Source organism: Nansenia antarctica (genome assembly GCF_963989245.1).
Source record: "Nansenia antarctica genome assembly, chromosome: 19".
NCBI classification, from domain to species: domain Eukaryota; kingdom Metazoa; phylum Chordata; class Actinopteri; order Argentiniformes; family Microstomatidae; genus Nansenia; species Nansenia antarctica.
The window spans coordinates 7330041-7402129 of NC_137692.1; the positions used below are offsets into that span (position 1 = coordinate 7330041).

Consider the following 72089-nt stretch of genomic DNA (forward strand, 5'->3'; position numbering starts at 1 on the left):
CCGTGCTCTCCGTAGGCACCGCTTCTCATAGACTGTTGTGATGGAAGGGAGAGGGGTCTTGGTGATGCGTTGAGCTGTTTTCACCACCCTCTGCAGTGATTTCCCGTCCTTGGCAGTGCAGTTACCATACCAGACTGAGATGCAGGTGGTAAGAATCCTCTCAATCGTGCAGCGGTAGAAGTTTGCCAGCACCGGAGGGGAAAGGTGTAGTTTGACCAGTTTCCTCAGGAAGAAGGGGCATTTGTGGGCTTTATTGACGAGGGTCGAGGTGTTGGTGGTCCAGGACAGGTCCTCAGAGATGTGGACACCCAGGAACTTAAAGCTGCTGACCCACTCAACCTCCTCCCCATTGATGTGGATGGGGCTGTGCGTGCCCTTCTTGTTCTTCCTGGGGTCCACCACTATCTCCTTGGTCTTTTTGGTGTTGAGTGCCAGATTGTTATTGGCACACCATTCAGCTAGGTGCTGGACCTCTTCTCTGTAGGTCAACTCGTCGTTGTTGCTGACGAGCCCCACCACAGTCGTGTCGTCTTGACAATGGTGTTTGAGCCATGCACCGGTTTGCAGTCGTGGGTGAAGAGGGAGTAGAGAAGAGGGCTCAGCACGCAGCCCTGTGGTAGACCAGTGTTCAGGATGGTAGTGGAGGACTTGTGCCTGCCCAGTCTGACATGCTGGGGTCTATTGGTCAGAAAGTCCAATATCCAGTTGTAGAGGGAGTTATGTTATGTCGATGTTAAGGTCATGGAGCTGGGGGATCAGCTGGGAGGGTTTGATGGTATTAAACGTCGAGCTGAAGTCAACGAACAGGAGTCGCACGTACGTGTTCCTCTGGTCCAGGTGGAAGAGGGCAGGGTGTAGTGCTGCGGAGATGGCGTCGTCCGCAATAGCAGTTTGATGCTGTATGCTGGAGAATGTTGCTGATTTGTAAATTTGCTGTAGTACTGTGGATTGAAATGATTTCATTAGCCTACTTTTTTCTGTGCAGTACGTAGGATGACTTCAACAAGTACAGCACACTATGTTCATGAGAGTCTATGGAAAGCATTCAAGCCTACACTATAGAAGTGTCCACACCTCTGACCTGAAATTTGTCTTAAGCCTCCTTCACACTGTGAGATTTTTTGCGATTTTATAAGTTTATTGCAAGCCACACAGTGCGACATGGAACTAATAATATTATTGGGTACGACCATCAATTTGATGCATGCACACTGTGTGACGAGCCACAAACTTGAACCGTAGGCTAGGAGGGAGCGTCATCAGCGTCATCACTAAACGCATCAGCGTGCGTCCGGCTCCCATGGCAGCAGGCAGCAGAGATAAACATAAACAATGGCGCCTAGCAAGAAGCGAGCACTTGCAATAGTGGCATTCATGTGCATTCAATGTGTTGCCTTACTGTCGCCTGTGTTGTCGCTCTGATCATTGCGTCATTCCATTATGCATTTCTATTCGTTGGTTAGTTGACGTAGATCGTAGCAGCATTCACATTGCGAGACGCTCACGGACGATCATCAAAAATTTCACTGTCAGATATTTGGCGCAGGCTGTCTTTGGTCGCATCAGTCATCTTTCAACCATACACACAGTACAACTTAGGACCACCATTTTGGACTTTTGTCTGGGACAGCCCAAAATCGCAGTCTGTAGGAGGCTCTACAGAATGACGAGGTGAGAGGTTCTGAGAGATGAGACCTTGATGAGAGTCACCAGCACTTCAGGTATTTGTCAATGTCATTGTATTAGCATTTAGTTTTTATGAATACATAGTATTTGGTCAAATTGGTGTGTTGATAACAGTGGGCAATCATTTTAAATGTACTGTCTTCTATTTTTATGACAGCTTTGAGGCTGTGGGGAGCATGGCACTGGTTCTGGTTCAGAGCACGTTCTGACCTGCAGGTGGAGCCAGACTGTGGTGGAGTGTGGATGACGGGGCTGATTACGGACAGGTGTCAGTAATCAGCCTCAGCATCCAGCCGGTCTTTTTAACCTGTGTGTGTTTGTTCCCCCTGGGCAGTGAACGAGGCAGAGAGAACCTGTCACACAGATAGGGCTTTCACACCGGCAGTTCCGAACGCCGGTTCGCGTTCGCGTTCGGAAACCTCCGAACGTTGGCGCTGTCTGCCGAACGAGCCCGCGTTCATACCAGTGTATCGTTCGCCAGACAGCGCCAACGTTCGGAGGTTTCCGACCGCGAACGCGAACCGGTGTTCGGAACTGCCGGTGTGAAAGCCCTAAGAAGAGAGAGAGAGAGTTGTGCCGAGGAGCGAACAGATCCCAAAAGGGGGTGTGGTGTGGAGAGTTGGACAGTGAAACGAATCCTGAAAGGGGAAGCAGCGGGCATGAAGTGCACAGACGGCCGCACGCTATTGTTATTGTTTGCCTACATTTATTATTTTAAGAGACTCTCTCAAGCACACTGGTGGCGTTGCTAAAGCTGTGACCTGTAATAAACGTGTTGCTTACACCGTTCCTCTGTGTCGACCTCCCTCTGTGCCTAGAGACCTTTAAAGAGGCCCAGATGGGATGGGAAGGAACTACACAAGTCCCACTAGGTGCATTAGGGACTATAATGATGAATGCATACACAACATTATTATTGTTTCCTTTTGCCATTTTTAGTGTTCCTACTACCAAAAATGCAATGAATGTGCATGCCACAACTAGAGAGCATCAGTAACTATGGCAGAAAGAATGACCATGATTAGACCATAGGTGGCGCTATAATAACCAAAAGTAAATAATTAACTTCAGAATGCTGGCATTTCCATCCTGTTGGATGAAAAGTTATGAAACTTGGTACATATGTGTCTTTCCTCATGGGGAACATATTTGCCTCAATAACCCATAAGATCCGCCATGATGGATTTTTCTACAAGTGCAAAACTTAAAATCAACTGTAAGTCTGATTGGTCCAAAATTGCATATGAACATGTGTGATGCATGTCTCTCTATAGGGTGTTCAAGGATAAGAGAACCATTCCAAGATGGCAGAGAAAATGATATGAAAACAAAAAGTAATTGGGCCAGAATTTTCAAATTCTCTGAGAATTTGCCCTGCTATGTCAATATTTATGGCAGTTGACAAGCTAATAAAGGGCACTACAATGTGTTACTATGTCGAAGCATTTGAAGATATCTAAAAAAACAAGGACATTACAGAAATGTTCAATGTTTGAAATGTTAGAAATATTCAACACGTCTGTGACGTAATGACGCTTCATTTGGCGTGGGCACAACACCCACCCTCCTCCCCTCCTACATATTTTATGAATGCGAGAGGACAGAGGTCATAGGTCACAATTAGCTAGCTATGTTTTCTGTCCAGCCTTTTCAATTTGAACCCGAGCGCAGCAGAGAAGACATTACACAAAATGTCAATCAAAATGAAGACGATCCGAGAGCATACCTGTCAACATTGGGATTTGAAAATAAGGGATATTTTCCAGAAAATAAGGGATATTTTCCAGAAAATAAGGAATATCCCTCCCCACCGTCCACAAACCATACCCCTTACATTTAGACAAGGGTAGACACAGTCAATCCTAACATCACCACTAGACAACCATAGGATACCCCTTACATTTAGACAAGGGGACACAGTCAATCAACCACCTGCTTCAGTGCAACAAGAATTGGGTTAACTAGTTCCTATGATTAAGTAAGTGACTACAGGTGATCAGAATCAGATACCTGGTTGAAAGTCAAATACTTTGAACATCCCTGCCTATATATGAAAACACAAAAGGGCATATCAATTCAGCACATTTATTTATACATTACTTGACACCATGATGTCAATGGGAAAAGAGCAGCGCAATGCTACCAGCGATCATTTCAAAACGGAGATAACCTAGGCTGCGTTCGTAAATACGCTCTAAAAATCTGATCACCACTCATGGAATGCCTCTTGTCCAATCAAATTACTTGGTCCCTTTATGACGTTGCACCTAGTGTGCGTTCCGGCGCTCTCAGAGCAAGATTACGAACGCAGCCCAAGAAACGAGAGGAAACAAGTAAACTCTGACATGGATATAACGATTGTGCGCATGCGCCAACGTCTAACAATGAAGTGTTAAATTATATTATATTATAGGTTAAAAATACGGGAGATTTACGGGAAAATATTTAAACGGGAGCACAGCGGGAAAGAAAGGTAAAATACGGGAGAATCCCGGGAAAAACGGGAGGGTTGACAGGTATGTCCGAGAGGTGAGGAGGCGCGAGTGGGACATAATCGCTGGTGTCTGTGCAGCAGCTGTCAACCAATGCCAACCGAGATGGAGAGTGTAAACAAACTTGTTGTAAAGAGCACAGATTTCTGTCCGCAGCTGTTCAAAGCATGTTGACGTTAGCAAACTGTCCTTTTGTGATGAAGGTCTTCTTACCTGTGAGCTCTTTCATTAGCGGTGGTCGATTAAATGCCTCCAATCAGGGCTGGACTGGGACAAAAATTAGGCCCTGGCATTTTTGGCCCAGACAGGCCCACCCCAATCGGTCGGACCACACCCACCAGCACAAAAATACTTGCCTTATATACTCGTCTTATATACTGTGCTGTACAGTCATATGACAAACTGTAGTATTCCCCCAAACCACTACAAAGACGACTACATACAGTAAGCAATGGTACCAGTGCAAGTAGACCAGTGTACTCACTCACTCTTGACTGGCGGTGGTGGCCATGGGGTACACAATCTCCATACTTGACTCAAGTATAGTACAGTAGAAGTAAAATGTTATCAAAGAAAAAGCACCAGAAGTCAAAGAATAATTTCAAATGTTTTATTATATTAAATAATATATAATAAATTCAAATATTTAAGTACTAGTAATAAATACAGCATAGACTGTGAACTCACTGCAAATGGAAAAGAAAGACTGTGAAGTCCAGTGAAATGTTTCAAACAAACGGCAACGCCGACCTTTGAGAGAGAGAGAGAAACAGAGACAGAGACAAGGGTGAGACTAAGACATGATCATTTAGTAGTAGTAGTAATAATTGCATCATTATTAGTACCTTTTTACTTACTGTAGAACAATGTAGAGATAGCAGCATATCTGGAAAACAGCCACTTCAACAAACTATAACAATAATGCCATCTCATGATGGAGAGAGAGGGAGAGAGAGACAGATAATTAATTCAAAATTGTAAATTGTACATTATCATGTGACAGATTCAGATGATCAGAGCATCTTCCAGAAAATGGAGAAAAAAACCCTGACAGCTACTGTACTGTATACTCACTTAGTGGAAAAGGCTGCATGGCCCTCTGGATACTAGTCTCAACAACAATGGACAATGAACCATACAGGGCATCCTTAGAGAGGTGGGGAACTGGGGATAACAATGAGTGAGTCACATGATCAAATTATCTTCAGACTAAAAAGCTGCTAAATTATTAGAATAATTGTATTTGAATATTCTCTAACCTTAGTACAACAGCAGTTTCCTCATGAGCTCACTCTTCTCTGCCACTTTGTCAATGACAGTGTCGGTGTCCAAAGCCACAAGGACATCTTTCTCAGTGGCCATCAACATGAAGGCTTTCAGTTTGCTGGAAGACAGGCTGCTCCTCAGTCTGCTTTTTATGTACTTAAGTGTTGAGAATGATCGCTCTTCCACTGTCCTGGTCACATATTCTTCTAGTGGTGATGTTTTCAGCTTGTCCCACTGGCTTGCTAAGTTTTTCAGCTCCGACTGCAGGTTGTCCACCGTTGCCATGCTCTCAAATGTATTACTTATAAATTACCGCTGTTTCTTCATCGCATAGGCTAGTCAGGCTAACTACATTTATTTTGCCGGCCGACTCGGCCCAAAACTACCGCGAAACTGAGACGGAGGTCTGGTGCTGCGTGCGTGCGTGCGTGACCCCTGACCCCCCTTCCTTCTCTCTGTTGATTGGGCCAGCCCAGTGTCTGTATAGAAAATTGACCAATGGGCCGCTGTCCCCGATTTATGGTATGTCCCCGGTATGCCAGATGGCCAGTCCAGCCCTGCCTCCAATACATCTTCGGAAAAGTGGCGCGAACAAAGATGCGCATCTTTATGCAGTTGGGCTCGTCCACATGCATCTTCCCACTGCTTTCTCCTCTTCTGCTCATTCACTAACCTTGTCATTGCCTCTATGCTGCATATTGATTCCATTCAGCTTAACATTATATATCGTTCACAAATAGCCTACACAGACAACTTTACTCTGGTTCATATCACTTAACAGGGGCGGCGCTAGGGGGTGGCTACTGGGGCTCAAGCCCCGGATGTTTTCTGAAAAGCCCCGAATGTTTTACTTAAAAAAAAAAAAAAAAACTCGTGAGTAACGTGCAGTACCGGAGTCCAACAGAGAGGCAGCAGCTGCGCGACATTAGCCTGCGTACTGGGTAGCCTACCCTGCCCTGAAGAAGAAGTGATCTCAATCAGTGCCTGACTTGCAAAATTGTAAGGATGGATATCCCAAAGTTGTTTCAACAAAACAAGCGCCTTGTTGCAGCAGCAGTATCAGCAGCTGACAACAATGACATCACCAGCAGTAATGACATAGATGATGTTTCAGGTTTGTGAATCTTATTAGAAAGGTGACTGACTCACTGACACTACTTTTCCGGTTTGCTAATGCTAGCTGGCTATCATAACATAACGTTATGTTATAATGAAAATGAAACATAGCAAGGTACTGTTACGGTACATGGTAAGAAATCAAACAAAGGATAATACTTATACAAATAAAGTGAATAACAGGCTGATAGTCTTTGATATCTGTACTCTGGTTGACTGAGTAACAAGTGAAAAAGAATGATGTAACGTTAATGTTACAGCTAGTAAACATGGAGTAACCACATTAAGTATGCCCTTATGGTAGTATGTATGTATACAGAACATGACTCAAATCTATCCTAAGATGTAACGCTAACTAACTAAGTTTGTTTAATGTCCCAGGGGGGATTTGATTTCACAGTACTATACACAGGCCAACAATACATGTAATATATCGTCATATAACACAGGACAAGACTCTAAATACAATATAAGTGGTGAGCACAGAGACTGCCCTGATATAATAACTATAGCCATCTCTTTTATCCACTTTTTTATCGTGATCTCGCTGTTTTTTTATATACCGTATATGGCTGGCTCAGTGTTGTTGTCTGTCCTTTATGTTGTGTTGTTATGTGTTGTTTTTAGTGGAGTGGCGTGGCAGAATGAATTTCCCCACGGGGATAAATAAAGTATCATTGAATTGAATTGAATTGATACATACTGTAACATAACTAGCCTCAGCCCATCAATTATGTAATTCTATACAAATATAAATGATGGTGACTGACAGGGGGAGCTACCAGTGGTGTAGTCTAGTTTTTTCTAGTGGGTATACTGTGATTTTGCCCTCCCAGTCAGAGCGACACCTGTCCCGTAGCGACACCCCATACGCACCACCACACTCACTTATGCATACAGTATGCATCTACACCAGTGTTTGCTGCCTTGGGGGGGGGGGGGGTGGCATGGACTGTACTTGTACATCAAGCTGCCTCACGCTACAGAAACAGGAGATAGGCTCCTGCCCCCTAAGGGCCGTTAGGCTCGAGAACCATCGGTTCTCAAGGCTACTTACGTGGTCTTGACTACATGTCCACTTTCTCACCTGGTTCTTGCTCTCTCTCTCTCTGGTGTGCCGACACCATCCTGCTCTCTCTCCTTCTCTCCCTCTCTATCCTCCTCTCTCCCTCTTTTGCTGTCACCCAAAAGGCAAATATAACAACCAGAGTATTTATAATTTAATAAGAGGTATACATTGAATTCATATAAAATCATAACATCATTCTAATTCAATATTGGGTTGCTGTGGGCAATAGAGTCAGATACTGTCTTTAATTACTCTCTCACCTGTAAGAAAATCGTATGTCCAACTACAAAAAACAGACATTTCCAATGAGTGAGGGTTTGTTCCAATGCTTCAATCCACTGTCCATGTACTGTAAATATGCCATTATGGTATTACCATAAAGCCCAATTCTAGCAGAATAAGAAAGATTGTATATCTACTTTAAGTAAAATAATAAAGTGCCTCCAGTTAGCTCTTTAGCTGGCATGTGTGCAGCAGACTAGCTCATCTAATCACCTCTGAGCTAGCTAGCTAGCTTGCTAGTTCTTTGACACTATTATTCACACCATGAAACTATAATCAGACACTTGAATGAATGAATGAATGAATGAATGAATGAATGAATGAATGAATCGTCTTTATTGTCATTGCTACAGTACAGGTACCAAACAACGAAATTTAGGAGGGGTGGCTCCCCTGGTGTTAGGAAAGGGGAAAAAACACTTTTAAAAAAATCACAAGAAGGGAAGGAGCTGGTTTACATAAATAAAGGCTATGTACACTATCCACTATACTATACTGTACAGATAGACGACTAGGGTTGTCATATTGCACAATAGTGTTATTGCACATTTATTTAAAGTGTCGCAGTTTGCAGGCTTGAAATGTACATATTTGTGCCTCAGCACTACACCTGATTTTTTCAGTCCAGCTGGCTGGCGAAATGAGGGAGTGCTTCGCCAACCAATCAGGTAGCGGTATTGCCCTGCCTCCCCCTACCATCCTAGGTTTCGCAAATTCGCGGCCCGCCCACCCCAAGGCTCTGTAGGGGAAATACTGAGACTAGCATTCTGAACGACTGGTTATGTGATAACAAACATGTCAGAAAGTTCGAAGTAAGTGCTTCGTAACACAGGTCTACGGGGTGAATTTTATGAATGAAAGTGAAAGTTCTGTCACAAAACGCCGTTACGTATCCTCGCGCATTTTCTAGTGGGTATACGCAAATCCTTGGCCTTTCCTAGTGGGTATACGGCGTAGTCCTGCGTATCACGTAGACTACACCACTGGGAGCTACGTGTGCTGACCTCCCTCTGTGCCCAGAACCACCACAATTAGTTTGCTTCATTAAAGGGTGTGAATGTATATGTGTTCTCCAGTGCCTTTTGTCTGCTTTAAGGTGGTGGTAAGTTGAAGGTTGAAGGCAAAATTTTCTGGCGCGCTCCGCGCGCACATTATATTCTCCCTCTGGGCTAAGCCCCGGATCTCCTACGATCCTAAATCCGCCCCTGTCACTTAACATATTCTATAAATATATTGAAAACATAATACTTCCCATTAGGGCTGGGCAAACGATAAAACATTTTAAAAAAAATATTATTAATGATTATCAAGCAAAATATTTTGTGATCGAAGATCCTTATCGATCAATTATCGATCGTCGATCATTGATGCCCACCCCTACTTCCCATGTCTGATTAACAATGCATCTTGGCACTACAATGTGTTACCATGTTGTAGCATTTCCAGATATCTCAAAAAACAGGCCTTTGAAATTTGACAATTTTGGCTAAAAGCTAAGGCTAATGCTAATATAGCACTTTAAAACTCATCTTCTCATGAACGCTTTACCTGATTCAGTCAGATGGGGGTGGCATACTATGCTAGGCTTGCAGAATATAGTGTAAGCACATTATAAGTAGTGATATTCTTGACATACATTTTACAACATGGTCATTAACTGGGGAAGCTTAATCCACAATGCATTTTCGTATTTACGCTTGGTGTATATTATCATCATAGCATAGTAGCCTGTATATCAGGCCATAATTAGATGACTGGTACCTTACAGGCCCGTGGTCCTAGGGTACTTCATAATATCATAGCTTAGTATATCATGAGTTCAACTTGGCCCATATTAGGTGAGTGGTCTACCCCCCTGTCTGTAGGTCTACCCCCTATCTGTCAATCTACAACCTGTCTGTAGGTCTATCCTGTGTCTGTCAATCTCACCCCATTTATGGTTATGGGGGCATATCTGTAGGAACACGCCCCATTGCAGCTTGCGGTTATATTTTCCATTGTCATTTTGTTTTCACTTGCTGCTGCAATGTCGCCTGAAACTGAAGCCATAAGAAGTTTACTCTCTTGTACTTGTATAATGGGATGTAATAAACTTTTGGCACACATGGCAATAAAAAAGAATTAATCTTGAATTATTATTATTTAGCAATTTAAACATGTCAGCCCTGCAAGTTTGTTTCCTGAGGGTTAGCTGACAACCCCACTGACACATCAATGTTAAAAACATGTAAAATGTATACCCTTTTTTTCAGAAGGCACCGGTTAACAAGATTGACTTGCTTTTCAAGGCAGCAGTCAACAACAGCAGGCATTAGCAAGAGAGATGTTGTGAGTACACAGTGGTAAGCCTATGTGGTAAGCCTATGCTAAATGTCATTATTTTAAAGAGCACAACATTATTTATTGCAGTTCTGAAGAGTGAGACCTTATAGCATTTTATAGGTCAGCCAATATGATAACAAAATTATAGGAAAACTAAAAGATGCAGGGCAATGCAAGCAGAAACGAATTTATATGAAAGGGTTCGTCAATTTGACAATAGGCCAATATGGGAATGGCTGAAGTAGGCTATGACACAAGAAGTGTAAATCCACCTTTTATCAATCCCTTATAAATGTCCTAAACTTTCACTTGTGTATGCATACTTTCAATGTGCGCGAATGTCTACAATAATGTGCGCCTCCAAAGTAATTGACCAAAGGGGCAGATCTAAACCCTAATCCTAGATCATACCCCCATTCTATTCTCCCTGTCCATAATAAACATGTCCCTATAATAAACATGTCCCTATAATAAACATGTCCCTATAATAAACATGTCATGACATGTCATGACATGAAAAGAGGATATTACATACCTGGGCTCCATCTTAGAGGCAAATCTTTCCGGAGATAAAATGGCAGCAAAAGTAATCAAAAAAGTGAACCATAAAACTAGATTCTTGTACAGGATATCCTCACTTGTCAGTAAAAACACACTGAGGACCCTATCAGGAGCTCTCATTCAATGTCACTTCGACTATGCCGTAACATCATGGTACTATAGAACCACAAAGGCCCATAAAACAAGACTCCAGACAGCCCAAAATAAACTGGTTAGGCTTCTGCTAGGCCTCAACCCTAGGACACATCTAACCGCTGCTCATTTTTTGAGCCTTGATTGGCTACGAGTAGTTGACAGAGTGCAGCAGCTTGCACTGGGCCTAGTCTTCAAGATACGCTACACCACAAAGACACCCAAGTACCTGTCAACATACTTCCAAAAAGTGAACAACGTCCACACATACAACACCAGAGGAAGCTCCACGAACCACGTTCAACCACGTTGCACCACAAACAAGGGTTTAAACTCGTTTGCAAACTATGCAGTAAAGATGTGGAACGCCCTTCCTATAATCTTAAAGGAGTGCAAAACTCTGCCCACCTTCAAAACCACTCTCAAAAAACATTTACAGGAGGCTGCAATCCGTAACTGGACCCTCTAAAACAAAAATCAGATTAAAAGACCCGAACTACCCACTGTACATACTTTGTGTTTTGTCCCCCGCCCCCACCTGTGGTGTATGTCCCCACCTGTCCTACCCGCTGTACATACCTTATGTTTTGTTGTATTGTTCTTCCCATGATGGATGTACGTTTATCTTGTAGATAGTAATAGTTATTTGTCTGTATTATCATGTAGATAGTAGTAGTTCTTTTCTTATGTCTGTCTTACATGTAACGATGAATTGAAAATCAAGGACCCCAATTGAAATAAGCCAGTGGCTTTCTTGGGTTTTTATCCTTTTAGTTTGACCTTGTATGTAATATGTACTTTCATGTACCTACTTCTGCAAACATTCTAATAAAGTTTTCAATCAATCAAAAAGTCCCTATAATAAACATGTCCCTACCCCCACAGACTTCTATGAGGTCTAAGAAACCGACCTGGGATCAGGGCTGATGGGGACCGCACTGCTCATCATGTCCCACAATGCACCAGAGACATCCATGTTTACGGTCTGGTTCTCTGTGTTGATGGTGGTCAACTAGCCTGATCTGAAGCCATACAAGTCAACATTTACATGTCTTCTTCAATGATATAAGCCTCTGGTACCCTGAGGAAACCGTCTTGCGCCATGGCGGCCAGCGCCCGAGGTAGGATATCCTAGCACATTACATCCTGTTTATTGTCAGTTAGCCAGCTAGCACCTATGCTATGCTAGGTACATTGATCTGTCAGCTATCTAGCAGAAAGGCCTCAATGTGTTCTTAACGCTAATTCACCTGGCTGTGCGTCGCATATACGATGTCATGATGTGTTATTGGGTCCAGACCTTCACAATGTGCATCTTTACGGTCGGCACTGTCCACTGGACTGGATAACTACAGGCTAGCTGGCTACCGTAGCTAACCGCCATGTCTCTGAACTAGCATGTCTCTGAACTAGCATGTCTCTGAACTAGCATGTCTCTGAACTAGCATGTCTCTGAACTAGCAGGCTAACGCGTCCACGGTGTTTAGTTCTGTGTGTGGCGGTCAGTTAAACCAGATGTCTGGACTCTGCTTCAGATAAACAGCGCACAGGACAGGCACATAGATGGCTAAGTTAATGATAAATTAACCTTTCAACAAGTTGGCGTCACGCAATGTTGAGATCTATTGCCAGCTAGCTAACAAGCTAATACTGAGAGGCATTCGCGGGTAGGTCTAATTGCTGGACTAGAATGCAACGTCCCAGTAGGACATACCGATAGATAAACACTAATGTTGCACGATTATAAATAACTTCTCATTTGTAATTGGTGCTGAAATGTTATTTCCGTTATTTGCGGAAGTTGCATGTCTACAGTTGATACGACGTTATTAAAGCAATGGAACATTTCTTTCTAGGGATTAGCCAGACCCGGCGGGTACTTGGGCGGTATTAACTATCTAGTGGTGCTTTTCCACTACAGGGCCAGCCCGGGTCAGCCCGGTTTATTATCCTTTTTCCACTGCCAAAAGTACCAGTGCCATTTCTGGTATCCGGGCCAAACAAGAACTAAAATAGTTCTTGTTCGCGATGGGTACCAGAAATGGCACGGGTACTTTTTTGCCAGGCTGCATGTGACGTGTGACACTGCACACTGTTGATTGGTCAATGGAAATCGTCATCCCATGTTCATAGATTTCTTCGCTAACCGCCATCTTTAAATACCACATTCGCTCTAAGAAAATGTCACTACTGTTTCTGTAATAGCTTATTAATAAAGATTCGAAAAATTATGCTGACCATCGTATTATCTTAATTTAATGTCATTTCAATGCATCATAGAACTTTTATTTACAACAAGCATAACACAAAAATCGCTATTATGGCGATGTGCTGTGCCTATGGTGTTCCTCAGTCCAGCGGCAGTCAAATGCTGGTAGATTCGTGTCTTGCTCTCTCAGCAGCACCACTTCCTGGTTGACGACTCCCGTTGACAGCGGGGGGAGAGAAAAGTTTTACCAGGGAATTCGCGCCGCGCTGTGTCGACCGTGATAAGAGTGTCGTATCGACACCATTCAAATGGTTTTGGATTCCCTGTCCTCTCCCCTATCCGGACACGTTTGAATTGTTGAAGTGTTGATTAACCCACGGTAAATCACAGTTATTAACCCGCAAAGGGTGCCTCCGGGCACCGTCTTTGCCCGTGAATAACACCGGCTATGAAGGTGGTAAAAAGACAAGACTATGCTGGCTAACTCCACCATCGGTATACGGTAATTTTGAGCCCTGAACCACCGTGGTGCCACCCCGAGAAGTGAACCGGGAGTAAACTCAATGAACCAGGAGTTCAACATGCGTCAAGTGCTTATATTCACTACGAGCAGTGTCGAGTCGACATCGATCAGGCAGTAGCCATCTCATATGCTCATACAGTTCATAAAGCAGACAAGTGAAGGCAGTGGTTTTAAGGGTTCAAAAAACATGACTTTATTATGTGTACCGTATTTTCCGGACTATAAGTCGCACCCGAGTATAAGTCGCAGCAGGCCAAAAATGGGTCACAAAGAGGGAAAAACCACATATAAGTCGCACTGGACTATAAGTCGCATGGTTCAAGGCAGTGTTTCCTCCAGGAATTTTTACCATGGTGGCGGGTAGTGCTGATCACGCGATTTTTTCGCGTGCACGCGCATGAAACGCGCACGCGCGCTCAAAACAACGACGTCATTTCAGCCAAAACTCGAAAATAAAATGTTTTCCTGTAAATTAAAAACAAGGGTAGTCCGTCCGTCCCTCTCTGGAATGGAATGGAATGGACTTTATTTGTCATTGCTACAGTACAGGTACCAGACAACGAAATGGTCCATTAAATAAAATGACACGGTTCAAATGTTCACGCCGGCAGTCCGGCTCTCACACATACTGGCAGCGTCCCGGTCTGACTTAGCTCTCGTTTGTGCACGGCTTTCTTTCTTTCCTTCCTTCCTTCCTTCCTTTATGTGAAGTGGCCGGTCCCGGGCACAGCTGCCTCGCATCCGCTCAACGAGCCCGGCGGTTCGGTGCTGCGCTGATTAGCGGATGCGGGACAGCTGTGTGAGCGGATCGCTCCATCTCTCATCTTGATGAAGATGAATGATCTTTATTGTCATTGTAACAGGTACAACGTAATTTAAATGAGGAATCACAAAACAGTTTTGCAAGCGCGTCGCTTCGCGCTTGTGGGTGTGTCTAGCGCTGTGAAGGTCTGAAAAGCGGCCTAAATCTTTTTTTTTTTTTTTTGGTTGAGAAATCTGCATGGTGGCGGAGGAAATTCCATCGTGGCGGACCGCCACGATGAAATGCATGTAGAGGAAACACTGGTTCAAGGGAACGGGCTTGGCGGAATCAGCGGGGAAAGAAGACCCTGTTGAGCTTGACTCTAGTCTGGCACTGTGAAGAGACATGAGAGGATTTGTAAGCCCAGGAAGGACATAATTCACATTAAAACTTCTTCTGAAAGGTTAGAAATACTTAAATTATCGAGTGTAAAGCCAGGGCTAGCTAGCGCGTTGCTACAAAATGGCGTCGCGGGAGCAAGCAAACAGGATGGAACAGCCTCTGAAAGGTAATAAATGACTTTAATATCGTGTATAACGTTCATAATAGCGTGTATAACGTTCATAATATAGTGCTTAATGTCCACATTGTCGAGTGTAACGACTATTTATCGTGTATAAGGCCATGACAAAGATAGCTTGGTGAAAAACGGAAGTAGTTAGGATGAAGGGCGGCCTACAAACAATGCAACATTGAACAGCCTCTGAAAGGTAATAAATGACTTTAATATCGTGTATAACGTTCATAATATCGTGTATAAGGTCCATAATATCATGTTTAATGTCCACATTGTCGTGTTTAATGTCCACATTGTCGAGTATAATGGCTATTCTATCGCGTATGTGGCGCTAGCGGAAGTAGCAAAATAGCCTCGCGGGGGTAATTTAGCAACATAGAACAGTCTCTGGAAGGAATAAATGACTTTAATATCGTTTATAACGTCCATAACATTGTGTATAAGGTCCATAACATCATGTTTAATGTCCACATTGTCGTGTTTAATGTCCACATTGTCAAGTATAATGGCTATTCTATCGTGTATGAGGCGCTAGCGGAAGTTACTCCTTGGTTCATGTCAGTCAGAGATTACCGTATGTCAGTTCATGTCAGTCAGAGATTATGAATTATTGATATAAGTCGCACCTGACTATAAGTCGCAGGACCAGCCAAAGTATGAAAAAAACCGCGACTTATAGTCCGGAAAATACGGTACATAGCTTCCTCTCTCTTTCCCTCTCTCTCTTTCTCTCCAAAAAATCACGGTTAATAATATACCACATGCTGAGGAAAAGGTATACGATAGCTTCAAGTTCCTCCATGTTGCTATTGTTGTGGCTGTGTTGTGTCTCGTGAAAATATACGTCACCACCATGGCGCGCTGTTATGACGCGTAACTCCGCCTACTATCTCCTACTCCGCCTACTCGCTCCTGGTCTCTTGTGTATAGTGGAAAAAGGCTCATACCCAGAACTGTTCAAAAGCGTGCCGAAGCGAGCCGTGCTGACCCGAGCCGGGCCGGTAGTGGAAAAGTGCCATAGCTTAGCTGTCTAGTTGGGCGGTATTAACTATCTAGCAGCTGTCTAGTTGGGCGGTATTAACTATCTAGCATAGCTGTCTATTAACTATCTAGCATAGCTGTCTATTAACTATCTAGCAGCTGTCTAGTTTGTCGGTATTAACTATCTAGCAGCTGTCTAGTTGGGAGGTATTAACTATCTAGCAGCTGTCTAGTTGGGAGGTATTAACTATCTAGCAGCTGTCTAGTTGGGAGGTATTAACTATCTAGCTTAGCTGTCTAGTTGGGAGGTATTAACTATCTAGCAGCTGTCTAGTTGGGCGGTATTAACTATCTAGCAGCTGTCTAGTTGGGAGGTATTAACTATCTAGCAGCTGTCTAGTTGGGAGGTATTAACTATCTAGCAGCTGTCTAGTTGGGAGGTATTAACTATCTAGCAGCTGTCTAGTTGGGCGGTATTAACTATCTAGCAGCTGTCTAGTTGGGAGGTATTAACTATCTAGCAGCTGTCTAGTTGGGAGGTATTAACTATCTAGCATAGCTGTCTAGTTGCAAGCTTGGCAAACGCTTTACGCAATTGTTGTCAAATGAATGCATGTGTGTGTTCATAGTAGTTTCATTCAGTCCCTCCAGATTATGATTATTTTTCCTTGATTATGCAATGGAATATGTGTGGAGTTTTTGTGATTTTATGCGATGAAAATGCGGGAATTTGCGAATATTGCGAAAAGCTGCAAAAAAATCTGAAAAGTTGCAACATTCGGCTAATACCTAGGAAAAGGAAAACTAGGCTAACCACCGAATGTATTCGGCCGAATAATAGTAAAAACAAATCAGACGGTCAACAATAGGTTTTGGACTGACATGGTACTACTGTCATTAACAAGGACTAACAGGGGCGCTTAGGTGGCGTAGCGGGTTAAGCGCTGACCACAGGGTCCCCGGTTCGATATCCTGCATGTCATCCCTCCTCTCTCTCACCCATCCTTCCTGTCTAAATCTTCACTGTATCTATCAATAAAATGAAAAATATGAGTGGGACTGCCCCACTCAGAAAAAAACAAAAAACTAAAACAAGGACTAACAAACTTTCTCTGTCATAACACCTAATTTTGTGCCAGGAAAAACCCTGAGTAGACGTTTTTTGATGACGCGATCAAACAGTGCAATGCTGTTCTTATTTATTTATTTTCAGTTATTGTGCTTTGTTGGTATAGCCTAATGTCTGCTGGAATGTTCAATAAAAGTAATTAATAAAAGTTTTCACAATTTTGATTGTGTGCATGAATAAAAAGGAAAATGTAGTATGTATTTAATTTATGCAATGGTACAAAAAATACATGAAAAACTGCCGGTACGTATTTGGTATTCGGCCAAATGTTTCCTTAAAATCGGCTTCGGCCAAGAATGTTTAATTTGGTGCAGCCCTAGTGAATAGCAACGGTAACGTTGAAATAACAGTCTTAAAACAATAAAGTACATTGAAAACAAGCACACAGAGCTAAACTATAATACATACGGGCTTGTATGTTTACCCATGTAAGACTAAATCTTCCAAAAATGTATTTTTTAATGGTGATTAAGTAGCGCAAACCTGGCGAAACCCTGTTTTCTCACATTCTATGACCAGTGGGTGGACGTGCTATCATTTATCAATTAGCTCACATCTGGTTCCCCCATTGCCTCATTATAAGTACAGATTAACATAGTGGGCTTCAAGGGCTGGTGTTGTACTTGCTGTAAGTCACTTTGGATAAAGGTGTCTGCTAAACGTCATGAATGGTGTTGAGGAGTTGTCTTAAACTCAACTGTCTTTCTGATTTCAGATGATGACTTTGATGAGTATGACAAGCCAGGCGCTGAGAGGTCACGCAGGAGAAGAGGGGAAGACGATGATTTAGACAGGTATTTTTGCTACTTGGCGTGACATGTTTCTGACCTCACAAGAAAATTCTAATTTCCTGATTTTATTGGTGCTCTGCTGTTCTATTACTTTGGGGTTGAGGCATATAGGTTAATCTACACAACCAGTGGTATGTGGGATAAATACTTGTATTGACATAAGACCACTTAGACTTGTTCAGATTTAGATTTCGTTGTGAACTGTTACTTTTTGACTGCATGAGTATTATACTCTGCAATATAAGTCTTGTTTGACTAACTTTGTCTTTTATATCCTTATAGTGATCTTGAGGGGGATTTGCTCGCGGATGATTGGCTAACAGCCAAGAAGGTAAGACAACATACAATCCAACCTGCTGTGATTAATAGATAATATGATGAAGTAGAGCTCATAATTGTATAGGCTGGGAGGTTTGTGGCAGGTGGTTCCTCCACAGGGGGATGTGTTGATGCGAACCAGGAGGAAGCTCGATGGACAAAAATTGCCTTAACCTGCCCAGGTTGCCTTCACCACATGGGAATAAAGCATCCGTTTGGGGTTGCCCCCGCCACCACCCCCCTCAAACACACACACACACAGATAGGTTATTAGCTTACATAAGTATTTAATTAGTAACATTAAAACAATTATTACCTTAATTAATACCAATTAATTCATTAATTGTTCTTTGCGATTAATTATAAGATGCACCACTAGGCACGTACCAGGTAGTTAAGATTTTGTCAGAGACACATATGCAAGTCTCAAGTCTTAACCTTCAAGTCTCAAGCAAGTCCCAAGTTAAGCCCAATTTATACTTCTGCGTCGAATTTACGCGCGGCTACGCCGTAGGCTACGCCATAGGCTACGCCATAGGCTACGCAAGGGCTCTCCCAATTTATAGTTCTACGTTGGTCGCGGCGCGGCATAATAGCTATCAAAAAAACTTATTTTTGTTATGCTTGTTGTAAAGAAAATGTCTATAATGCATTGAAATGACAGTAAACTAAGATAATCATTTTTCAAATCTTTATTAATAAGTAATTACAGAAGAAGTAAATGACATTTCTGTCATGACTTCCGCATTTACGAGAGAGTCGGAATGTGACGCTACCAAGCGGACCAATCACAGTTCTTATAGATAACTTAAATATTAAATATATCTATCATAAATATAATTTAAACCCAACGAACAGCCATGGGGCTCCCTGTAACGAATAATTTATTTCTAAATAAACAGGATTGTACATCTCATAAATGTGAATCGCGCTCCTTATAGGAAGGCTGTGCCTGACGCTTCCATAGGGCGCTCCGTTGGAACGGTGTACTCAAAGCAGCATAATAGCGTTTTGTTTTTTTATGCTTGTTGTAAATAAAAGTTCTATGATGCATTGAAATGACATTAAACTAAGATAATACGATGGTTATCATAATTTTTAAAATCTTTATTAATAAGTAATTACAGAAAAAGTAAATGACATTTCTGTCATGGCTTCCGCATTTTGGCCTACGAGAGAGTCAGAGTCATGTCGGAATCATGTGCTACCAAGCGGACCAATCACAGTGCTTACGGTTGCGTAGGCACTGCCGCGTAGTTACATTTTTGGAGAGTGCGCGTCAACCTACGCCGTCGATTTTACGCAGAAGTATAAATTGGGCTTTAGTGTGGTGAGAATCACAGCAAGCCAAGGCATATGAAATTCTGATGATCTACGGCAGTTTCCACATTTAAATCAGTTAATAGTAGACATCTATAACAAGCCACCTAAATGAACAACATGAGTAGTGTATGGACTAAAAACAGGTATATATTATATAAACTTAGTTTATTATTCAAGTATAATGTTTTTAGTAAGTATGCCACTAAATACTGACATACTAAACATTAGGCTACATCAGACCGAGGGAGATTGATGGTCAATTCGTGTTTCTTGCATTTTCGAATAATCGAATAACAGTATTCTCCTTCTCACCAAGATGCTTGCCAATGGTCTTGTAGCCATTCCAGTCTTGTGCAGGTCTAGAATCTTGTCCCTGATGTCCTTAGACAACTCTTTGGTCTTGCCCATGGTGGAGAAGTTGGAATCTGATTGATTGATTTCTGTGGACAGGTGTTTTTTATACAGGTAACGAGTTGAGATTAGGAGTACTTTCTTAAAGTGAGAGGACTAATCTGTGTGCCTCATGGTCACATAAACGGTCTGTGGGAGCCAGAATTCTTGCTGATTGGTAGGGGGTGAAATACTTATTTTACTCAATAAAACACAAATATTTGTTCTACATTCATATAATGTGATTTTCTGGGATTTGTTTTTATATTCTGTCTCTCACTGTTAAAATGAACCTACCATTAAAATGTATTTCTTTTGACTGTTGATTTCTTTGTAAGAAATGTTCATGAACTGACTTTTTGGGGACATTCTATTCATCTTATATTGCCCTGTCCATATCCATACTAGCTAGCGACAACCTGGTAGCGATCTTGCTGCTTAGAAACATACGGTGCATAGCCACTTACAATGCACTGCATTTCCAAAAAACAATATTTGATAGTACTTTGTCACTCAATTGTGAGCGATGAATGAATGAATGAATGGTCTTTATTGTCATTGCTATAGTACAGGTACCAAACAACGAAATTTGGGAGGGGTGGCTCCCCTGGTGCTAGGAAAGAAAAAAAACAAGAAAAAAAACAAGGGAAAGGAGCTGGTTTACATAAATAAAGGCTATGTACACTATCCACTATACTATACTGTACAGATAAGACGACTAGGGTTGTCATATTGCACATAGTGTTATTGCACATTCATTTAAAGTGTCGCAGTTTGCAGGCTTGAAATGTACACATTTGTGCCTCAGCACTACACCTGATTTTTTTCAATCCAGCAGTTGCCATCAATCCGTCCAGACTGTCCAGGGCCCAGAACCTAGGTCTTTGCTGTGTTCAGGGCCTGGATGGCCCTGGGGTAGAAGCTGAGCTTCAGTCTGTTTGTCCTTGCGGCCATGGTCCTGTACCGCCTTTTCGAGGGCAGCCGGGCAAAGTGTTCGTACCCAGGGTGGGTTGGGTCTCTGGAGATCTTGGAGGCCTTCCTGAGGCAGCGTGTGTTGTACAGCTCTTCCAGAGAGGGGAGGGGGGCGCCGGTGATCTTCTGGGCTGTTCTCACGACTCTCTGTAGCGCATTTCTCTCCGCGGTTGTGCAGCTGGAGAACCAGTTGCAGATGCCGTAGGTGAGGATGCTCTCCACTGCGCCGCGGTAGAAGGTAGAAGGTAAAAGTATCTCCTGCTTGTTGTGTTCCTTCCTGAGGACTCTCAGGAAGTAGAGCCGCTGTTGTGCCTTCTTGATGGTGGCTGCTGTGTTGTTCTTCGCATTATCACTCCCCCCCCCCCCCCCCCATGTCTGAACACACGTTCAACAGGTGCACTTGATGCAGGGACTGCCATAACTTTTACTGCCTCCTTGAACAAAGAGAGGAGGGTGTGCCTGTTAGTGGCTCAAACATAACATAGCTTAAACTTAACGTTAGCTTTCTAGACAGCCAATACGTTTGGTAAAAAGATACATTCAGGTACCTTTCTTAGTGGTTTTTGTAGTGATGGAGAAGTTGGATGTTGTGGTGGTCGTGTCACTGATTTGAGCTGCTTTTTGAGTGCATACCGCTGTTCTCTTCTTACTACCGTCATCGACAAAATAATCCTTGAATCCAAATTTTATTATTTTTGGTCCCCTCCATGATACTTGCCTCGTCCATTGGCCTCTACTGGTTTGCCATGTCCAGTAGGTTGCCAGGTAGTAACAGGTTACACGCATTGCACTAGAAATCACCCAATCATGTTTCAAAAACATAAGTTCACAATATCTAGAAAAATGCAAATATGTAATAATAATAAAACAAGTCAAGTCCTTTCAAGTGATCTAAGTCAAGTCTCAAGTCATGAATACCAAGTCAAAGTCAAGTCGAGTCTTTTATCAATGTTAGTCAAGCAAGTCTCAAGTCCTCAAATTTGCGACTCGAGATTGACTCGAGTCAAGTCATGAATCCGTCTCTGGATTTTGTTGAATTCTTTGAAGTCAATAGTGCAAAGTACCCATACTCTATGAAAGTTCATTATGTCACAAATAGGGATGCTCCGATTTATCGGCCACCGATTTAAATCGGCCGATTTCACTCCAAATGACTCGATCGGTGATCGGCAAAAATGGCTGATCGCAAAAACCGATTTTTTATTATTTAAAAAAAAAAAATTCTCTTCTTCTTTTTTTTCCCCCTGGGGAAGACAGATAACTGAACAGAAAACATAGGAGGACGTAACAGTATGTAAACCATGAAGGCCACGTTTATGATGTCTTTTATACAGCCATATCGACTGACTTGGGCTTCAGGCCCTAACTGGGTGATAGGCCAGACTTTTACTATGCCATAAAAATGGGTCTGCGTTTGCTTGGTGCCTAATGGATCAAAACTTTTGTCTAAAAAGCAAAAAATATGTAGGCTATCCAGTCAGTAGGCCTACAGTTATGTATTTTTTTAAAAATCGGTATCGGTATCGGTTGATCTTGAGGAAAAAAATCGGTGATCGGTATCGGCCCCAAAAATCCAGATCGGAGCATCCCTAGTCACAAACTGCGTAATGTAAATATAACCGGACATACTCTACATTTTTTGAGGCAGTCGCCAGTTATAATTGCATAACTCTGACGCATGCCTGTCTCCAAAAATTACAGGTCCCCATTTTAGTTTTCATTTTACAATTTGTGATTAGTACCTAATAGATTGTAGGAAATGTTAACTTAGAATATTGTACTGTATTTGAAGTCTCCTTAAATAATATTTGGAGACTGTCCAACCAAAATAAGATACTGTCCAACCACAGAGACACATCAATACTCAAAATCGCATTTTGTTTCCGTCCTGTGGCAGTTGACCTATGTGATGGATGTGTGCTGCCAAAGCATTAACCATTAGCCTTCCTGGCTAAAGATGGATAAGATGAGTTTTAGGTGGAAAGTTTCACTTCACAAAAAGTTGCCTGACGGATCTTTGGAGAAAACAAAAGTAATTTGCACAGTTTGCAAAGCCGATTACCAAGTAATTAGTCTTTGAAATATCACCTCAAAGCAAAACACCTTTCTCAAAATATATCTACAGGGCTTTGCCAATCTACATTACAGGAGTGTGGTACTCGTGAGCAAATAACGAAACCTGTAAGTGAGTAGGTAACTAATGCTTTGGCTAACTGGATAGCTAAAAACGTTACCACGTTAGCTGAGTTTGAAGTGATGCAAGTACCAATTATAGCGCCATCTTTCAGTGCAACTGCAAAGACTAATTTCATCCACAGCGATTCTAACCATCGCTTGACGGTCTCCTGGAAAAGGTCATTTCCCTTTGGCAATCACTGCTCTTAACTGTAGTGGTATCCTGTCCAATGGCATGTGAAAATTGTTGAGCCAGATGCTTAGGTCTACTGTGCTAGTTGAGCTGGTGGTTGAAGCAGGTGAGCTGTAGACAGACAATGATCGTGGCTGAGGACTTCTTGTTGAGCCCAAAGCTGATGTCAACAGCCTCTGGGGAGCTTGTGATTGAGGCACTCCTTGCTGGTTCTGGAAGTAAAATCTTTAATTAGCCTAGCTGCTTATGTTCATTCAAATGGCATTCATAATTATATTGTAATAAAATTAGGGCTGTCAATGTTAACACGTTAACCCAAAAAATGTGGTTAAAAAAATATTTATGCTAATTAATCGCATTACCTAGATATATACATATTAGAACTACAGACATTAGACACACAATAACTTAAAGAAGTCCAACAATCCTAAAATGTCGTCACAAGACCTTGTTAGTGTTAGCATAGTTGATGTCAAAGTACACGCCTCTACCATCAGAAAGAGACTGCTGACGTTTGATTTTCATGGGAGGAGTGCAAGGAGGAAACCCTTGCTGTAAAAAAAAAACATCAGGCAAGACTTAAGTTTGCCAGAGAACACCAGGACTTCTGGAACAATGTGCTTTGGACAGATGAATCCAAAGTTGAATTATTTGGGCACAGTAACAGAAGACATGTTTGGAGTAAACAAAAGACAGCATTTGAGCACAAGAACCTCATACCAACTGTGAATTATGGGAGTAGAAATGTCATGGTTTGGGGCTGCTTTGCTGCAGCAGGGCCTGGCCAGCTCACCATCTATGAATTCTTTATTGTATGCATCAGAGAGTGCTTGAGGAAAATGTGAGACCATCTGTCCAAAAATTTAAGCTGAAGCGGATGTGGACCATGCAACATGACAATGACCCAAAACATCCCAGTAAATCCACCAAGGAATGGCTCAAAAGAAAGAAATGGAGAGTTCTGTAATGGCCAAGTCAAAGCCCGGATCTTAATCCTATTGAGATGCTGTGGGGGTGATTTTGAAACGGGCTGTGCATGCAAGGCACCCCTCAAACATCACACAGGTGAAAGAATTCTTCATGGAGGAGTGGGAAAATATTTCTCCCAGTCAATGTCAGAGACTGGTAGACAGTTATTGAAAATCTAGGCAATTAATGTAATTGATGGTTATTTCAGCCAAAGGGGGCAATACCAGCTATTAGGGCAGTTTGGGTGTCCTAACCTTTTCCTCAGTAGGAATTGGCATCTTTGTTAATTATTTTGTTAAATCAATGATGAAGTTAAATATTCATTGTTCTTGGTTCAATTACATCACCTTTATCTACACCACCTATCAAATATTGATATGTCCATATTTCTTATCAAAGTTTTTCAAATGACTGTACGTAGTATACCTACTATAGTATAATAGTACCTATACACCTTTTAAGTTTAAACAGATAGTGGAAGTGTTGAGTTAAAACATTTATTGCCATATTTACAGATATAGACATTGAAACTATAGTGTTTGTTGCTGGTATGTAGGGCTGCACGATTAATCGATTTTAAATCGAAATTGCGATTTGAAATGATGCCATTAGCAAATCGCAAAGCCTGCGATTTGGGATACGTTATACAGCTCGTCGGATTCAATGTTTTTTCTTGTGTCATCCACACCAGTGTTTCCCCTACAACTTAATTGGGGGGGCAGCCGGTAACGTTAGTCCGCCAGTAGTCTCGCATAGCCAGACCTATCTCCACACATCGCTTCGCGCTGTGCCAGCACTGGAGAATATTAATTTTGTTGTGCGAGTGTGCGTGCGACACAAGAGTTTTTGAAGGGTGAGATGAGTGTTCTGACAGAGAAAGTTGGTTTAAATTGGTCGTTATTATTGTGACTATAAAGTGTGTGATTATAGTTCCATGGTGTGAACAGTGTCAAAGAACTAGCAAGCTAGCTAGCTCAGAGGTGATTAGATGAGCTAGTCTGCTTGCACACTTGCCAGCTAAAGAGCTAACCGGATGCACTTTATTATTTTACTTGAAGTATATATACAATAGTTATTATTCTGCTAGAATTGGGATTTATGGTAATACCATAATTATATATTTACAGTACATGGACAGTGGATAGAAGCATTGGAACAAACCCTCACTCATTGGAAATGTCTGTTTTTTAAAGATGGAAATTTTTCAGGTGAGCGAGTAAGGTCAAAATGACATTATTTGACTGCATTGCCCACAGCAACCCAATATACAATTAGAATGATGTTATAAATTGATATGCATCAATTAAAATATTAAATTATAAATACTACAAATATGTTTGTTATGATTGCTTTTTGGTTAACAGCAAAAGAGGGAGAGAGTGCAGGATGGTGTTGGCACACCAGAGAGAGAGCAAGAACCAGGTGAGAAAGTGGACAGGTAGTCAAGGGTCCAAGTCCATGCCACCCCCCCCAAGGCAGCAAACATAGGGGAAACACAGAAGTGGCCCAAGGTAACTACGCATACGCCCAATGGAAGTTTCATGTACGTTTAGTTCTTTCACTCGTAGCTCGGGCTGTGGGGGTGCTAGAGACGGGAGCCAATTTGTGATCCTAAGTCTCCTGAACACGTACAAACAAACTGCACGTTGATAAGACTTTCCTAGCCGGACATATGGCCGCATTTTACAATAAACTTCCGTTGGGTCGCTTTAAACAAATTATATCACAAATTGAATCGCAATCGCAATATCTGTCAGAAAAATCGCAATTAGATATTTTCCCCAAATCGTGCGGCCCTACTGGTATGATGTCAATATGACTATCAACAGATAATTTTTATATCAGGCCATAATTAGGTGACTGGTACCTTACAGGCCCGTGGCCCTATGGTACTTCATAATATCATTGCTTAGTATATCATGAGTTCAACTTGGCCCATATTAGGTGAGTGGTCTACCCCCCTGTCTGTAGGTCTACCCCCTATCTGTCAATCTACAACCTGTCTGTAGGTCTACCCTGTGTCTGTCAATCTCACCCCATTTATGGTTATGGGGGCATATCTGTAGGAAGACGCCCCATTGTCGCTTGCGGTTATATTTCTTGTTGAACCCGTTGACAGTGGACTAGACCTCTTTTTTTAGGGCAAATTAATCATATTATTTATAATATCACATATAACCAAGTTCTACTGACGTGTGGCAAACGCAGATAATTCTGTAGAGGTGTCAAGACAGAATGATTTGTATACTAGGTTGTAATTATGATGACAGTCGTTGGTTACATTCATGAACACGCTAATTACTCTCTCTTCTGGGTCCTTTCTGTCTCAATGAGTACACCTAACAGACATCCTATCTGCGATCAAATCGACACACCCTTTTTTTCCTTATAGTGTGGTTGATAGCATGGTTGATATGGTTCATCACATAAAGCACCTCTCAAAACTCGTCCATCCCCCAAAACAATGCCAGTGTCCTCTAGTTCCTTAAGATCTCGTACCAATGGGTTCAGAACTACTTCCTGTTCAAAATACTTAATCTTGCCCTCTGCACGGAAGTACGAGCTGCATATGCTCAATATTTGATCTGTTAAGGCAAAATATCACCAAGAGTAAGAGAGACTGCGAGGAATTTTTATGTTTTTTTCTGCCTGATTCCTTAGGATTTACCACCTCAAATGCATCTTGATACAGTATTAAGGCTAAAGAGGATGCTTTTTAAGTAACTATTTTGTCTGCAATACTCCATTCCAATAATCATGAAACATCTCCTTATCAGAAAGGCGAGAGTCTGCTTTCTTATACTGTGTTTTTACTGCTTCTGACTCAAAAAGGTGTTTTCTAAGTATGTAAGTTCATAACATGTGTTGTATTTGTTTGTCGGAAGTTGTAGACTGGCCCACTAGCACAATCTAAGTGTCTGTCCCAGCCTTGCATCCTCCCTCCACCCTTGCATCCTCCCTCCACCCTTGCTCAATCAGGCCATCACCATGGCGATTGGTAGGAGGAAAGGGCAATCAACTGGGAGAGAACCCAAGAAACAAACAAAACACTACGGACATAACACCACTCTATTGTTTTTGTTTGAAGAATCCTTCAGATGATGCCTCAGATGAAGAGCTGAACGACGACCTTCTGCAAAGTGATGATGAAGATCAAAACATGAGGTCAGTTGAAATATGCATATTGCATTTCCAATTGTAGCACTTAATTTAGAATTGTTCATCCGTCTTTCAGCAGAAGTCTAATTAGTTTTTGCCTTTGACTTTCAGCGGCCAGCATGTCAGCCTCAATGCAACACAAGATATGGGCCCATCCTTCGGCCAGCAGGCCCCCTTGGATGCAGGTTACACAGAAGACATTGTGAACCTTGAACCCGAGGGCTATGATGAAGGGGATGTAGAGGAGGGGGGCTATCAGCAGGAGGGGGAAGAGTATGTGGACGAGTACAGCCAGGCCAACGACATGGTCAATCCGGATGGACAAATGGAATACTCAGGGGAACAGGCTGAGGAGGCTTACCCAGATGAAGTGTTAGACATCCAAATCAATGAGCCTTTAGATGATGAATTTCAAGTGAGTCCATGCTCCCTCCCTCTCCTCTTTCTGTCTTATTCTATTGTATCTTAAAGATAATGTTGATTTTCCTGTCTTAGTTTCGGGGGCACATTTCAAATCTATTCAGTGGATGCTGAAGGGGGATGCATGTTGGGGAGGGATTAGATTCATTATCACTCTCCGACAGTTTATTTCTCCTTTTGCTGACAGAGTTCATGTTGACAGCTTGTTTGGCATTAGGTAATGCTCTTCTGTCGCCTCTGAAACCCAGTGCCATTGTGACCTTGAGCCCTATATCTTTGTTGGCATAAAAGGCTGCTTTGTGTGAGGAAGATGTGCTGCCAATCGACGGAGGTTAATGTGAGGGGCTTTTATATTGGCTTTAGACTGCATCTGATAAAGTCTCACATAGGTGAAAAGATTATTGACCTTCCTAAGGACACCCTTTAAAATGATTGATGCGATTTTCCCCTTTTATTTATTTCCCTTCCTCTAGCCAGGAGCGAGAGGATCAGATAAGGCCAGATCCCTGCACATTGAGCAATGTCTGCTATGGTCCATTTGCTAAGGTGCAATGGCATTTGGCATCTAATTCCATGTATTAGTCTACTCTTCTTTTCACAATAACGATAAACCACTGACCTTCTTACTAGTGTTCACAGCACTGCGCAGTACTTATTTTGAAAAACACATTGAGTGTTTGTGCACATTTGTATTCTTGTGTGTGTATAATAATAACTAGGCCTATCTTTACAAGGTCATTTAACTGCTTGGGCTTAACATTTTTGTTTGCAGTGGTATTCAGAGGTAATATGTGGAACAGTTTAAAGGATTAAGCCATTCTGTCCCCTTGGGGCAGTCTGTCCATCTATCCCAGTGCTGACAAGGGTGTTTGTCTTCAATAATATGTGTTTTGGGTTGGCAGGTAAATGATGCAGAACATCAAACACTGTCCTCTAACCTACAGATTGACCTTATTTTGATCGTTTCGGAGCTCCTGTTTTGAAGTAGTGTTAGGAATGTCTAATGTCATCATTAGGCTTTGAGAAATACATTTTAGGCTCTTGGATACAAAGTGAAACCCTGGAATATACATGTTGAGTTTGGGAAGTGACCAGATTGTGTGTTATAGATGTTAGATAAAATGTGTTTATGAAGTGGTAGAACTTGTCTTGTCATCTCCCAGTGAGTGTGTGCGTGTGTGATGCTCCTGGCATTATGTCATGCACTTACAGATGGGGTCATAAAGCAGCCGTTTGTGCAGGAGTCAGTAGATGATATTTTCACCATCACTGAGCTGGAGAGTGTGTTTTTATCTCCTCTGCATTTCTGTATATCATGTCAAACATTTACATCTCATTGAATTTCAAATGCAGTCAGGAATAGTAATGAAGCCTTGCTCCCACTGTTATGGTAATTCAAGGGAGGCTCCATTCTATCCCCCCCCCCCCCACTCATAACATTTCAATGTTTTCCTTTATGCTCTGTTACAATTTTCATTAACACCCCGGAATTATTTTCTGTCTCTAGCTTACTAATATTTATTTTCAAACATTGTTGCGAGGAAACCCATATTGGCTGCCACAGGCCAAAGTCATAGTTTGCTAAATATCTAGACAGCAGAATTTGTCCCTTGTAAAAGGATGGCAAAAGGTTATTGTTCGGTCTACTGACGCCGACCGAAAGGCTGGACTGAAGGACACGGATACCATTCAATTCGTTTTTCGTATTTTTAGTGAAAATTGAACAGATTGTAAAACCTGCGAATGCAGACAACAAAACATACATGAATACACAGCTCTGACACATTCAATGACTAACACAAAGCATATAAATGTTACACAAAGCACGCATCATACACACTAACCGTGGCATCCCTCGAGTCCTGGCATCACACAATGAACCCATACGCACGGTATCCCACTATTAAGCACCTAATCACAGCCCCCAATATCCCTACGCATAACTGATCACTATAATCAAACAATTCCCACGCAGTTATGAGGCATAACTCAAAATAATGTTACTAATAATTAATAATAACAACATTTCACATTTGTCCCATTTTATAGGCTGAAATATGCACACTGAAACACCCCATCCTAACTGGACAGTACACCTCCCACCTAGCCGATCTAGCTACTAGTCTAGGGAGGCTACCAATGTCCCTTGTCCCTCAATGGGGAGGAGAACAACCATCCTCCTGACATCCCGGTTGGTACTCTGCCCTTACACATCAAGAGTCCAGATTCTTCCTCTTTGTACACCACCAGTCGGTTTATTTTAGTTGTCGGGAGAGACATGTCCTTCTGAGCAGCCAGGAAGAGATCCTGTAGGGCACCCTCACGTTCTTTAGGAGAGAGTACAGTTTCTCCAGATTGCTTGTCAAGGCGCTCAACTTGCTTTCCTGCTCGACTGGTGCCGCAACTCCTCTTCTCTAACCACTTTCGGGCAGCACGCCACACCCAGGCAACAGCTTGACACAACCTTGACAGGCTACTGAACCTCTCTGGATTCACAAAGTCTGTGATGGATGCGCAGCAAGGTCGTTTCCTAGACTTGTCTTCTGCAAGCTGGCTCTCTTTCTGAATCCCCGAATCCCGCACAGGCTATTATATTTCATCTAAGCCGTAGCAGACCAACTGGTGGGCTCTTTCACCTTCCGGGGTCCTCCTGAACCTCACCTTCAGGAGGTACCTTTTGGTGTTGGCTTTCACAGTCATCCCATCCTGCACCACTAGCGTGATTTTCTCGTTCTTCAGGCCAAGCCTACTTGCAGCCGCGTGGGTAATGTAATTTGTATCTGATGCGAGGTCTATCAGAGCACCAATTTGTTGCCCGTCGTTGGCAGTGACCTCCAGGAGCATCATTATTACCGGACACTCGTTTACTCCATTTTCTTCCAGGAGCTTCCCGGCTTTTGCTTCAGTGCAGCTCGTAACTGCTGTCTTATTCGTGAAGGCTCTCCTGACTTTTTTCTCAATCTCTGGAGCGAGTTGGGACAAGACCTCTTCCTGTTCAACGGTCAAACTCCGTGCACGTTCACCGCCGCTACTTGGAGTTTCTCTCTTTTCCCCACCATCCTTCTTACTGTCTCCACTGGGGCAGAGAAGGTAATGGTGGTCTGACGACTCTCCTTCTTTGCAGCCTTTCTTGGTGCAGAGGAATTTAAGGTTACACTCTCCGTCAGCGCCATGTGATGAAAGGCACAGTCGGCAGGATCTAGACTTCTTCACCGCGGCCTTTCTTGCTGCCAAGTCGAGGCCTCTGAACTTTTTACAGGTGAACAGCCTACTTCTGTGTTTATCTTCGCACAGAACACAATTGTCATCAGCGCTGCCTCTCTCAGTGGCTCTAGTGAAAGCAAACTTCTTCCCAGTATTCTTCTCTGGGATCTCTGTGATCTCCATCTGCTCCAACTGTTCGAGGATGCTTTCCTGCTTTTGTAGGAAGTCCAGGAAGGTGTCAAAGTATCTCTCCGGCTGGAAACCATTTCGGGGGTCTTTTTGGAAAGTAAGCCACTCCTTTTTCAAAGTGAGTGGCAGTTTGTTCTCAATGGCTCCAGTCACCAGATGGTTTTTGATGGCTACTTCATTGTTAAGATCTTTAAGGTCTGCTAGAGCTTTCTCTGTGATTCGGATCAGATCACCTTCCTGAATTGGTGCTCTTTGGCTGGAGAAATCTTCTGCAGCTCTGCTACGATCAGGTTGGTGATTGCATTCATGTTTCCGAAACGATTCTCTAGCACCCTGAAGACATCTTTGGCAGCATTGTGGCTCGCGAGCCTAAGATCCTTCACTATGGTCTCTTCTATACTTTCCAGAAGTTGAAACTTCTTAACTTCCGGAGACCCGGAGGGATCGCCTTGTTCCTGTAGGCTTTCCCAATCCTTCCTCCAGCGGTAGTATTCCCGAATGCTACCTCTAAACGTCGGGAGACTTGTAGGCTTCAGCCTCACTTTTGGAATGCCTCTCGTAGCTGCATTTCCACCCCGTGCGCCTGCTCCCTCAGTAGTTTGAGTCTCCTCCAACGCTTTTCGCTGGGCTTTAACCAGCTCTGCCCGTGCTTCAGTCTCCGCCTGTTGAGCCAGGATAAGCTGGGCGCGTCTGGCGCGTTCTTCCTCTTCAGCCCTCTGGCGCTCTCCTTCAGCTGTTGTGCGGCGGGCGCGGTCTTCTTCCTCAGTTGCCTTTCGAGCTTTTCCTATCTCGGCGTCTCTATCTCGCCTGAGCTTGTTCTTTGAGGACATCAAATGATGCAGCCGTCCCTCCACGTCTTCTATAGCAGCGACAGGGGCCCAGTCTCTCCAGACAGAGAGCTCTTTCTCTGCTCCTGTAGTGAGCTCCTCTAAATGGTGCACTTGTCTCTCATGGCAGTCATGGTCTAGCTGGCCCAATGGGACCTCTTCTGTCTCTTCTTTAGCTCGTTCAGCCTCCCTGATCGCGAACAACACTCTTCTTTCACCGTATCTTGACCACAGATGGAGTTTTACGAGATCGCCAACCTCCGACAATTTAGTCATGCAGTCTTTGCTCACCTTCTCGATGTCTCTCGTCTGTTGTTCCGATAGTTTGGTGGGGTCCTCTTCCGCTTCTGCAAGCAGACCCTCTTCATAGCTACTATTGGCTTCCAGGAGCTTCTCAGCTTCATTAGAGAAAGCCTGTCACTGGACCTTTAATTCGCTCTCGACCATGGAGGGTGTAACGCGGCGCATGAAGGCAGATTTTTTGCTAAAGTTGGATTTAGCTGAATTTCTCTCTTTTTTCAGTTGAGCTACGGACTGGTCCTCTTCAGCCATTTTCCTATCTCTTTTCACAGGCTATCAATGTTTAAATTTGTATTAAACCTCTGCTGTTATTTTCTTTAACAGATTAAAGTCCCTTCAAACTGCTCACTTAGTATTTTTACTTTCGTTTTATTCAACTGTGACGTTTTACAGTCAAAACTGACATTTATTTACTGCCAGAATAAATGGGACTCTTATTCTGAAACTCCGGATCTTCTCTCGTGAGCCGCTCGTGCTCGTCAGTGACGCACTAGGCTCCTCCTCCTCTCACAGTTAGGATATAACACTCCGGTTAGCCACTTTAGCCCACACAGTCAGTCCCACGTTGATCACTCTGGCTAGCAAGGCATGTCTCTCTACAAGGCATGTCTCTACATCCAGCTAGCAAGGCAAGTCTCTAAACATCCAGCTTGAATTAGTTCGCTGGTCAGTGCTGTTGCTTACCCGACCGCTTTCCTGGTCTCGCTGTCCCGCGCTGTCTCTCGCTGTCCCGCGCTGTCTCGCGCTGCCGACACTGTCACATGTCCAGTAGCTCTGCACAGACGCGCTTCACAGACAGCAGACAGGCTAGCTAGCTCCGGTTAGCTGCAGCCACTTTTCCGAGTTCTCTCGACGCTTGTATTCGTCCCGCGGAGAACATGAAAAAGCGCTTGTATTCGTCCCGCGGAGAACATGGAAAAGACAGCTATCAGGCTACCTCGTTTTAAAAAGCCAGACAGCGGTTGGTGGTAATTAACTTTCAGTTAGGGTTAGGACCAGTCTGCTGTCTGCTGTCTGGACATGCTAGTGAGTTAGCTAGCAGGGACTCCTCTCTGAATGTGGCTGTCAATCCACTTCTCCACCACCTCGGGAATCTTTTCAAAGATATTTCTTTGACGCCCGGGCCGTAGGTTTTACAATTGTTCAATTTTCACTAAAAATACGAAAAAACGATTTGAATGGTATACGTGTCCTTCAGTCCAGCCTTCCGGTCGGCGTCAGTAGACCGAACAGACATCGTTGCGAGGAAACCCATATTGGCTGCCACAGGCCAAAGTCATAGTTTGCTAAATAATCTAGACAGCAGAATTTGTCCCTTGTAAAAGGATGGCAAAAGATTATGTTGGAATTGCTCTATCCATTCATGTTATTATGAATACTTAACGTGACTTGTTGTTTTAGGTGGATGATTACTCAACCAGTTATGGAGATCAGCAGCTAGAGGAGCAGGTTGACCAACAGGAGGCACAGGAGGCTCAGGAGGAGGAGGAGGAGGAGACCCCGGGCAGCTCTCAGCCACTAGAGACAGACGAGGTAGGCTTAGGCCTCTGGGGCTAATCAAAGCCTCTCTATGGAGCATTGTACTGTGTCAATGGTTGCTATACCATGTAATCATCTCTGTGTGATTGTGGAGTCACCTACACATGTAGGTGGTGGCAAGTAATTAATATTTAGCCTGTATTTCCACTCATTGAAACCATCATTTTATAGTTGGTGAACTAATTGTCCATTGGTCATATGAGACAGTATTTCAATGTTGCTCCTAAAGGCTTTAGGAAAGGCCCACTTAATGTGAATATGTACATTTATGTAAACGATGATCCCAAGAATGGCCGCTGCCTAGCTCAAAAGTATAGAGGCAACTCGAAAGGAGAGGGTGGCCTTTGGACTAATGGTACAGTACAGGAAATGAACCACTCCACCGGTCTGATGTGGTCTGTGTTAATGAAGACCATGATCCATATTCTTCCCAAGCTTGAAAATGAAGCGGAGCCAGATGAAGAACTGAAGGAGGAATCCGATGAGGAGGAAGACGACGATGAAGAGTCTGGACGATTGCGTTTCAAAACCGAACGAAAGGACGTCACTGTTGTGCGGCTGTCGGACGCAGCGAGTAAAAGGAGAAACATCCCTGAAACATTAGGTAGGCTTCATCTGTTTACAATCTTACTCTGAAGTTACCACACACAATTTTCCCACATTGACGTACAATAGAAATCCTGCCCTTGTTTAAGACCATTTCAAGTTGAGCTAAAAAATTGGTGAACTTTAATGGTGCTTTGCTGGCCTTGGTTATGATTTATTTATTTTTAAATCAAGTTGAGCTCAAAACCTTTGTAGTGAAAGCCCTGAGCTAATCCATCAAATGGGTGATACCCGCATGTTCACTCCCTGATGTGTTGTGCCCACCAGAACTCTCAGAAGAAGCCAAGGCAGACTTGTTTGAGTTTGAGGAGAAAGAACGGCAGAGGAAGCAGGGGCGCTTTGGTGGGAGAGGAGGAGGAGGGAGAGGAGGAGGAGGATTTGGAAGAGGAAGAGGGGGGTTTCCTGGATTTGGGATGGGAGATTTCCGGGTTGACGGAGGAAGAGGAAGAATGAATGACCAGAGGCTGCAGATGATGCCTCTACATCTGAGCATGCAGGTAAATACAACATAGCCATTTGTCTGATAAAAGGTATGAGAAAATGTTTTATGTTATCATGTATTCATTATTATATTTCAGAAGTAAGTATATTCAGCAGTCAGTCGTAAGAGCTTCAGTGAAACTTCAGTGAAAGTTATTTCACATAATATTGCTGTTAATAAATAATATTATCTGTGAAAATGGCAAAGATAACTAAATGGGACACATGCAGTTTTGCCTCTGCTGTACACTAGCCATGGCCTATTGGAACTGTGATCACTTCCTTGTAAAGTAAATGATCCGCCTCCTCTACTCATGTTATCAATGTTGATGTATGGATTATACCAAATAATGTGGCGCTCGTCACGATGGCTTCATACAAAATCTTTCTTTTGGCCTTTTGTTGTTAAATATCTCTTGAACCATATAATCCCTTCATTTAAATTGCTCATCCATTCATGCAACAACCTTTGAAGCCATTTCTTTATATGGGAAAACTAGGAAAGTCACTTATGTTAAAACATTTAGCCTAAATAAATGTTATCCTCAAAGTGTCTGTCCCTTTCTATGAAGGATTGGAGAGGTATTGTAATACTGAATTGAACCACAATTATGAAATATGTATATATATCATATATATGTATATATAAGAATCAGGATATGAGTTAAGAGCAGGCCTAATGGTAATTTATGGAATACTCAAAGCAGAGACCGACAGCTAACATGTAGCCTCTGCATAACACTTTGCAGGGAGATGTAATTAGGAACTACTGTCGGGATAAAAACATCTTCGGTATGTTTCAAATTGATACATTGGTCAGTCACGGCATAATTCTAGTATGAGCTAAACACACATATTTTAGGAAGCTCAGACACTTTATTGAGCTCATTGACCGACACAACATATCTGACTGGTTGGGTTGATCTTCCTTCTCTCTCATCTCCCTCCCAATTAGCAGCCTCCCTCCAGGATGCCTCCCCCTCATCACCATCATCATCCTCATCAACAGCAGCAGCAGCACCATCATCCGCCCGGCCCCCGGGGGTCTCCCTTCCAGGAGCACGGGGGTCCGCTGGCCCAGCAGCCCCTGCAGCCCCTCATCCCCCCCCACATGGCCCACCGCTCGCCCTCCACACACGGGGCACCACTCAGGCCCCAGATGGACTCCCCCCCTCCACCCAACCACCAGCAGCCGCAGTCTAAGAACATCCACATCAACCCCCACTTCAGAGGCCCAACGTCCTCCCCTGTACAAGGTAGGCCTGCATCTCTCCCTCCTCGGCTCTGCACTTTGACCAATTTGTTTTGGTCGGTCTTCACTCATATTGTAATTAAAAGTCCAGTGTCCATGAATAAATGCGTAATCATTTTATAGCGGCAAATATGTGCGGCCAGTGCTCAACCTTGACACCGAATTTTGGAAAGCACTTTTGGGAACCAAAATGGGAATTCGGAATCTCATTCCCTGATTGCTAATGATTTATCAGGACTATTTAGAGCTCAAATCCTACATACTGGACCTTTTTTTAAATTGTTTTTCATTGAATACTCTCAGTATTAGCACTGCAGTTGGGCTGTACCATGCTCAATACAGGAGTAGGATGCCATTTGGTTGGCAGTTATCCTGCACTGCTTTGAAAAGTATCTGGATTAGAATGTCATTTTGTTGTTTGGTTGAATGACAAGTTCTCTCAGCCGTAATGGGTTTATACTCATTTTTGGAGGCATCAACATTCCATTTCTTGAGATGGGTTTATCTGGCCTGTCTGTCCAGGCTATGTGCGTGTGCGTGCGTGCGTGTGTTGGGGAGGAATAGTAATATTGAAAGATCAGGGATTGCCTCCAGTCATGAGAGAGGGAGAGAGTTGGAGGGGAGGGGGTGGGGAGGGGTTGTGTTATTGTTACTGTTTTCCAGTGGTTGGCTCATATCCTAAATCTGATTTTGCAGCCTATTGTCCCAGGGATTACTCTCATTGAGGCTCTGTGTCCTATTGAAAAAAATATATATATATTTGTGGATTAAAACTGGATCGTTAACATTTGAAGATGCATGTAGAATTAACTTAATTTGAATACTATTATGTTGAAATGGCCTATTTCAGAGCCAAGCTAAAAATGTATCCATCCTCTCAGCTTCCTCTGGTTCCTCATAGAACTAAGCCCCATTCAGCCCTATTCAGGCCTCTGTCCAGTTGTGTACAAATGTGAGCACATCTCTGATGTGAAATTGACACGTGCCTGTGTAACAGCCTTTAGCAAAGAGATGTCTAATGGACTCCCTCCTCCTCCTTTCTTCTCACCCCACCCTAATTTCTCTCTCTACCCCTCCCCCCTCTCTCTACCCCCCTCTCCTCTCTCTCTCTCTCTTTCTCTCTCTCATTGCAGTGCCCTTGATGCCTCCTGCTCAGAGCCAGCCCAGACCTGCTGTGGGTCCTCAGAGGTTCCCCGTGAGTAGCAGCTGCTCCCCTCTCCCCTTCTCTCACCCCCATCGCATGGCGAGCATGCCGCTTTGTGAGAGTAATATCATTATGGCAATTAGACCGCCTGCCCTGGCCAAATACTGTTAGAGCAAATCTGTAAACACTGATACGAGTAGCTGCAAACTGGAAATGTTTGATAGGGGCTCTAGGCAGTGATGGACTTTTGGAGGTTGAGGTTGCCATGGCGAGGCTTAGTTAGAAAACTGTTCATGGGTGTGCAGGGGCTCAGACTCCGAGGTTGGCACATAATGGAATCCCAAAACCAGGATGCACTGCCAGTGAAAATACCACTTTCCACAGGTTTTGGGCCTAAAGCAGGATATACTTTTAGGATGCTGTTTTGAATTAGCACAACGTTGGAGACAATGTTCCTTTTTTTATATACTGAAGGAAGATGAAGTTGGGAGTCAAATAAATGGAATCTTGAAACCTTGGTATAACAGTTGTATAATAAACAGTGGTTTCAGGTTGTTGTTGTTGTTGTTGTTGTTGTTGGGGTTGTTGTAGGGGTTGTTGGGGTTTTTTCTTCAACAAACAAGCAATTTTACAGATGACAGAAATGCCTTTTAAGTGATTACTGCATTGGGGGAAATGGATTGCCAGCCAGCCAAATATGCCTCAAGTTACTGAGCCTCCCAGCTAATGGTACCAGGCATCAGGTGGCGCTGGTGTTGACTGACACTTTCCTGGACAGAGCGTTTTATATGGATTTATGCAAATCATTGGAAAAGGGCTGAATCCAATTGCATATTATGTAGGTTTACCTTGTCGACAAATGAGCCAGTCTTGTGTTTAGTGTTTTAGAAATAATATTTATAAAAAAAAGAAGAAGTCTTCTTACAATGTGAATTTTCAAAATGCTCATTTTCACAAGTCTGTTATTTTGGTGATCCTGTGATGGAAGAATATCAGAGAGTACAATGTGAGTAGCAGCGCTGTTCTCCCTGTTTGAGTTGGGGAGGGGATTGGGGGTAGAGAGTGGGCTGATGCATAGCATAGTGTTGGATTCCCCAGCTGTCAATCGCATTTAGACTGCTGTTGCCAAGGACACAATTTGAAATGCAGGTGACAAAACACCCCAGCAACTTCCATTTACCACCGGGCACCTGATTACTCATGATTATCATACATTATCATACCATCACATTTAATTGTGAAAGGGGGAGGGGGTGATTATTGCCTGTAGTGTTCAATGTATTTAGTATTTTGACCAGTGGAGAAAATCTTTTGGAAAATATTAATCTGGTTAAAGGTTCATTTTAATTATCAAGAATGTAATCAATTTGGAAATAATTACATGCTGTATGTATATTGTTCATAAGGCGCACTATATATTGTCCTATAGATTGGATTGTACATTAATTATCTGATATGAACAAACATCAGATCATACAGATAATGAATGATGTGTTATTATTAGAAAACATCACATTTGGCCTTTTGACGTTCTAAACATTGATATGCTGTAATTGTATAATAGAAATGGATTAGATGAGATTGATACACACAATCACTCAGTCATATCTGAAATGGTCATATTGAGCGATCTGTGTCGGTCAATTGTCCACAATACTTTTTCCCCACGCAGGTTAATTCTGTTCCTCATCAGTATGTGCATTTGTCGTAAAGGTGTCTTAAGAGATGATGTGAAACAAATGTCACTTCTAATCCTGAATTTCCATTAGTCATTGAACAGTTAGACTTTCGGCCCTAGTTCATTGTGACATTTCTCTTAGCTATCACACCATGAGTTATACTGAGCACCTCTCAGCCTGTTTATCAAGGATTAGCAGTGAGAGGATGAGCCGCGTTATCAAATTCATACACATCTGGGTGGTTTTATGTAAGCACACAAGCCCCATTGTGCAAACCTAGCTGACCTTTAGAACCCAGCAATACCGTCCACCCTAATGTCAGCCTCTCTCATCCATTGCTCGATTTAAACCCTTTGATTAACTTTCTGTTAAGCAACTTTGCTGTCTCCCCCCCTCAGACACCCCTCTCTCTAAATGCCGTCAGTCAGTCTGCGATGGAATAAAGGTGGATTAAGCCTTGATAGCATCTTAAGTCATTTACAATGGGCTAGGAGGTGGTAAGCACCGCATTTGTGGATGTGCCACGTGTTGAATCGAAGGTTAATTTTTCAACAGAGACGGATGTTTAAGAGAATAAAGGAGACAGCTATGAGGGGGGATTCTTATTCCAAGGAGGGATTAGAAGATCGTTATCTAGTTTTCCTTGGAAGGTAGACTGGGGAGGGAATTGTGTGGGCACCACGAGTGGAAAGCTGTTGAACATACAAAATGCGTGATTGAAACAATGAAGTTGGCACTGATCCTCGCCTGAAATATCGTCCTTGTTCCTGACTTTGTTAGCGGGCCATATCAACTTTGTCATATGGCTTTGACTTTGGCTTAATGCAGGTTTTTACGCTAATTCATTCTCAGGGGTTCCTGCTCTTAAAATTGACATGCATATTGATATTTCATATGCACCTCAAAGTTCTGCATAATGTGAATGACCCTAGCCATTCAATTAGAAACACCCCCCCTTTCGAATGTAATATTCTACAAATGGCCCTTTTTTATTTTATTCCATTCATGTGTTTGAGATTAGAGTGTTTCCAGTATGGGCTTATTGGGCTGTAATTAATGAATTTGTGTGCACCTTTCCCCCTGCCAGGGACCGGGGGACTTCCAGCAGCACATGCCTGGTAATTTTGGCCAACCCCAGCGGCCCCCCCACCACATGGAGCCCTGGAGGGGCCAGCCACCGCCCCCCCTCCAGGACAGAGAGCCCTTCTTCATCGGTGGTGAGACCCCCCAGTCCTGCTGCACCACACACACCCCCATCACTTTAAGGGGTTAAAGTGTCTTTTAGCATATTATTATTATTATTATTATAAAATATTCAAATGTAATCAATGTTATATTCATTTGTGCACACACATTTGATTGAGTAATGTACATTCATTGCACATTTGCTTTTTTCATTCACTGCATATTAAAATGCAGTTAGATGTTGTTTTCTTCCCGTTCCTGTTGATAGAGATGTAGGATGTGTGTGTCCCCCTGCCGTAACCTATGCAGCCGAGAGGCATCCACTGATGGATTGAAACTGATGTCTAGAAACACGGCAAGGCAGCAACCAAACTTGATATCTCTGTTGTTCCGTCTCCTCTCCTGTTCACACAGAGCCGCGGTTCCCTGGCCAGCACATGTTTGACCACCAAAACGCCGGCCCTCTCATGAACAACAACAACAACAACCACCAGCAGCTCCCTGGGCAGGGTCACATGGCCTTTGGCCAGCCAGGGCCAGGGTTCAACCAGGCCGGGCAGGGCCAGCTAGGGCTGTTCCAGAGAGACCCCCCCGGCCCCAGACCCAGCCTCCCTCCCCAGGGCCACCAGGGCATGGGTGTCCTTACTCAGCACAGCGGACCCCCCAACCGCCAGCCCTTCATGGGCCACCGCCAGCCCTTCCCCCAGCAGGGGCCCCCCTTCCCCCCCCAGCAGATCCAGTTTGGGATGCAGGTACGGATGAGAGTAAGTGACATGGACAACCAATACATGTGTCTTGTATCCTGTGCATGCAACGATCCTAAAGGTTTGTTATGACTGGTATGTTTATGTATGAATGTATATACTTATTTATGTATGTGTTATTTAATTTGACACGTATTACGTGTGGAAAGATGGTGATTTTGTTCAGTTTACCATTTCATTTTTCCTAGCTTCTTTACAATCTCGACTCTCACAGTTTCTTTCGAAAAATGTGTGCTTTTTTCCCTTTCTACAAGCATTAATTTCTCTAGGTTTGTGTGTGGTTATTAAAACGTAAGAGAACTGCATTATGGACACATCAATAAATGAGGCTAGTTTGATATTGGTTACTGCTCAAGAAAAGAGCCCATGTTTACTATTGGTCCCTCGAGCTGGCCTTGTGGAGAGCCGTAGACAAGAGCGCCCTCTGTTGGGTGATTCATTGTTTTATATCATGCGGCTATATGAGGACACCGATTGGAGGTTAATCATATGCATAGACCATTTCTTGGTATAAAATATTAAGAAATTAGTATGTGACTACAGTTTCTGTCTTCATTCCAAACAGCCAATTAAGATGCTGTATTTTGATGCCCTGCCTGTCGACATGCTCTCATTGTCTCATTGTTTTGTTTTCTTCCCGCTCATGTTGAAGGGCTTGATGCACAGCCCTATGCACTCCCAGCTCCAGCATCATGATTCACCGCTATCCCATCAGCCCATGCACCAGCACCACAGGCAAGACCTGTCCCAACCCCCCCCTCACCACCACCCCCACCCCCAGCACCAGCACCACCCCAACGAGCAGCGGCCCATGATGCTCCACACTCAGCTCCCCTTCCACCAGCAGCTGCACAGCAACCCCAGACAGATGTCCCCCCGCCCACAGAACCCTCAACAACGCAACGCCCCCATCAGACCCCGGATGGTGAGCCGCACTCATTTCTCTTTTTTCCTTTTTTAAAATTATTAAAATATGTTTTATTCATTGTGCTCGCACAATGTTCTTGTGACTGTTTTCATTGCTTCTTAATGAATGTATGTGTACTATGTTTTCATTGCTTCTTAATGAATGTATGTGTACTATGTTTTCATTGCTTCTTAATGAATGTATGTACTATGTTTTCATTGCTTCTTAATGAATGTATGTGTATGTTTTCATTGCTTCTTAATGAATGTATGTGTATGTTTTCATTGCTTCTTAATGAATGTATGTGTATGTTTTCATTGCTTCTTAATGAATGTATGTGTATGTTTTCATTGCTTCTTAATGAATGTATGTGTACTATGTTTTCACTGTTGGATTCCAATTTTCCATATGCACAATAATACCCTGGTTATGATGTCAGTCTTTTGTGATTTTAGAAAACGGTTGTCATAAGGCTGTTATTAAATGTTATTAAATGTGTATATGTCTGTCCCTGCCACAGAGCCCTCCCACCTCCAAACAGCAGATGCAGATACTTTCCCAGCGCAACAGCAACCTGCGGGAGCTCCCTGTGGCACCTGGCAACACGCACATGAACAATATCCGGCCCACCTCTGCACCCGTCTCTAACGTGAGGCCCGTTGCTAGGGCAACACAAGGGGTACGACCAGGACAGAACGCTCGCTCAATACCTGGTGGCAGAGGGAGAGCCCAACCCGTTGCCAAGGCTGCATCAATACCTGGAGCGCCTGAACGGACTGTGGTTCGGAGGGAGACCCCAGGCCCACAGCCAAGTACCACAACTCAGGTCAGAGCCTGAAACTAGCAAGTCAAACAGCTGCTCATTTGTGTACAATTTTGGAATGATTGTTGAGATGATTGTGATCTGTTGAATTGAACAATGTCATCTATTTAAGAAATGTTTTAAAAATATCTCTATTTTGCAAAATTCTGAAGCCTTAAACAATAGGCTGAGCCTGTGATTAGCTAGATCGGGGGAGTGCCATTTATTAATGATCTAATCATTATGTCATAAATGAGATCGGTCTCATTCAGCGAGTCTATCGGGGGGGGGGGGGGGGAATCAATACCATCACATTTCTCTAGGGTAAATCCCCCCCCCCCCCCCTCCCCCGCTTCGAGTGGCACTACCAATTGATATGGTTATTGCTGCAATACTTGGTTACTTGCACATGGGGACTGGGCAAGGTTTAAGCAAGTCTCACAGGGAAGTGGCAGCTGCTCGGGTGTCCATTCACTTTCAGTGACAGCTGGGCGGCAGAGAGAGAAACACTAGGGTTCCTTAGGCAGCGGCATCTTTGTTGCACATTCATGTCGCAGCTTCCGTTAACCTTCCGCCTCCCTTCCTCCCTGCCAAACATAAACATGCACAGTTAGCGTTGAGGAGAAATTCATCTGCAACACCCTCCGCTCTCGGTTCAGTCAACCCAGCGCTAGCGTGGTCACTACTGCTTGCTGGTCTGTAATGGCCTTTAGTGTGACCAGGGTTCCTACAGGTCCTTGAAATCCTTGAATGTTTGTGAATTTGAGAAAAATAATCAATCAAGGTCTTAAACGTTTTTGAAAATAGACATCATCATTGAAAGTGCTTGAATTCCCCCCCCCTCTCTCTCTCTCTCTCTCTCTCTCTAAAAAAATATATATTTAAAAAAAAATATTTACTTAGCTCGTCAACTAGTAAATAAGTCTCTGTATTGCTTAACTTGACACATATTTCACAATATATTGTTTTGCTGAGCTGTGGTAGAGAAGGCAAGAGACCATCTAGTGTTAACACATTCAAGCCTCTTTTTTTTTATTGTTGTCTGTGAGCGGATAGTTCCTATTATATAAATTCTCATCTAGATCTGTCTCAAACTATGCCGTGTTGGGTCCTTGAATTTGAGGGAATTGAGTCTTGAAAGTCCTTGAAAGGTGCTCGAATTTGATGTTTCATAAAGTGTGGGAACCCTGCGTGACGTTGAGCGTGTGTGTTTGCTTGTAGGACCCAGAGGAGGATGAGGAGACCAGGCAGTACAGGCTGAAGATCGAGGACCAGAAGCGCCTGCGGGAGGAGATCCTGAAGAGGAAGGAGATGAGGAGGCAGATGCAGGCTGGCGTCAGGAAGAAAGAGCTGTTGGAGCGGATCACTGGCCAAAGCTCCAACCAGGACCTACCTCAACAACCACAGCAGCCGCCACCACCACCACCACAACAACAACAACAACAACAACAACAGAGGCAGCAAGCTGTCTTTCCACTCAAACCTCAGCAGCAACAGCAGAATCCCCAGCAAGGTATTGTTTTCCCTCCCAACGGCACCCCACAGACTCCCCCGTTCCGACAGAATGTCAAAACACGACTGCAAATGGCCAAAGGAGGTCAACAGCAGCTGAACACTGGGCCCGGCCCAAACCAGCAGGCCCAGTGGCAGCAGCAGCAGCAGCAGCAGCAAAGGAGGAACGTTACCCAGCAGAACCCAATCAGACCAGGGCCTCAATTCCAGAGCCCTCAGGCGCCCCCTGGGAACATGCCCATGCATGCAGCCTCTGTAGCAGGGCACAGCGCAGGCCCAGGCCCAGGCCCGGTCCAGGGGCTTAAGCCGGGGGTGAAGAGAACTGTGATGCAGCGGGCCAACAGCGGAGGTCACGAGAGCCCACAGGTCCCACAAAAAGTCAGAGTGGTCAAGCTGTTAGGAGGGGTGAGTCTTTAACTAATCTCCTTCATAAAAGACCTCATAGTTTAATTGTGTCTATACCACAGTACAGTTGGCTAACCTCTTTTATTCATTGTCACCCGATCAAGCAAAAAAGCAACTCAACCATTGAATTTTTTAGATAACTTTTAAATGTCACTTACACCCTAGGAGGACCTTTTTTTTTGTTATTTAAAGATGTCTAACCTATTCAGAATGGCATATGGCTCGGTGTCATTTTGGCGAAATTGATCCATAAAGTGTTCCCCTTCCTTAGCTTTTAGTTGTGATGTTGAAGCTGAGATGCCCTCCTTTACAACACAAAAAGGCCCCAGTCATTAGAGCGGCTGTGTGACATTTATCAGTGGCATGAAGGACACCAGTTCACTGTTCTTAAAGGTTGATGTCCTTTTAAAAGGAAAAAAGGAAAAAATGACTTCACTTGGAGATAGAGATGAGGTAACTGTGAAACAAAGACTTCAAGGCTTATAGTCAAGAAATCAAATCCCCTTCATTGTTTTTGTCCTTGCTTGGTGCCTTAATTATGAAAGAATCTCAAAAGGCAGAGTGTTAAAACATTCAGTTGTGGTTGATGACACGTTGGTGAGATGTGATAATATTTGGATTAAGCTGCTCCCCGTGTCTTCCTAGAAGATAATGCTGTAAAGCCAGAAATCACAGGCTCACTGCAGATGAAGATAACTGGATGTCAGCAGCGTTAATAGAAACCTGTACAGAGCTATCTGTAGAGTGGCATCTCTGAGAGAGAGAGAGAGAGAGAGAGAGAGAGAGAGAGAGAGAGAGAGAGAGAGAGAGAGGGAGAGAGAGAGATAGAGAGAGAGAGAGAGAGCCCATAGCTGTGCTGAGAAGCAGATTCTCCAGATGCTCCCTGTCGTACATTGTTCCGCTGTCATCGGCAGCAGCCTGACAATGTTATCTCTCTCCTTTGCTCTCTCCATCAGCCCATCTCTCAGGTGTGAGCCAACAAACGTCAAGCACGAGACTCAAGCAATTAATCTTTCTGTAACGGGGGGGGGGGGGGGGGGGGCTAGGCGCCATAATACCTGCTGAAGAAAGAGTCACCACTTTTGAGGATTTGGATTTGTATAGCTTAGGCTCACAGATAAGACGGAAATTAAATTTTCATCTGGAATAATACAAGGCAACACAAGGCACAAAAGCCGGGTGAGGTAAGGGGGATGGGGTACACGTCAAGCAGTGTCACTCCAGTGTAATGCAGCTTAGCATCTGATGGGTTCAATCAGGACCTGTGATTTCTATAGGAGGGATTAATCCATTTACTGTGGCCAGGAGACAGGTCGGAGATATCGCCGCTTTCTCCCCCCGTATTGATCTGTCGCATCTCTTCTCCGAGTCGGAGGAGAAAAGACGACCTTCACTTCTCGTCCGTGTGTCTATACAGCCTAGCTGTAACTTGATTTAATAATGAGACCATCAACTGTTTGCTACATTTACACCGTCAAGCCCATTCTGCTCTTCCTCCTTCGAGCTAGCACATTCTCAGCCCGTTGTAACTCTGTGTCCATTTAGCACCTGCACCAAACATTTTTCCTGTAAAGCCACAGAATATCCCATTTATTCAAACAGCGAAATGAGTTAGAATTGCGGTTGTGCAGACAGACTCTATATCTGACGACCAAACCACCCTCAAGACCACCAGGACCAAGCTCCGGACCTGGGGTGATAGGGCCTTTTCAGCCGCAGCCCCGTCCCTCTGGAACGCCCTCCCCAACCACATCAGACAGGCCAACACCCTCCCAACATTTAAACAGGCGCTCAAAACCCACCTCTTCAAGCTCGCCTTCACCAGTTAACCCTCTCCTCCTCCCCTTCCCATGTGTCCCCAGCACTGCCTTAATTAGGCCCCTATACTTTCTTCTATTTACCTTTTGTTTCTTTTTATTATTACTACTCAATCTTTTCAGTTTGTAAAGCGTCTTTGAGTGTCTAGAAAAGCGCTATATAAGTCTAATGTGTTATTATTATTATTATATCTGCCTGTGTTGTGTCCAGGGAGAGGCTGCTGACGCCAGCGTCCTCATGCAGCAGCAGCAGCAGCAGTCCCCCCGGCCCCCCACCCTCCGCCAGGGCCCCATCAGGAAGGTGACCATGGCCAACCCCACGGGCCAGCAGATCCAGGGCCTTGGCGTGCCCCAAGCAGCCCCGCAGGGGGGCAGAGGCGGCATGGGCGGAGTGGCCAACGCCCAGCAGAACCGGGTATGTTCTGACACCGGTGGAGGAAGTGGATTTGGCTTGCCAAAATAAACAAAAATAAACAGCCCCTTATGTTTGTCTTTGAATAGGCTATGTTTATAATCCAATGTCATTTAGCTTTCCCTCAGATGTATGCCAATAGAGTAGGAAATGATCCTGTATGAATATGTATTTTTAACAGGAGTGGTTTGTTACAGTAGAGGGCTGTGTTGAGGTAGCACTGATACGGCCCTACTGTTCTGGAAGCCGTAACAATGAAAGGGCTGTGGTAATAAGACAGGACAGTATGCCAGGTGCTGTAATGTTGACATGCTGTGAGTGGTGTGACATGGGCTGCTACACGGGGTCCCCTGGCCTCTCTGTGCGCCTGTCACCAGGCAGCTTTCACCACGGCCGCGCTCGCCCAGACTGACAGGGAGAGGCAGGCACCATGACGCCTGGTTGACGCCACGCTCTCTCTGCCTCTACTCCACAGCACTCTGGGGTCGCTCCCTCTTCCTCTGTGGCTCCGGAACATACCGCTCTCTCGCTCACTAGCTCGTGTTAAGATACAACAGATGCGTTGCGCCGCACTCTCATCGCATTTTTATGTTGTATGTAGAAATATGATAAGTCAATCAAGCGCAAGCAGCCCTCGCCTCAAGGTGTTTCAGGAAATAGAAGAAAAAAAACACATGAGGTTTTTGAAATGTTATTCATGATGAAAAACTGTAGACCCTAGTAGATGTCACATCTTGTCTCCACTCCACTGAATGCAGAATTAAAACATCAACATGCCTGCATAAGCGGAGGTTCAAGACATTTTATTTTTCTCTTCCTCTCTCCCTCTACTCTCCCTCCCCTCTGGGCTCTCTCCCTCTACTCTCCCTCCCCCTCCCTAAACGCTGTGTTGGTGATGGTGCAGGTGGTGGTTCCATGCCGGGGCCGAGCTCGAGGAGGCCCCGTGGCGGTAGGGGGTCAGATGGGCCGGGGCCGCCTGGCACCCACCAGACAGAGTCCGCGGGCCGAGGATAGCAGCCAGCCCTGCACCGTGTCTATAGAGGGCCTCTCCACTTCCACCACTGACATGCAGCTGAGAAACCTGCTCAACTCCATTGGCCCCATCCAGGTAGAGCTTCTCTCCTCACCCTTCTGCTTCACTGGTACAATTGTGTCCAATTACAAATAGCCTCTCTAGCCTCTAACCCTAGGATCTTGTGGAGATCTCAAAGGATTGCGTAGGTAGGTGTAAACAATATGGCAAAAAATTCCAGCTAGCTTATCAGAGGCCAAATTCAAGCTACTGTATTAGTGTATTATTTATATTGGTCAAAGCTTTTTCCTCATGTAGCCTACTTGAAGTGCCTTGGGGTAGAGGCTAGGGTTCACACCTCCCCCTCTCCTACTGGTGAAATAAGAACCTTGTTGAGACCAGGCTTTCCAGGGTCAGAAAGCCTGGGGAAATCCTTTGGCGCAATTAGCTACAAAGGTGTAGAAACCTTTTAAACACAAGCCAGATCGGCTAATCAAAAATTGTCCAGACCTCTGTGATAACAGTGATCCTCCTCTGGTTTGGAGGTATGGCTATATGTGAGACTAGTGAGATAATGATGCGGCCAACAGAGTATGATCAAGTAGCGCCATCTGTCTTATAGTTGTGATATTTTCTCATTATCCTTCATTCACCCCCACTCCCTCTTCTGGACTAGAGAAGCAGACAGAGTTGAAGCAACTGCTCTTAAATGTCTGCTCTTGCTGTCTGTTAAATGTCTGCTCTTGCTGTCTGTTAAATGTCTGCTCTTGCTGTCTGTTAAATGTCTGCTCTTGCTGTCTGTTTTTTTATTTTCACACAGATGTTCAAAATGTTGCCTCAGCAGAGGAAAGCCATCGCCAAGTTTGCCAGTCCCCAGCATGCCCAGAGTTTCCAGGTCAGCTTCCACAGGTAACATTCATCCATCTGGTTTATTCCTTCTAAACCAGGTAGTCCATCGATAATCTTCATAGATAGTATTTGCAATGTGAGAATGTAGCTATACGCAAAAGCAGGATAGTTATGATTATAATGACTTATTGAGATTCATGTTGATTACCAGGCATATGATAGACTTGTCCCATATTGACGTGTTGCTGATTGACGGCTGAGGCGCCCGGTAGAGACGAGCTCGGCCCAGTGTAGGACGTCATCCTGGTGCAGCGGGAGGCTCTGGTGTCACATCCAGCTAGACGTAGACAGCCCTCTGGAACTAGGAGAATCAACAACGCTTCTTCACACAACCACCACTTCATCACCTGCTGACCCGGAACAGTGGGAACTTCAACACAAGCAGCATGTTGGTCCTTTGTTTGAAATGGTCCTTTGGTGGGTCAGATAGCAGCATGGTCACTGGCGCTGGACAGATATGACAGGAGGACATTTCCTTAGTAGTTCTCCAGTTGTTTGAGTTTGAATAATGTCTTATGGGAATGGTTTGAGGAAAGGTTTGTGCATCCATCACTGAACATAAGTAGCAGTTGACACAGTTTACACTACACAATGGTTGCTCCCATCCTCAGTCGTGAACACGTTGGCCCGTAAACGATTAGGAATAAGAGTCTAGAAGAGATTTGACTGTATATTGTTTCACTTTGCTCGTTGAGATTTGGCTCATTTTCTGAACAGGTGTTTTTGATTAGTGGCAAGCTGTTGGTTTAGACACATGAACAGGTGGAGTAGTGGCTTGCCATTTTACATATTTTCCTTTCTGGCAGTGGCATTTTCCTCCTGTGGGTGGCAGCATTTGATAACAATTGTGTTCACCTAATTTGACACTCAGGGGGCTGTTGTGTAGAGATCATCGTGAAGCAGCTTTTAGTTTTTGAGTAAATGGCACTGCCTAGTGGAGAATATGTATGAAGGTAAGCCTTTTTCAAATAAATCTGGTAAAAAAAAAAAAACTGCAGTTTGAGGGAATTAAGATCAATCTTTCACATGCACATGGTAGGATAAGAGTTCACAAGCTTTTTGTTCAGAATAATTGACCATGCAACATGTAGGAGACGATTATATCTCAACATAAATGTCACTGTTCATTTAAGGTTAGCGTCTTGAACAACGTTTAGCCACCTATTTATGGCTTCATTTCCACAAGAAGATCAGACGAGAGAGACAAATTGTAGGTTATTTTTTTAGGTTTTCTTGCCACTTTTAAGTTGTTCCCCAAGCTTTGATAGTGAACGTTGGTCTTTTAAATGGGATAACATTTGTGCAACCTCTGGAATGCTTTTTAGATGGTGTTTTAATTTCCTGATGTACTCAGTACACTGTGTTGTTGTGTATGTTAGTTGGTATTAATGGCAAATTTTGGTTTCAGTAGTGCATATTGGAGTAAGTGTGGTCCAAGTTATCATTAGACATTTTTTAATGCAGGTTTATGTTTGCCATGCTCCGTTATGATTACTTTTTATATGTCAACACTTTTGCAGATTGACTGGTAGAGATATGATATTGCATCAGATGTGTACTGTTCTCTAGATTCATAGTTATCTGTCTGGGAGAAGCCTACTGATGCAGTGAACATTGTTATATTTAGATTCATAGTTATCTGTCTTGGAGAAGCCTACTGATGCAGTGAACATTGTTATATTTTTGGCAAAAATGGCAGTCATTTAGGAACAGTTGGGGTGTGTTGGTTTATTATGCGTGAGCAGAGTGACATTTTGAATAGATGACATTCCGATATTCAGATATTGTTGTTAGGCTCATAAGCCTACCTGATGTGTAGGTTTTGATTTAGTCTGTTATATATTGTAAAACAAGGAAACTGATTTGACAGAGATTGTTACTAAATTCATAATGCATTCTTTGCAGTCTTTTTTAAATGTTTAACTATAGCTAAGCATTTTCATAGGACGACCAAGCTGCAAACCAATTAGGCTACACCACAAGATAACAGCTCAAATCACTCAATAATTCTTTACTATCCAAGCAAGACTTAATTGACAACATTAATTTTATACTGAGTGGCTTGCTAGAATACATGTCATTCTAGTGGCAGTTATCCGCTAATTATATTTTCAAAAATATACCTATAAACTTCTCCCTCACAATATTGAGTATATTAAGAATATTTATAGACTTAATTTAATTAGAAAGAATAGCTATCAGGATTTCATTAGAATGGATGGACGTCAATATATCGAAGGCAATTAAGCGCTGTACATTTCAGTGTTGGGTTTAAGTATAGTGAGGCTTCCTGGTTTTCTTTTTTCCAAAATACCATTGCCATTTTTTGGTGGTTTAAAAAGTTACAAACCTCTTGTACCAAGAAATCTGAATAATTCAGTCCCCATGTCTGTAAGAATCAGAATCAGCGCTCATCTGATTCAGATGACAGGAGCGCAGCAGATCTCCTGCTCGGGAAGGTATGGGGGCAACCATTATGAGTGTAGTCGTGATCATGTACATAACACCATCTTCACACAATGTTTTATCACTGTTCCAATCCTTTGAGTTCTGATTGTGCTTTGTTGTATGTATCAAGTTAACTTTTATATATATAAACAAAAAATACTGTTGTGTCCAGACATTAATCCGTTTACTGGCCTTTCATTTGTATGTAGAACCAAAACAAACAAGACTGGACCACATTTCTGTTCATAGATATTTGAAAACGTTTTAAAGGGAAAAAAAATAAATAAAATATCGCCTATATACCATGAAAATACGGGTATGTGCAGCCGATTAACTTTCTAGCCCACAACCTTTTGTGTTTGTGTGTGTTTGTGTGCGTGTGTGTGTGTGCGTGATGTCCATGTGTCATGTGTTTTAAGATGAAACGGCTCTATTTGTGCCAGTGGTTATTCATTTTTGATCTAAGATTTTTTCTCAAGGTATTCATTGTTTGGTTTTTCCCGCCCCTGGTATTGTCTCCTTCACAACCCTCCTGTCCTTTGTGACACAACCCTCCTGTCCTTTGTGTTTAAAAAACTAAACCAAAAACAAGTGCCTGCAGCACAAAAGTCTTGGGAAACGGAGTGTGTGTAAAAGATATCTCTTTTTATATATATCTATATATACATATATATAGTTACAATTCCACTGTATTATTACTAGCCAACATAGCATTATTTCAATATTTAGTTGTTGAAATGTGGCAAACAATCTTCAGATGATATTGACTACTTTTGTTAAGTACGTAAGTATATTTTCTGAGTGTAGATAAAGCCCCCCCCCCCCCCTTCTCTATAAACCAATGAATAGTGAATGTTTCAAAGGCCATACTAAATTAGATTTAAGCATTAAATTAGCTTTAAGTGTCAGGGAATGAAAGGGAAGACATGACACTTTATAGTACTTGAGCTTTGTCCTTTGGATTGCATACATTGCATTGCGGTTCCCTTTACTGCTTGTAAGTCAGAGGTTTGCATGGTGCTGAGTATAATTAAGTGGTTTTGTTTGTCAGTGTTCCCCTCTCAATGGTTTAACTTTGACTCTACTGACTTCATTTTTTGTTTTGTTTTGTTCCTTTTGTGTTTGAGTTTTTAACTGATGCAGATCCTTGTGCTTCAATGATGCGATGGCCAGCCTACTGTTGCTATGTTGGCTGCTATTCCTTACCCTTGAGTCAAGATTGTTTTTACTTTATTTAAATGGTGAATCCTATGGATTTAAAAAGTATCGGCAATGCCACTTAAGTTACATCAATAGGACACAGATGGTCTTATGAAGGGAAAACCAGGTTCATATTGGACCTATTTGTACTTTGTTTTAAAGACTTGATTGACTGTACAGTTGCATGAACGTGTAATGATGTTGTTAGGTTTGGATCTTTTCTCTTTTGTGGTTTGATGTAGGTGATTTATGAAAGTGCCACTAATTTATGTTTGTGCAAGACGGTGCTGCAAGGTGCTTATGATTTCCTCTCATCTCATCATTGTTTGCTTTAATATTTTATTTTCAATGTCAAATGGTTTCTGACCCCAAAATAGTCTCATGAGTGCAAGTGGATAACAATGCAGCATAAAATGTCATTGTCATCATGGGCTAAACTTTCTCATGGCAAGCAGTCCTTACCTACCCAGTCCATGCCTCAACATAACTAACATGTCTTCTTCCTCCCCTAGGTGTTTGAATGGGACTGAGGACTACATTCTTTTTTGCAGGATTGCTGCGGAGTATTTCCCTTCTAGGTTGGATGGACCCTCCTGATATCAGATGTGCACAAGTCAGGCCCTTGAGGTCTGCAGTCCTGCTGATTTTCATTTCCCCAGCACACTTCCATTCGTGATTAATCGATTAATGTTACTGATTAGCTGTAGAATGCACACACCTTGGTTATGTTCATTTGGAACAGTTGGAACAGTTTTTTGTTTATCATTTCAAAACGATTGCCAATTTATCCACACAGAATACGACCAACCCCTGTTTATCAGGTAGAAATCAGTATCTGGTTAAAAGCTAATAAAGGGGAAAAAAAGCACAGACTGTGGCCCTCAAGGCCTGCAGCTTTCCATCTCTGCCACATCTCAATACTAACATTGTTGGTTTGTTTGCAGGGGAGCTGGTCCTGTGAGAATGTAATTGACTACTTTTTCCCTTCTTGATATTTAGCAGATATGATCATGTTTCTGGCCTCTGACATCTTCAGCAGCTTGTCCTGCAGCCGTGTCCCTCCAGCCTCTCATTACCACATTGAAGTGTGTTTATTTGGTTGTGGTTGTGCTGCTGTTGAATGAACTTAACCCCTCTGTATCAAGCAGGGGAGCCTACCTGGATTACCTTTATTGTTAGCCAATGGATGGAGGTTTCCATCTCTTTGACGACTGCGGGGTTCACAGATCAGACACACTTAGAGCCACTCGCTTCCACTCCACCCAAGGCATGCCAATGCTTGGCATTCAGTGTTGGGTTGAATGAATGAAAGACACTATGAATCTTTCTTTACTGTTCACCCAAAATGATGAACTGTTGAAAAACCTATCCATGTGTTTACAAGTCTCTGTTGTCATCCATGTACTGTAAGAGATGTTGATCTTTCAAGATTGTACTCGCTTTGTGACAAGAAATGTTGTTGTCCAAGAACTTCAATGTTTGTTCATTGACTGTTTGATCATTTTTGTATGCAGAAATGTGAACATAGTGTGTTGAGTAATGTGATTATTACTAAATATACAAAGTATCATTGAGAATGTTGACTATTTTACGAAATAAAGTCATAAAATCTGTCTTCTCTTGGTTTTCTTTCTGTCATTCTGATATTGGAATTGAAGGCAATTGATGTATCTATCCCCAACTAAGAACAAAAAGAGGCAGACATCAAGACATTTAAGGAATAGGAATAGTACACTATTGAAGGGAGAGAGGGTTGGAGTAGTACACTACTGGAAGGACAGAGGGTTGGAGTAGTACACTATTGAAGGACAGAGGGTTGGAGTAGTACACTATTGAAGGACAGAGGGTTGGAGTAGTACACTATTGAAGGGACAGAGGGTTGGAGTAGTACACTATTGAAGGACAGAGGGTTGGAGTAGTACACTATTGAAGGGACAGAGGGTTGGAGTAGTACACTATTGAAGGACAGAGGGTTGGAGTAGTACATTATTGGAAGGAGAGAGGGTTGGAGTAGTACACTATTGAAGGGACAGAGGGTTGGAGTAGTACACTATTGAAGGACAGAGGGTTGGAGTAGTACACTATTGAAGGACAGAGGGTTGGAGTAGTACACTATTGAAGGGAGAGGGTTGGAGTAGTACACTATTGGAGGGAGAGAGGGTTGGAGTAGTACACTATTGAAGGGAGAGAGGGTTGGAGTAGTACACTATTGAAGGACAGAGGGTTGGAGTAGTACACTATTGAAGGACAGAGGGTTGGAGTAGTACACTATTGAAGGGAGAGGGTTGGAGTAGTACACTATTGAAGGACAGAGGGTTGGAGTAGTACACTATTGAAGGACAGAGGGTTGGAGTAGTACACTATTGAAGGGACAGAGGGTTGGAGTAGTACACTATTGAAGGGAGAGGGTTGGAGTAGTACACTATTGAAGGGACAGAGGGTTGGAGTAGTACACTATTGAAGGACAGAGGGTTGGAGTAGTACACTATTGAAGGACAGAGGGTTGGAGTAGTACACTATTGAAGGGACAGAGGGTTGGAGTAGTACACTATTGAAGGACAGAGGGTTGGAGTAGTACACTATTGAAGGACAGAGGGTTGGAGTAGTACACTATTGAAGGACAGAGGGTTGGAGTAGTACACTATTGAAGGGACAGAGGGTTGGAGTAGTACACTATTGAAGGGACAGAGGGTTGGAGTAGTACACGATTGAAGGACAGAGGGTTGGAGTAGTACACTATTGAAGGACAGAGGGTTGGAGTAGTACACTATTGAAGGACAGAGGGTTGGAGTAGTACACTATTGAAGGGACAGAGGGTTGGAGTAGTACACTATTGAAGGGAGAGGGTTGGAGTAGTACACTATTGAAGGACAGAGGGTTGGAGTAGTACACTATTGAAGGGAGAGGGTTGGAGTAGTACACTATTGAAGGACAGAGGGTTGGAGTAGTACACTATTGAAGGGACAGAGGGTTGGAGTAGTACACTATTGAAGGACAGAGGGTTGGAGTAGTACACTATTGAAGGGAGAGAGGGTTGGAGTAGTACACTATTGAAGGACAGAGGGTTGGAGTAGTACACTATTGAAGGACAGAGGGTTGGAGTAGTACACTATTGAAGGACAGAGGGTTGGAGTAGTACATTATTGGAAGGAGAGAGGGTTGGAGTAGTACACTATTGAAGGGACAGAGGGTTGGAGTAGTACACTATTGAAGGGAGAGAGGGTTGGAGTAGTACACTATTGAAGGACAGAGGGTTGGAGTAGTACACTATTGAAGGGACAGAGGGTTGGAGTAGTACATTATTGGAAGGACAGAGGGTTGGAGTAGTACACTATTGAAGGACAGAGGGTTGGAGTAGTACACTATTGAAGGGACAGAGGGTTGGAGTAGTACACTATTGAAGGACAGAGGGCTGGAGTAGTACACTATTGAAGGACAGAGGGTTGGAGTAGTACACTATTGAAGGGAGAGGGTTGGAGTAGTACACTATTGAAGGGACAGAGGGTTGGAGTAGTACACTATTGAAGGACAGAGGGTTGGAGTAGTACACTATTGAAGGGACAGAGGGTTGGAGTAGTACACTATTGAAGGGACAGAGGGTTGGAGTAGTACACTATTGAAGGACAGAGGGTTGGAGTAGTACACTATTGAAGGGACAGAGGGTTGGAGTAGTACACTATTGAAGGACAGAGGGTTGGAGTAGTACACTATTGAAGGGACAGAGGGTTGGAGTAGTACACTATTGAAGGGAGAGGGTTGGAGTAGTACACTATTGAAGGGACAGAGGGCTGGAGTAGTACACTATTGAAGGGAGAGAGGGTTGGAGTAGTACACTATTGAAGGACAGAGGGTTGGAGTAGTACACTATTGAAGGACAGAGGGCTGGAGTAGTACACTATTGAAGGACAGAGGGTTGGAGTAGTACACTATTGAAGGACAGAGGGTTGGAGTAGTACACTATTGAAGGACAGAGGGTTGGAGTAGTACACTATTGAAGGGAGAGAGGGTTGGAGTAGTACACTATTGAAGGGACAGAGGGTTGGAGTAGTACACTATTGAAGGACAGAGGGTTGGAGTAGTACACTATTGAAGGACAGAGGGTTGGAGTAGTACACTATTGAAGGGAGAGAGGGTTGGAGTAGTACACTATTGAAGGGAGAGAGGGTTGGAGTAGTACACTATTGAAGGGAGAGGGTTGGAGTAGTACACTATTGAAGGGAGAGAGGGTTGGAGTAGTACATTATTGAAGGGAGAGAGGGTTGGAGTAGTACATTATTGAAGGACAGAGGGTTGGAGTAGTACACTATTGAAGGACAGAGGGTTGGAGTAGTACACTATTGAAGGGAGAGAGGGTTGGAGTAGTACACTATTGAAGGACAGAGGGTTGGAGTAGTACACTATTGAAGGGAGAGAGGGTTGGAGTAGTACACTATTGAAGGACAGAGGGTTGGAGTAGTACACTATTGAAGGACAGAGGGTTGGAGTAGTACACTATTGAAGGACAGAGGGTTGGAGTAGTACACTATTGAAGGACAGAGGGTTGGAGTAGTACACTATTGAAGGACAGAGGGTTGGAGTAGTACACTATTGAAGGGAGAGAGGGTTGGAGTAGTACACTATTGAAGGAGGGAGAGGCGGTGTAGCTCGATCAACGGCATTACCACAGACCATTTATGGTGTAACAGAGACATCTAGTGGTTGGAGTACCAAGCAATAGCAAGTACCAAGACTCAATCTCTGATTTCTGGGAGGGTTAGGTGGGGCCTACCGTTTTCATGCATATACATAGTTTTACACTGCCATTGCAGCAGCAGGATCCCCCAAGTTTGGTTTTCCAAAATGCCAGGCTGCGCATGTTTGCAAATGTCAACATTTGTTGAAGCCATTCTTCAACTCCAGCAGACATGAGGCCCTTGGAGGGATTAGAAGGGGTTTTATTTACCTGCTCTGTGGAATGCTTTCGTTCAGGCGCCTTTGTATCTCCCAGAGACCCAAGGTCACTGCTCTAGAGGAGACGGGCTGCTTTGTCTCCCCCAAGTTTCCATCTCACAATAACAACAACACACAATGTAGGAGACTGAGAAGGAAGTGGGATTCCTTTTCGTGTTGCAACAATGTTCAGAACCAAGAGCTCTAGCTTTTTTTGGGCGGCGGGGTTTCATGTTTTCCATTTCCTTATGGTTTTCTTTTCCACTTGCCTGTAGCCAGACACAGTAGTGTAGCTATATTCAATTGTGTCCTTCTACCATATTGGGTGTGTAGGCCCTTTATATGGTCCCAGTGCGTGTGCTGAATATTTACACCACACTTAACTTTTTTTTTTTATCAGCCTCTAAAAATCATCATGCCTAGAGAGGTTGACTCGCATGATGTGAGTTGTATGTGGGGTGCTTTGTGAAATGTAGGCCTATTGCATATCGTCCTTAAGCTTAAGCCTTGTATAGCACATGACCACTAATTTAGCTTCAGCAAACTCACTTAATCCTCCAGCACATCTCCAAGGAACATTATCTTTATTCTATAGTTTTATTCCCATCATCTGCTCTTTCTGCATTTTCATATAGCCTCTTGCTCTGCCGCCTGCATTCGGGACAATCACGGTGCATGGACCACATGGTGTCGCACTTACACAACTTAACGGATTGACGGCGCGGTTATTCACTGTGTTGAGTCAAAGTGAGTGGATGTGGATCTTTACAAGTAGCCTGCAGAAGCAGACGCGATCGGAACGAATGGATGAATCATGGACTGGTGCGATTACCGCATCATGGCCAACAAACTAGATTTTCTATAGCATTCTACTCCAAAAGTGTTCAATAATATTGTAATCAGTCGAATGCAAGTTGTCAAGTCCTTAAACCATATTCTTTGAGCGATATTGGTTAGTAATAGGGCATCGCATGCATTACGCATGTCAATACTTTGCTATTTCATGACTGGAACTGTTGCTGCCACCCTTGAATGAAGACATTAGCGTCTAGCCTGCTGTGTCTGTGCGGCAGGGAAATGTTCATAGGCAGGTGATTGAACAAATATCTGACTTAACGACGGTTCCTATCAATGAAATTGCCTCTGTGCTCACAGAGTCTGCACGCAGATGTAGTATTAACAAACACTGTTCTGTTTAATCTGTCTGCAAGTTTTTCAGAAGTTATTTGCGAAAGGCTAAACTCGTTAAATTTAACATGGGGTCTCTAGATTTCACAAGCGGCCAATAGGCAGTTCAAAGCCTAGGGGAATCCCTAAATGTTTGTCCCGTGTATACCTGCTAACATTTGATTAGAGTAGGCCTACATTTCAATCAAATAATAAACCACGACACCAAAGGCATTCAAGCCTGAGCGGAGATAAACGCGCGTAGCTATTTTCGCGCGAATCCTTAGCCGCCTAATTGATGTCAATCATGGGAGATTTGAGCAGAAGTTGGTTATGCAATAATAGACCAATTGAAGATTTTCGGTTGGTTGGTCGTTATGATGGCTTGGGGAATGTGAGTTATTCCAAAACCTTTGAGTAAAAAGTTTTCTTATCAAATCAAAATGTGCAAATTTCATTTGTCATTTTGTTTTTAAATATACAAAGTTGTCTGTTCATAACCCGTCTGTTGAGGGTGGAACTATAGAGACAAAGACATGTAACAACTGCAGGTTTGAATATTTTCTTTATCTCATTTTGTAATAAACATATAAATAATAAACTCTAGACATTTTTGACACATCGCCCTGTTATGAAAGTTAACTGGTACGGTCACGCTATTATATACTATCCAAACTGTGCATCTTCCGCATGTCATTTCTATAAAACTATTTCCCTATTACAAAATATGAAAAGAAAAATACATTTTAGTAAATTTACAGGAGTTACTTATTAATTTATTCAACGAAACGTTTTGTTCTGTCCTATTCTACTTATACTGTTACTGAATTGTCAGAATGTCAGAATGTCAGAATGTGCATTTCAACATGTCTCAAAGAAAATAGAAAAGAGAAACACAACAAAAGCAGAGGAATGAGGCAGAATATCTGTCCCACTCTGACAACTTATACCAAACGTTTCCAAAATAGTAGAATTCTTAATAAACAAAACATACAAGATTTCCAAGACGTTTCCCAAACTATTTAAATTAAAATATATTCTCGTATCTTACACTATTTCAAATAACGAAATGTGATTCGGTAACGATCTGTCAAAATCTAATTTACAATTCTGTGTATAAAAATATAATTTATGGACCCCCACGAAGTTTGTTCTCCCCAAAATATAACAGTCAGTTGCACATATATATATCTGCCCAGAACATTACAACCTGTCAAGAAGTTAGCTCCTTTTTTACAAGTTCTTCTTTTTCTTTGCGGTTTTACTTGAGAGATACAAAAATAGATTCTGCACAATTTGCTGGTCACACCGCTTTAGATCCATTCGTGTGACACCAGCGAGTTCACATGAGAATAAATTATTCAAACAAAACTTTTAAGGCTCCATTCATTCTTTGAAAGGGACACATCATGTAAAAGTCACTGAAATAAATATCCCAACTCCGCTTGGGCCTTTGTCTTTTTATTCTACTATTGTTTATTGTCCTACATCAGTCTTATTTTGCTTTTTCCGTGTGAGGTTTCAACTTGAGTTCACTGACATCCCAAGTGGATGAAGCGAGTGGCTGTCCAAGAGCCACGTTCCTAGTTGATATAGAATCTGGGAGTACCAGTGAACCCCGTCCTCTAAGGGGGTGTTGGGCTGGGGGTCTCTGGGGAGAAGCACCGAGGACAGCCAGTAGCTCAGCCGGACAGGTGCGAAGGACCAGTGCGCCAGGTTGTGGTCTTCAATCACCGCGTAACATGACGCAAGTATCTGGTCTACCACGATGGTTCCCTGAACGGTCACCGGTGCAAACGAGCCCTCGTGCTCTTCCTGGTAAATCCGTTCCACGGTGACAGACTTGAGTTGCTTATGCAAATCATCAAAGACGACCACCTTTTGTCCAGGTTGGACTTTGCTCGCAAACACCGCTGCCATGGTGCTGAGGTCATCCGTGGAGCTGTTGACCACATAGAGCAGATGGGCAGCAGTCAGGGTGATTCTCTGGGCTGGTTCTTTAGTCTCTATGACATGAAACACTCTTCTTGTTGCCGACTCTTGGTCAATGAACATGATGAAGTCGCTGTAGACGAGGTCTCCCTCGCTGGTCGCAGAGAGGACTTTATCTCCGACTCTGAGATCCTTGACGGCCTTCCTGCTTCCATCTGGGAGGGTCACCGAAGCAGAACCTGGGAAACAGCCTCCCGACTTCGCAGCAACTGAGTTCTCTGTGGAATAGAAGAGAAGATCTCATTAGGGAATAGACTTGTATTATTAGAGTTCCCCGTCAAACCAGGGCGGGTCACCGGCTATTCTGCATGGCTGAGGCGCGTCAAATAGGCCCATATGCAGAACTGTGTGAATCAACCATATAGGGTTTACATATGTGAATCAACCATATAGGTTTACATATCCAACCACGGAGGAATTGTACAGGGATAAGTAGGCCTATAAATTGTGTTTTTGTAGAACGAATTTATGGAACGAATTTGAACTCACAACATAAAGGTGTCATTGTATTATCAAGTCTATAAAACGTGGTGGGACATTTGCATTCATTTGGCATAATGGCAGCAGCCTATGTGAATGAGAAACAGAAAGCCCTGGCTCATCTAACCTTAATTAAAACCCAGAAAGAGCGGACATTGTCATTCTAAATCTGCTTGTGGACCGAGCCACTCTTCGAAAAGAACACTTAGGCCTTTCCCAGCTTCTCTTCTATATTTACTCAGGTGCAGAAACGTCCATGTGACATCTCACACACACAGCCTACACACACACTCACACATTCACTACTCTCAGAAACACTATTTACCCAGTGGAGCCACTTCTCCAAGCCTCTCAAGATGTAGATTTGAATTTAAATGAGGGCCCGGACTCTAAATGCGCCGCAGTCACATCAATGTCGGTCTTTTTGACCACCTCTCCCTGCTTTGTTGTCAATCTGGATGACAATAATTCAGCCTTGGGAGAACTCTTCACATTCCTCTCCAGGATCACACTGTCAGTAAACACACACATAAAAAAAAAAAAAAAAGAATCGGTCTGCTCTGAATTTCGTCTTTTAATCTTCTTTTAAGATTCCCAGGCATGAAATAAGGTGACAATTGAAAACCAGATTTGCCCCCAACGAATTCAACATTGCTAAATCCAAATCCTTTTGGTAAAGTCACATGACCCCTAATGACACGGACTATATGATCTCAAAACGTGTGTGCTGAATGTTAAGTAGAAGATTTACGATTAAATTCAAAACGAAATATATATATATTTATATAGCTTTTTGGAAGAATAGGCTTGTTATGGTCTCCATCAGGGTTATAAGAGTGTAAAGAAAGAATTGAAACCCAAAATGTCGGACTAAATCATAATGGCTGTGGTGATTTAATAATCTACATTTTGCACCACGGGAAAACACGGAAAATGTAAAACAGATTAAAACATTGGAATACGAGATAGGCCCAAGGCAGATTGACCATCGGAGTTGATAGGCCTCGTCTATAACCCAATAACGTTTAACCCTATAAGAAATAATTTAGATTTGGCAACGTTTTAAATAGTCTTCAAATAGGCCTAATGCTATTTCATAATTTCGATAGAAACAAAATATAATCTAATTTCGAGATGTCTTTTCCTATTGATTGAGAGCTAAAAACAGCCTACCACTGACTGTCTATGCATATTAAAGTTAATGTTCAAGTTCAGAGCAAAAATGAAATGAATATAGAACATATTCCATGACATGTTGGCATTCATGAGTCGAAGAACAGTTATTGTAACATAAACGGCCGTGGTTCCATCTTAGAGACAGTGTGGGGCGATGTAAGATCATGAAATAGCCTGCATGGGAGCCTGTGCCATAACACATGAGCTGGCGATATGTCCACACACAACAAAGAAGACATTGCACAATAAATTGAGCAAATACATATAGTCCTACGTTAGCTAAATATCAGTCCAGAGGAATAAGTGGACTATAATCCCAACATGAAACAGGACAATACGAGGGGACACCAAGCAGGTATGACAATGAATTAAGACGTTGAAAGGATTTGAGTGGATGTAAGTAACATAGAATATTGTTTATAGCCATGATTAGCCTAGCCATACATGAAATGTAATTAATTGAGTCGGATAGATGATGTGGGATATGAACTATAGTTGACCAATCATTTAGAATTAGCCAATGATCATTCTACCACAAAACGTAGCCTACCAGAGAAGACATAGGTTTGGCCTACAACTTTCAACAAATAGGTCAACAAATAGGTCTGCATGTGGGATTGCTGGACGTTATAGCCTATACTGGCCTACTGGAAACCAGCCAAACGTGCCACTCTAAATTGAACTGTATAGCAACAACATGTTGAAAGGAGGGCTTGCTAAATATATATAGCAAGTCCTCCTTTTAATATATATTTGTATTATATTTATAAAAGCTATTCCTTATCGCTTAGATTTTTTTTTTTTCTTACAATAGTGCCTTTTACATTTCCTTCACATATCTTTTGATCTTTTGTGTTGACTCAACAAATGGCTTGTGATTGTACCCCACCTGCTTTGACAGAACAGTGGATGTGGGCCTTAGACTCGTAGTAGACCCAGTCGAACCCGGCCTCCACGGCCAGCCGGGACAAGGTGCCGTACTTGCTCTTGTCTCTGTCCGAGGTGGTGATGTCCACGGCCCGGCCCTCGTAGTGCAGAGACTCCTCGAAGTGGTGTCCGTCCTCGTCCCAGCCCTCGGTCACCCTCAGCTTCACCCCGGGCCACTGGTTCATGACGGAGATGGCCAGGGAGTTCAGCTTGTCTTTGCATCTCTGGCGGGAAGGAAAAACAACATTAACCTACTTGAATGCTGTACAAGATCTGGGAGTTGGCCAATACTTCGTGACGTTAGAATTATAAGGTTCTATCTCAATTTTTGTCAAAATTGAGTTTTTTACATAATCTGATCCATTAGGTGTTTATTAATGCCTGTGTGGTGTTGTTTTTTTAAATGTTGACATTTTTGAGTTAGTAATTCATAAAATACAAAGGTTCCATCTCACAAAACATAATGGAATGTAAAAACTTTGACGCTCAATATCTCTGAACTGCCCTAAACGGAGATAGAACCTTATCATTCTAAACGGAGATAGAACCTTATCATTCTAAACGGAGATAGAACCTTATCATTCTAAACGGAGATAGAACCTTATCATTCTAAACGGAGATAGCACCTTATAATTCTAAACGGAGATAGAACCTTATCATTCTAAACGGACATAGAACCTTATCATTCTAAACGGAGATAGAACCTTATCATTCTAAACGGAGATAGAACCGTATCATTCTAAGATCACGACTTTTGGATTAGTATTGTGTGCTCTGTTCGATGCGACTTGGTTTTCAGATCAGTACAAGCTATAGCATATCATCTTCACGTTACATTACAGGATCACGGTTATGGGACACTGTTGTAATGTACGTCATAGAAGATGGTTAACATACGTTTATTGAGAGGTTCCCCTTCTAATGATGTATGTAAAGCACTTTGAATGACTTAGAATTGCCCTGTTGCCCTGGCTGTTACTCCAAATAAACTTGCCTTGCCTAAATTTGTCAAGAAGGAAAAACGTGTTCAAGTCGTGAGTTCATTGTGGATGTTAATTCATATCTGACCCTTATGATCTGAAGCAAACCGTTAAGCCACATAGTCCCCCTCTCACACGCACACACCTGCAGGCGCGCACGGAGAGAGAGAGAGAGAGAGAGAGAGAGAGAGAGAGAGAGAGAGAGAGAGAGAGAGAGAGAGACAGAGAGAGAGAGAGAGAGACAGAGAGAGAGAGAGAGAGAGAGAGAGACAGAGAGAGACAGAGAGAGAGAGAGAAAGGTAGGCTACATCAACATTTTAGATATTTCTGTTGAAGCAAGATTCCACACTAATGGTCACCTGAGATTTCATCAATATCCACAGACATCCATCGTGAGTCTACACAATATACCGGCTTGGTTGAATGTGCCTCCAAGCTAGAATGTTCTGTCTGAAGAACAGCCTTAGAGGACACATCTCAGATAGAAACGCTCCTGATGAAAAATTGATAAGGCATTGTATTCGCTTCACTGGCCTAAAACATATAGATCTGCTCCTGGAGGTGCGACCGCTCAATGGCCTATTTGTAGGCCTACACGCCCAAAGATGCCATAGCAGTGATAGACAAGACACACAATGCGTTCTGAGAATGGAAGGAGAAATAACTACGAATCATTTCTAAGCTCTGTTTTCTTTGAATAAATAATTGATATTCAGTGGGATAATCTTCAGGGATAGCTGGGTTATAAGATAGCTGGCCTAATTGGAGAGTTGCACTCTGTAACCTGTCTCGGGACCCTTAGTGGAGATGCTTGGCCTTCTCCAGGACAACTCTTTTCGACACTTTACCAATATGTCAAATAAAACATCACAAAGAGCCTTTTCACTGCGACCAGAGAGAAAGTTTAATTATTCTTGTCGCGCAGGTTCTTGGGACGTGACGGGACTGCCTAAGTGGAGGTGTTTTGGGTGACTTTTCCCAAGGCTAACAGAACACTGTGGGGACACGGTATTCAACATAACACTACACACGACACGCACACACACACACACACACACACACACACACACACACTCACACACACACACACACACACACACACACACACACACACACACCAGTTTGTAATTTGATAAAACAGTTCAGTGCTGGTCACAGGGTTACAAGTATCAATATCTCAATTGACCCTGCATGTCATTCCGACAAGGGATCAAAATGGACAATTTATAAACTACTGGCACTTGTAGAATGTAGTGGGTGAAAAGGTGCCATGATGCCCAAACCTCTCCTGCACATTCTGAGTGGGATTGCCAGAGTCAAGAGCCGTGAAGCCTGAACTAGTTATTAATTCATTGGGTCGTGTGCCGCAAATCAAGCCCAATTCTGTTCAGCCACCGTGAAGCCCAGCAGGACCCCCCTAGCCGGCGCTTTGTGCTCAGACTGAAGCCCGCAGCCTGCCTCTTAATCTGTCCACAAATGAACTGGTTAGAGAAACACTTCTCAGATACCTGTCAGTGCAAACACCCCGCTGGTCCCGTTGACTTGGGATAGGCTACTGTTCATATTAAACTGTGCTCGCCACAGAAGCCCAAGTGATCTTTTTATTCGCAACAGACTCTTAAACGTCGGTGGTTGTGCGCTAATGTTTGTAAACCGACAACCTCGTTAACTTTCCTCCACGGGGAGAACTGTGTCTTTGTAGTTGAGGGGATGAAGCAGCGCTGTCATAAACGAGGGGGCTCGCCTGGGGGGCTTCACGCTGCAAGAGTCATCCTCACTTGTGTTGATTTACATTTAAAGAAACCACAACAGACATACGTTTCATCTCGCTTGAAATTACAGTTTGTTTAAACAATAGTGCACTTTGAGCTTGATTCTAAGAATCGATCCCTTAGATACAACTTTCAGTGCACCTGTGCACCTAGTGCGTCTTTGCTTTGCAAACCTACGGGATTGACGTCATCAACGTTCCTCAAAGCCCACAAAGCATGGAATAAACCATGGAATAAGACCCATGGAATAAGAACCATGGAATAAGAACCATGGAATAAGAACCATGGAATAAGAACCATGGAATAAGACCCATGGAATAAGAACCATGGCATCACAGCTAACCTAATAATTAATTAATAATTTTGCCATTTAGCAGACGCTTTTATCCAAAGCGACTTACAATTACGAATTACAGGGACATTCCCCCTGGAGTAACTGAGGGCTAAGTGCCTTACCCAAGGGCACACTAGTAGTGGTGTGGCTTCAGGCGGGATTTGAACTCACAACCTTCCGATCCCAAGTCCAACTCACTATCCACTAGACCACCACTAACCTGAAGCTCTTCATATTCATATGCCAAGGTGCAATAGTGGTGCAACTTGTGATGTTGCAGGTGCACGTGTTGCTTCATTATGGTGCCAGATCGATACAATAGGCTAATAACCATATGAGATATACGCACTTTAAACGTACGCTTTCTGTTATAACATTGTTTATGCTTACTATGTTCATTGACCAAAGGTCATAAGTTCAAATGCTCCCGGCTAATGAAAGTCATGTTAAGGAGGTGGGTGGACAGCCATCCCAAAGGGGGGCTTGTCTATTAGTACGTTGTCCATGTCTTCTATATAGGCCTGTGTCCCAGGCTATTATGCATGTACATTTCAATAAACGTGACCACAAAGCGTAGAACACTGAGTTTATTTCACTGTCATATAAGAAAATAATCTAGGTGATTTTGATGTTGTTTATCCATGCAGTGATATCAGCCTAGAGAAATCCTCCCCGTGTCCGACCCCTAAGAATACGCTATAAGGAGGCGAAAGCGCATTACGAGTAAAAAAAAATCAGTCTTTGGCACAATTCACTAAACCACAACTGGCAATGACCAAGGGCTACAGACAGAATAAACGTTAGGCTATCTCATTCTGACCCCCAGTTGGAGTTATAACGTATCTATCAGAGGAAAGGGTTAGGGTTTAAGAGATGTGGAGATGCACGCAGAGGGAATATTTAATGTGACCTCGTGCCAATGGCGCGGTGACGGTGTACGGTGCACGGTGTACGGTGTACGGTGTACGGTTCAGGGACTTAGGTGCGCGCCTTCCTCATCCTAGGCTCCTACTCCAGGTCCAGTGGCATGTTAAGGTAGCCAGACTTGAGCAATTCCACCCAGCGTTCTAATTGCAAATATAGGGCACAGCAAGTGCAAAAGACCCGTTTAATAAAGACTTTACAGTACCGAAAATCAAGTAACCTCCTAAGGCGCAAGAGAGACTTGCGAGACCAGTCTACATTTCTGACCCATATTTTTTGAAGACAACGTATGCAAGTCAAATCGAATAGGCAAAGGGTAACACAGACAAGTAATCAAATGGTACAATAATCTGATTCCCAAAAAACTACCGGATTCACAAAAACCGATGGTACTTTACAGTCCCTAAATGCATGGCCCGAGGCGGCGTCGGTGCGCCTGGCTATAGCATTGCACTAATTGGCGACGTCCCACCCATGAAGTAGTGATAGTGTGTTCAGAACATTCTCCAAGAAATGTCAATTTCTTCATGCACCGGTAAACTTAACTGCGAAAGGGTGAATTACAGTATGCGAGAAAATGTCTGAATGAGCCTATCCATCCATGCATAAAAAAAGACCGACTGTTTGAAGCAGTCTATATTTAGACTGTTAGATCAGATGACTGAAATTAATATAAGGCAAGATGGAATCTAAATCTTACACAATTACCGAATATCCCAGCCAATGATGAGCAATGGATGTGGGTCTAACACAATGGCCTTCAATGATACAAATATAGATATGAGGAGAAGAGCACATTAATATTTCAAATAAACTGCCTTAATCATGGAGGCCGAGTGTCCCGCCGGTGCGCCAGTATGATACATCTGTTAGATTAGGAAGCCTAATAGATATATATAATAACCCTTGCAGGACTTCATCCAAAGTCTATGCCAGTGAAAGTGAATCGCTGTACACATCGATCGTATGAGAGACTGAGAGTTGAGACTTCAATTGATACTGGGAAATCACGGTGCGTAATGGGCTTCATATTTGGAGGGTATGGCTATAATGTCCCACTGACACTGTGACAGAAGACGCACATTAAAAGCGCTGTTCTCTTTACCTGAGTCATGAGCCGGTCCGCACCGGTGTTCTCTTCATCCTTGAATATAATGTCGGTGTTGTAATTGGGAGTCAGTTCTTTAAATCGCTCGGAGTTCCGTGTGATCTTGCCCTCGTATCTGCCGCTGGCCCCCAGGGTCTTCTCCGCGACGTTGGGGATGAACTGCTTGTACGCCAGAGGGGTCAGCTTCTTGGGATGTCGTCTCCTCCCGTAGCCCCTGCCCGGTCCACAGCCCATCCCAGAGGACACCAAGGACAGGCAGAGGAGACCCACCACCACGGTTCTGGTCGACAGCAGCATTTCGTACATCAAATCTAAACGATCCGGTGCCTCTGTGTTATCAACCGGCGGTCGTTTCTCTCAATCTCCCGGTGCTCGTTCCCAATGTCCTTGTCTCTCCTCCTCTGTCTGGACCCGATCACCACCGTGGCAGGTGCGGAAATGAATGCGTCTGCGAAATGATAACGGAACTCATCGAGGGAGGTAGTTGGAGGAGGTAGTTGGAGGAGGTAGTTGGAGGAGGAGGTAGTTGGTTCAGTTGTTTCGTGGGTAAAAGTGAGAAAATGAGCCACAGAATCTCTCCGTAGTCGAGCTGCAGCCGCTTGTGCGAACAGAGCGCTTTTACTGCTATGTATTATAGCACCGATCTGTGACAGGGGAGGGACCTGATTGGTTCGCCCAGACAAATCCAAGGATCTTTAAAGATTTTTTTTCCACCTACCTGAAGGGTTGGTTAGAGGGGAGGGGCAGCTATCCATGGGAAAACACCAATTACACATTTTCCTTCCCCTCTGTTCTTAAACCATACACACGGATTGCCGGTTGGAAGAAAACGCACCCAGTGTATGTTGCCATGTACATACACATTTTTTGTGTGAGAATGATTTGAATGTTCACGCAGCTGTAGCATAAATTGGATAAAGTTGCGCACACATTGAGCTCTCAGCGTCCCATGGATAGCATTTGAAAATGGATGGAAGCGCACGGTGCGCATGTATACGTGCGTGCGTGGGTGCGTCTATGTTCGAGTCCATGTAAGAGTGTCTGAAGGATATAGGCGACAGAATAACTCGAAAATATTACAAAAGTCTGAAAATCTCCAATATTAGCATGGATATTTCTCATATCATCTATTTTGTCATTATGGTGCGCTACCATGCGCATTTGGATACAGCACTGGGACTTTACTGTAGGAAAATAGTCGGTGATCTACTGGTTTGAAATAAAACATACAATGGAATAAACACATGAATTAACCAGGTGTTTAGATTAAGGGCATGTCAAAAGGCATTAAACGATGGTCTGCCCACATGTCCTACCGATATGTCCATTGAATACAACGGGTTGCCTCGGCCACGATGCCCTATACAGTTGCCTATGGTAATGGTTTGCCTCTGAATTTAATTGATTCAGGTCCCAACTTAAGGCCTGTTTTCATGTTATGCCGCATGCGCAATGCGCGCTCTCCATGCCCCTTTCCATCAATCCGCCAAATGATAATTAGTAAATTAACGTGGAAATTCGAAGTGGAGCTACGAATTGTAAATGTGTTCGAAACGCTGTTTTTTTTTCTTCTTGTTGTTGTTTTAATCCAACAAATGTTATAACAGGTGCTGAATGATGTGTTAGTGTAAGTGTAGGCTTCAAGACTTGTGTGGGTTTACAGATCATCCTAGTTGGTATTCTTTAGTAGCCTATAAGTCATGTAGCCTAATCAGTTTCTGATACATTCCATAATTCAACATGTCTTCCAACTGAGAAAAAAACTCAAACCACCCCTGGAATATAATTATGATCATCATAATCAATTCCCTGTGTCTGTGATCACAAAAGGATGTTTTGCCTTGAATGGTGTTATGGGGGGTAGAGACTTCTAAGGTTCCTGAGGGTGTTATCCCAGGCTTCTCTTCCACATCCATTGGTTATTGACATTTACTTGTCAAATGTACACAAACGCGCTGCTGTCTGTTTGGACCAAGGATCAGCCACAAAGCTTGTCCCCCCAAAGTCCACTTCATTGACAGATTAAGCCATGGTAACCACTGTATTCACTGGCCCATAGCAGCAGGCGAGGTATGTGCGTAATTGTCTTACTTTCTCTTGTCCTCACGCGTTTGCAAGACCCGCTCTCAAAGATGGTGGCTGTTTGTCTTGGGAGACATATTAACGCCTCTGCTCCTCCACTGAAGGCTTTTGTTAGCAGGCCCCCATTGCAGATAATGATTTGTTGTCTTCTATTGGAAGCTGGGGATGACCAAAACATAACTTGCTATTCTATGTGTGGAGCGTCTGTTTAATGCTGCATGTGATTCGGATCATATTGTAGCTACAGTATTGTATGTCTTGACTGGATATCATCTGGTTGTACAAAGCTTGTATGATTGTAAGCTTGTATATGTGAGTGAGGGATGACTCTGAGAAAGGCCTTAGTTAATTGATAGGTTATCACCCTGCTAGTGAAATCAAGAAACACCCAGATGTTGGAAGAACAGTAGAAAGGGAATAGTTTGATATGCAATGACGAAAGCCCTTGTTCAGTAAGGAGTGTTGATTTGGGGTCAAGAGATTATATGATATGAGAATTCATATGTATTCTCTGTATTGTGTATCCTGAGAGAGCTGTTAACTATTCATTATATAGGGCTGGCATATAGACCTGGCTGGCATATAGACCTGGCTGGCATATAGACCTGGCTGGCATATAGACCTGGCTGGCACGTTGCTTCTGCCCTCTTCCAGCACTATTGTTGTGTGGCGCAGGTGCCATAAGGAGGAGACAGGTTATGTCTAATTAAAGGGGAGGAGACAGGTTATGTCTAATTAAAGGCAGCTTTGGCTGATGTCCAGCACAGAGAGCACGGTGCCCACGCCGTGTGCCAGGCCTATGCCAGCTCCACCAGAGCAGGTGAAACTACCTGCAGCTTGGTGTTGCCCAGGAAAGCCAGGCCCCTGGCCAGAAGATGACCAGTCTACCTGGCATGGCACCATGGCACCCAGTTCAAACTTGCCATTACCTCAGATGGAATTTAGAGCTTCCATAGCTGGAATCTTCAGAGTGTAAAAGTGAAATCAGGGAAACTGGATTGTGTAGCGGTGTGGAAATCATTGAAATCATTTGTATTTGTTTGCCGTATTGGTAGAGAACGTCATGTCCTCTTAGCTGGCCACATTTCTGCAGTCATCGCCACGGAGGTCCTGTGTAAAATGACTACAGATGAGAAAAACGTAAGGGTACTGCTTTGCTGAGGTCAACACCTCGGTTCAGGTTTCACTGCACTGAGATCAACCCAGGCATGCCACACAGGTGCCTCCAAGCCGCAGAGGGAGACCACTGGCGGGTGAGGCAGTCACAGCCCTCACTCCCCACATCCTCTGTGGTCCATGACATAACCTATACCTACACATCCTCTGTGGTCCATGACATAACCTATACCTACCAGTCACAGCCCTCACTCCCCACATCCTCTGTGGTCCATGACATGACCTATACCTACCTTTCAGCCCTCACTCCCCACATCCTCTGTGGTCCATGACATAACCTATACCTACCTTTATACCTACCATCCTCTGTGGTCCATGACATAACCTATACCTACCAGTCACAGCCCTCACTCCCCACATCCTCTGTGGTCCATGACATAACCTATACCTACACATCCTCTGTGGTCCATGACATAACCTATACCTACCTTTCAGCCCTCACTCCCCACATCCTCTGTGGTCCATGACATAACCTATACCTACCTTTCAGCCCTCACTCCCCACATCCTCTGTGGTCCAGGACATAACCTACACCTACCTTTCAGCCCTCACTCCCCACATCCTCTGTGGTCCAGGACATAACCTATACCTACCTTTCAGCCCTCACTCCCCACATCCTCTGTGGTCCAGGACATAACCTGTACCTACCTTT

General features: G+C 43.3%; 2 protein-coding genes across 2 annotated transcripts; one reads left to right on the forward strand and one right to left on the reverse strand.

The window, feature by feature from the left end:
* Positions 1–11931: 11931 nt before the first annotated feature.
* Positions 11932–49971, forward strand: rbm33a (RNA binding motif protein 33a). Its single transcript, XM_080548913.1, has 19 exons — positions 11932–12047; positions 17803–17881; positions 18161–18209; positions 27307–27383; positions 27489–27792; positions 33719–33850; positions 34292–34460; positions 34730–34959; positions 35898–36198; positions 37328–37389; positions 40105–40234; positions 40617–40966; positions 41619–41891; positions 42394–42699; positions 43897–44592; positions 46621–46824; positions 47726–47929; positions 48654–48742; positions 48894–49971. Exons 1-19 carry the CDS (start codon positions 12029–12031, stop codon positions 48940–48942), a joined length of 3723 nt encoding a protein of 1240 aa, XP_080405039.1. The 5' UTR covers positions 11932–12028; the 3' UTR covers positions 48943–49971.
* Positions 49972–60007: 10036 nt separating this feature from the next.
* shha (sonic hedgehog signaling molecule a) lies at positions 60008–68485 on the reverse strand (the record flags this gene model as incomplete). The annotated part of the gene is made up of 3 exons (XM_080548884.1): positions 60008–60696; positions 63024–63285; positions 68177–68485. The coding sequence occupies 3 exons, from the start codon at positions 68483–68485 to the stop codon at positions 60008–60010; spliced, it is 1260 nt and encodes a 419-aa protein (XP_080405010.1).
* Between the last annotated feature and the right edge of the window lie 3604 nt (positions 68486–72089).

Excerpts from the sequence above, each read along its gene's own strand:
- rbm33a (XM_080548913.1), top strand. Across the intron at positions 41,892-42,393 it reads CCCCCATCAGACCCCGGATG|AGCCCTCCCACCTCCAAACA; the intron begins GTGAGCCGCACT and ends TCCCTGCCACAG. Across the intron at positions 47,930-48,653 it reads ACTCCATTGGCCCCATCCAG|ATGTTCAAAATGTTGCCTCA; the intron begins GTAGAGCTTCTC and ends ATTTTCACACAG.